This window comes from Plectropomus leopardus, chromosome 8, assembly GCF_008729295.1.
Source record: "Plectropomus leopardus isolate mb chromosome 8, YSFRI_Pleo_2.0, whole genome shotgun sequence".
Taxonomy (NCBI): domain Eukaryota; kingdom Metazoa; phylum Chordata; class Actinopteri; order Perciformes; family Serranidae; genus Plectropomus; species Plectropomus leopardus.
Window position 1 is genome coordinate 6,356,741 of NC_056470.1, and position 71,486 is coordinate 6,428,226.

At 38.4% G+C, this 71,486-nt stretch overlaps 4 protein-coding genes across 5 annotated transcripts in view; 1 reads left to right on the top strand and 3 right to left on the bottom strand.

Moving 5' to 3' along the window:
* Window positions 1–7,013: 7,013 nt before the first annotated feature.
* LOC121947250 (protein-glutamine gamma-glutamyltransferase 5-like) lies at window positions 7,014–21,306 on the bottom strand. The gene is made up of 15 exons (XM_042492215.1): window positions 21,193–21,306; window positions 19,148–19,342; window positions 17,787–18,023; window positions 17,582–17,700; window positions 17,006–17,134; window positions 16,655–16,832; window positions 14,691–14,826; window positions 14,338–14,441; window positions 13,274–13,513; window positions 13,119–13,160; window positions 11,746–11,952; window positions 11,219–11,431; window positions 10,449–10,609; window positions 9,907–10,046; window positions 7,014–8,145 (listed from the first exon to the last, which is right to left on the bottom strand). The coding sequence occupies exons 1-15, from the start codon at window positions 21,209–21,211 to the stop codon at window positions 7,989–7,991; spliced, it is 2,277 nt and encodes a 758-aa protein (XP_042348149.1). The 5' UTR covers window positions 21,212–21,306; the 3' UTR covers window positions 7,014–7,988.
* A 3,055-nt stretch (window positions 21,307–24,361) lies between these two features.
* e2f1 (E2F transcription factor 1) lies at window positions 24,362–38,989 on the bottom strand. The gene is made up of 7 exons (XM_042492202.1): window positions 38,157–38,989; window positions 37,880–37,979; window positions 33,884–34,103; window positions 33,102–33,254; window positions 32,861–32,975; window positions 32,498–32,780; window positions 24,362–29,480 (listed from the first exon to the last, which is right to left on the bottom strand). Exons 1-7 carry the CDS (start codon window positions 38,406–38,408, stop codon window positions 29,203–29,205), a joined length of 1,401 nt encoding a protein of 466 aa, XP_042348136.1. The 5' UTR covers window positions 38,409–38,989; the 3' UTR covers window positions 24,362–29,202.
* A 1,615-nt stretch (window positions 38,990–40,604) lies between these two features.
* On the top strand, window positions 40,605–53,744 carry znf341 (zinc finger protein 341). Of its 2 annotated transcripts, none has more exons than XM_042490957.1 (16): window positions 40,605–40,657; window positions 42,446–42,556; window positions 43,178–43,368; window positions 43,730–43,879; window positions 44,510–44,824; window positions 45,050–45,233; window positions 45,538–45,631; window positions 45,731–45,821; window positions 46,277–46,457; window positions 47,480–47,730; window positions 48,375–48,583; window positions 49,886–49,982; window positions 50,179–50,311; window positions 50,630–50,741; window positions 51,836–51,906; window positions 52,905–53,744. In XM_042490957.1, exons 1-16 carry the CDS (start codon window positions 40,627–40,629, stop codon window positions 53,468–53,470), a joined length of 2,787 nt encoding a protein of 928 aa, XP_042346891.1. In that variant the 5' UTR covers window positions 40,605–40,626; the 3' UTR covers window positions 53,471–53,744. The 2 variants fall into 2 exon arrangements, with proteins under 2 accessions (XP_042346891.1, XP_042346890.1); XM_042490956.1 differs by having other exon boundaries at window positions 40,626–40,657; window positions 45,541–45,631.
* A 4,053-nt stretch (window positions 53,745–57,797) lies between these two features.
* itchb (itchy E3 ubiquitin protein ligase b) overlaps window positions 57,798–71,486 on the bottom strand; it is a 30,829-nt gene continuing 17,140 nt past the window's right edge. The window contains exons 10-24 of the mRNA XM_042491876.1: window positions 71,035–71,209; window positions 70,522–70,591; window positions 69,144–69,228; window positions 68,842–68,970; window positions 67,628–67,700; window positions 66,699–66,770; window positions 65,420–65,508; window positions 64,815–64,974; window positions 64,561–64,694; window positions 63,744–63,884; window positions 63,260–63,380; window positions 62,954–63,058; window positions 62,093–62,189; window positions 61,096–61,168; window positions 57,798–59,915 (exon numbers count right to left, since the gene is read on the bottom strand). Of these exons, the coding sequence (XP_042347810.1) occupies window positions 59,816–59,915; window positions 61,096–61,168; window positions 62,093–62,189; window positions 62,954–63,058; window positions 63,260–63,380; window positions 63,744–63,884; window positions 64,561–64,694; window positions 64,815–64,974; window positions 65,420–65,508; window positions 66,699–66,770; window positions 67,628–67,700; window positions 68,842–68,970; window positions 69,144–69,228; window positions 70,522–70,591; window positions 71,035–71,209 (1,624 nt within the window). The 3' untranslated portion in view covers window positions 57,798–59,815. The remainder of the gene's footprint in view (window positions 59,916–61,095; window positions 61,169–62,092; window positions 62,190–62,953; window positions 63,059–63,259; window positions 63,381–63,743; window positions 63,885–64,560; window positions 64,695–64,814; window positions 64,975–65,419; window positions 65,509–66,698; window positions 66,771–67,627; window positions 67,701–68,841; window positions 68,971–69,143; window positions 69,229–70,521; window positions 70,592–71,034; window positions 71,210–71,486) is intronic.

The following is a 71,486-nucleotide window of genomic DNA, read 5'->3' on the forward strand; positions in this document are numbered from 1 at the left end:
TCTTGTAAATAGCTTGTGAAAGGTGTCTAGACAGTGCAAGAAAACTGATATCAATCCATGTTTCAAGGGGCTAATATAAATTTGGGTAACTCAGCTAATAATGACTGTGAACTCATCACTCGGTTTATAGTACACAATTCAGGACCTTACATACCAGGATTCTATTTTTAGAACTGTGCTTTAGACAAGAGCTTACACAGAAAACAGTATCAATATTACAAAATGCAAAACCCCAGATTACCTCAGTGATAATGCTTTGTTTGTTTGTTACAAATGCCAACTTATAGGGATGATATAAAACCAAAAAAGAATATGAGGTCTCAGTCTGTCCGGGTTTTCAATCTTGTATCACCACATAGAAACCACCCTGCTCTGACTAGAAATAAAATCACAATAATAGTAAACAAACAAAGGCAAAAAGGAAAAAAAAAAGCTTCTCCCTGCCCTGCAGAATTTCCTGGAACAGAGTTAAAGATAGGTGTCAAAATATAAAAGCGTAAACGAAAAGTAATGTAATGATTACTTGTAATACCCTTGCCAGACTGGAGGTTCCCATTATCATTCTGGCACAGGGGGAAAAATGCTCATCTAATCAGTGTCCTAGAGGTGAAGCCTGACTTGACTTTAGCTCTGGAGGAACTTGTTGGGCTCATTAAAACCACAAAGGATCTATGAGCTGTTTGTGACTCTTGCAGAACATCATTACACATGACAGAGGATTGTGTGAAGTGGAACAGATTGCTACATTGCTGAAGTCAATGTTTCTGGTGCATGCCGCTTCCAAGGTCAAAACATGTGGCAAATCAACTCATATACTTTTTCGGTCTGTGTTCACAAGTTGTTTTACAAATTGTAAATTGTAATTGTAAATTACAAACAATTCACCGACAGAGCAAAGCAGGCATACTTTGTTGCACAACCCAAATCTTAGTAAAAACTTAACATTTTCAAGGTTTAAGTTGTAAGGTCCGTGTTGTTGTTTCTCATGATGAAGAGGATTTCAACAAAAAGTGGCACGCAGATGTGGAAGGACTGTAGAATGGCGGCCAGTAATGGCAGGTTTATTGCCACAGTCTACATCCTTTGAGTCAGATTAACTAAAATTATACAGCAGATTCCCTACCTTTCTGACATCTGAGGCCTGTAACACAAAGCGAGATTTGTGCGTAAACCAGCTATTGTTGAGGTTTTAACTCAGGTTTCCTCTATCATGAGACACAATACAACCCTAAAGGCAAGCAAGCAGCAGAAAATAGCCAGGAACCCCACAGGTACAACTCTTTATATACCAAAAGACTGGCTGTGATTGACTGCAGGGTCCCAGATTCACCAACCAAAACTAGGAGGGGGAAGGAGGACCTAAAGCTAGAGAGCAGGATGGCACATATTGCTGAAACACTTTTAAACAGTTACACTTTCACTTACCAGAAATGCAACAACATTTAAAATTTCTTGCTTTCTATAATATATGCACATGGCAACTACAGTATGGTGAGGTAAGAAGATCATGACTATAGAACATAGAAATGTATTGCTGGAGAGTTTCAAGTCCACCTTTATATACAGTCTCTGGAGTACAGCCGCTGCTCCTTTGCGTCAAAAGGGGCCAGTTGAGGTGGTTCGGGCATCTGATTAGGATGCCTCCTGGGCACTTTCCTTTAGAGGTGTTCCAGGTACGTCCTACTGGTAAGAGACCCTGAGGCACACCCAGAACACGCTGGAAGGTTTACATATCTCGTCTGGCCTGGGAACACCTTGGGGTTCCCCAGCAGGAGCTGAAAGGCGTTGCTGGAGAGAGGGACATCTGGAGAGCTTATTTAAGCCTGCTGCCCTAGTGACCCGGCCTCAGATAAGCAGACAACAACGGATGGATGGATATCATCAAAACAAGCCAGAGGCAGAGAGACAGCTGCAGCGGAACCAAAGTAGCGCACTTTTTTATTAATTAATTTTAAAAAATGCCAAATACTGGCCCTGATAATCGTCCAGGCCAATAATCTGTCAACCCATATTATCAACTGGCTTCTGCACATCACTCAGCTACAACAGCATAATGCCGTCCGCCCAACCAGTGGGGTATCACAACACCCCAAAAGGTTCCATCCAACTACATTACAGTCTGACACTATCCGGCGGCATATCATACTGCCGCGAAAGGTGGTTTTTGGTGTCGGTATCTTACACCGAAATCACTGCCAAAACAGCAATATTTGATGACATTGGAATGAGAATAGGGTATTTCCTTGGATGCTGGATCAAGATGGAGGATCTTTGCTTGTGGCAAACGTTTGGGTAGGATCTAAAATTAGCCTCCAGTAGCTCCAGCACAGTTCATGATCAGGTTTGCTACCTAAAGTAGCTTTTGTTCAGAATGGTTTTGCACAAGAAACAACAGAATAAGGGAGCCATGACAAAGAAAAGTAGAAAGGAAAATGAGGAAACAGGAAGACAAACAAAGCAAGAAATGAGAAAGAGAAAGAGGAAGGGAGGAAGAAAGGTAGGATGAGCTGCAAAATGATGTAAGGGAAGGAGGGATATGCAAAAGAGGAAAAAGTGATCAAGATTAAGGAGGATAGAGGTAATAAAGAGCAGCTGGATGGGAGGGGTGACAATGAGTGAATTCAAAAAGAAGGCACAAAGGAGGGGAGAGAAAGTAGGGAGGGAAGACAGATATGGGCTGAAGACAAAAGTGGGAGGAAGGAGGGATGAAAATGAGGAGGTGATTGGCACAGAGAAAGACGAACAAAGTACGGAAGGAAGAAGTGCGATCAACACAGAGGAGGCAGGGATGGATGAAGAACAGGATGGTTGAAAAGAGCGAGGGATGAAGAGAGGGAGGCCGTGACAGGGAGCCATTAATAATTTATGATAGCCTCAGCTTTTCAAAGCAGCCCAGCGGTCCCGCTCCCTGCTTTCCCTTGACGTTTAATTTGTCTGAAAATCAGCAAGCGTGGAGTCTGATTATCGTCTCCGTCTGCCAACGCCTCTGCTTCAATCTCCCTGACACCGAGGTGAGATCACAAGCTGTTCGGTACACACATGTCAGCCTGGAATCCTTTAGGTCAAAACAATCCTCGTCTAGAAGCTGCAGACATAAAGTATCTCCCGTGTAAAGCATCTCTGAACCTCTCACAGCTACCTAGAATTAAATGCCCAAATACAGACCTGAGATCTTCTATATCATTCCATTTATAAGGCCATTATATTGACAGGGAAAAGTGCAGGGCGAGCAGTAAAGTGCCCTTGTCCAAGCTCACTCAGTTTACAGGCTATCTGATAGGCCTATTCTGAACAGGGGAAGAAAAGACTCAGTCTCCTACGGTAAAGTGGTCTCTTTTTCAATGTGTCTTTTGTGCCAAAATGGCTTTTCACCCGCTGTTGATGGTTTGTATGTCATGTAGGAGAAAAACAAGCTTCCATCATGTTAGAAAACATGCGTCTGCATCGGAAAATGTTTTAGGGTGGTTCAAGTTTCCCTGCTGGCTTAACAGTGTGTTACCTCACTGAAGCCTAAGCAAATTGATTTTATTTCTTTCAAAAACAATGAGCATCGATTGGAAATTACTTAAAAATTGGCAAGAAATTGGGAAAAAATTCATGTAAAATGACCTGAAATTTAGTTTTAAAAAACAACAAAAAATTAAGATAATAAAAAAGGTAAAAAAGACTTTTGGAAAAATGCCAAAAAATAAAATAAAAAAAATCCAATAATTCTGTAACATCATTGTAGCATCATTTTATAATTATGGTTATTACAACATAGTTGTTTTTTTTCCAAGTTTTTTTCTTTTTTTACCTAGCTTTTTTAAAAATATAATTTTCTTAATTTACCAATTACTTACAATTTAACATAATTATGTATGCAATTTATGTTGTGCACTGATGTCACTCTGACATATTTTCATCATGTCACGTAATGAAAGTTTTAACTCTCAGACAGTGCATGCTGGGACCTCTGCTAATATGTTGATCATCTTCTTAATTTGCTAAGTTTACTGACTTATTTAGCTCATTATTTCAACTTCAAAATACTTCAAGTCAGAAGACCATGAATTGATACATTTAGAAATAGGTGTGAAAATAAAAACTAGAAATTTAAAGCTGGATTAACTTGAAATGAATAGAAGAAGAAACTGATCTTGGGTTGTTGGAGTTGATGGTAAATGTCTTTCTACTCACTTCTGAACTCAACAGCCTTGCTCATGTCTTGACATCAACAATACAGCCACTGGTGTGCAGGGAAACATCTGGGTGTTGCACTTTGTCCTTTTAGAAGCCTGGTTTATCTGACATTAAATACAAACTTACATAAAAAGTAAAATTTAAAAAAAATGTACATTTAATTCACCAATGCATGAGAGGGAAAACATAACTTTTTTAATTGAGCCTGAGACTAAATATCTAATACCCAGATTATAAAAACACAGGCAGTGCCAATTTAAAAGTGATTTTTAAAAAATAGAATCAAAGAACCACAAAAGAAATATTAAGGTATAAAAACAAAGTCATTTTCCTGGTCTCAGTAATTTAACGGTCACAGAGTGATTTTCAGAGGGAGAACACCAAAACATTGGTAGATACCCCAATGCTGCCACCTAGTGGTGTAAACGAGTTCTAGCAATACTGGAGGGTCCATGCTGAGCTGTTAAGGGGCAGTCCACTAATTTTACATATAAAGTTCAATTTACAAATGATTGGCAGCCTGAGAAAAAATACTCTGACTTGGAGGCTACACATTTTGAACAGAATGTCTATGTTGCATACTGGAGGCACAGCATTTAAACGACCAGTCATTTGCCAGACAGGGTGGGGCAAACAAAAGTTAAAGATGCTACGGCATATGCTACGGTTTACAAAGTAACTCATGTCAGAAAGTAAAGTCAGGATTTCTCAGCCTTTTTGGCTTTAGTTTAATTTTCTTTTTTCCCTCAGAAGTCTACAAACTTATTTACAGTGCACCTGGTGTGCCCATCTAATATGTGGAGCACAAGCTATTTTGGCTTTATTCCTATGATTTTGACACCTCAGGCAGGATCACTGGTGTTGCCACTCCAACGACAATGGCAGGAAAAGCAACTGGACCTGTTTGAAGCTGTTGGCAAGACAGACAACTGCTTCTCATTTCTAATAAACTCCTCTTTGATTTGACTCTAAGTCAGTAAGTCTAATCATTGTGATGTTATTTTGACAATGCACCTGCAGCCTGCCTGCAAGGCCTTTTAGCTGGCAGTCGGTTGCCACCCAATTACCAGTCAACTGGCAGTCTGAGCCCTTCCTCGTTGTTCCTGAGAAAGCATGTCTGGACTCCACAGTCGACACACCCATTCATTCAGAATGAGATGGCACTTCACAAAAACACATAAGCCAGTTAAATACAAAGAGGTTACACAAGGGCACTTGGGCACACCAATTATATTAATATATAAATCTCCACTATCCTGAGCTGCAGAATCCCACCATCCCCATCATTTTGCTTGCTAGGAGACTTAACACTCACCATTCCATTAACATAGAAACCCATTACTCATTTCTCCAGCTATTTCCAAGAAAATAATCTTTCAAAACTAGAAATCCAAACAATGATGCAGTATCACTCATTGGATCAACTTACTCACAGCATACACCTCAATAGGAAAAATGACAGCACAGTGACAAAACAATATATCTGCCTTTAATAATACCTGGAATATTTTATATTTATCACCCATCTTAATCTCAAACATAACTAAACAAAACCAAGCCAAGCCATGTACATATCCATGACCCCTCTCTGACTAACATGCATACCCCAAATCTGATCTGTCTAGATCTGTTTACCTTAGTTCTTATTATTGTTTTTATTATTGCTATCATTAATATTATTATGACTACTATTATCATTATAATTATCTTATTATTATTAATATTATAACCCTTTGATGATATTAATGTTTTTTCCATCATCTTACTCACCTCCTTTTTTCTTGATCCTTTTCTATTTCTCTTCTTATTATTCTTTCTCTACTTCTCCTTATTGTTGATATTATTATTATTATTTATTATTATTTATCTTTTACCTACTTTATCTACTACTTCCTACTCCCCTATTATGATTAGGATTAATTAACTATACTTATTATTAAGTTTTCCTTCGTTGCTGCTGGTCTCTTTCCTCCTCTTTTCATGTATCCATTATTATTACATGGTGTTTTCAGTTGTTTATTTATTTATTTATTTTCTCATGGCTATGGTTGTTCACTCCATTTCTACCTCCATTGCTGTCCATTCAATACTACTACTGACTACATTCGAAGTTTTTTTACACAAAAATACATATATTGTCTGCCTCTTCTCCTCGGTTTTCTCCTTCTCTTTCCAGTTTTTCTTTGTTGTTGCTGATATTTTTCTTCTTCTTTTCATGTATGTTATTGCACTTTATCACCAATAAAAAAGTTATATTAAATAAATATATGGATTTCAGGTGTTTTTCATTCTCAGTAAAGATAATGTTATGAGTTGGAAAATAGACAATGTGGATTCTTCATGTATTCAGTTCAACTAAAACACAAGAAACTTGACTCCCACACTAGGTGGAGGTAAAGACTACAACAAGGATAGAAACATGGTGCCATTGATGTTTTTCAAAACAACTTGGTACACTGGGGCTTCAGGACCCTTGGATTTCTTTGGATGAGCAGAATGGAGACATTTTGTGGTTTTCTTATGTATTTTTAACATTTGAATCCTAATCACCATTTGCTGCAATTGTTTGTTTGTCTTTTTTCCTGTGAACATCCGGCAGTGTTTTGTGTACTGTAAAACTTCACCTGACTTTCCATCAACATGAGGGTGAGTAGATAATGACTGAATTTTCATTTTTGGGTGAAGTATCTCTACAAGGTAAAATCACATGCATTGACTCACTGACCACATTGACTGCTGAGAGTCAAAGGCAACTACTGTGATGCGGGCCACCAGAGGGTGAGAGTCCTCAGTGACAAGTATGTCAAGATAATACTCTATGATCATTGTGATTAACATTACATTAACATTTTATTCATACGTCACAAAAAGATGTTGAAAAAGAATCATATCTGTTGCAAAATATACTGTGTCTATTATTCTATATATGAACATTCAGAGCAAAGAGAAATACGCATTCATTTATGAGCCAAAATTGGCCATTTTTAGGTGACAATCTAGTCCAGCCCATCTGTGTGGTAACCAGACAGAAGTACATTGTACAGACTTCATCAGCGGAGGGAGTTTACCCAGTTGTCATGGAGATGTATGCTTGTATCTCCAAGAAAATTTGATTTAAAAGACAAAATAAACCAAAAAAAAAAAAAATACAATATTACAACCCAGAAATACTACAATCATAAACTGTGTTTCTGGGTGTAGTATAATTCAGTGGTTCCTAACTGGTCCAGCTACGGGGTTCATATTTCTCCTTAGTCATTAGTTTAATGTTGAAATTACCACATATTTAAATTTTTTCATAAAATGTAAAGAGTTGACAGAAATGGCACTTCCAAATAAAAGCTCTGTGCTGGAAATTTACTGTACCTCAAAATAAAGCGCATTTTTCACAAACATGACACGTTCACTAGTCACTTGCGGTCCATTCAGAATGAACCCTTGACCCACTTTTGGACGGCAAAACACCTGTTGGGAACCACTTGTTTAGTACACGTATGCATTTATAAGCATAATCTTGTATTAAATCACTTTTAAAGCATGACATTATGTATAGTAAAATACCAAAATATTGTATGATCCCATATAAAAAGCATAAAATTATTTACTATGGATTACTGAATAGAGACTACCTGTATACCTTTAGCAGAAAAATACAAACATGTTGTTTTGGCCTGAGATGTGTTTGCAAAAACAAATACTAAAAGAATAAAAAAAGCTTGTTGATTGCCTAAGTGCAACGTATTGTTTTGCATTGTTTTGCATTGTTTTGTTTTGTTGAAGCTTGTGGGAGGATGGACTCTTCAGGGTCATGCACGCTTGACAGAGACTTTTTGGAAGCTCCTGCAAACGACTTTGGAGCTGTTGCTGTGTGAGAAAGAGGCCTTTAGGAGTTTAGTCCCGGGTGAAGTGGCCATAATGGACACCGTCTTCTCTATCTTCTCTCCTGGCTGCATGAGAGACAGTCTGGGAGAGAGGGAGAGAGAGAGAGAGAGAGAGAAGAGAAACTTAAACTTTTCATATTTCACCTCTCACAAGCACCCATGCAGAATGTTTCCAGAGCAGCCCTGAAATAGTCTGGAGATGTAATGTTTTGCACAAGAGTTGGTAATAATATTGGACAATGAATAAAAGGGGCAATTGGCATGATATTTGATGCTCCACAGCACAAACGATCATAATATATCTGTGTGTGTGTGTGTGTGTGTGTGTGTGTGTGTGTGTGTGTGTGTGTGTGTGTGTGTGTGTGTGTGGGCGATGTTGGCGCAGTGCTGATTAATATCTCCAATTATTCAATGAATGCTTTGCCAGGTACAGAGATTTTTCCGGATCCCGGAACTAACGTTCTGCTCTTTCGCAAGCCAAAAAAGCAAATGCCAAACCCGTTTTATTGTTCCAGTATTTAGCACCGTGATGTATTACCTCTTACAGTAACTAGATGCTTCTACTGAATCTTTTCTCTAATTAGTGAGCTTATTCCTCTCTGAGGTAAAACTTTTGCTTCATTGCATGTGCCAATAAAAAGCCACCATGGCTCCAGGGGACTGAAATTGGAGAGAAATAGGACAAAACTAGGAAAAAGATGAAATTTGAAAGTTTTCAAACTTTCACTGGAAAAGTTTCTCCACTTAAAGTTTAAATTTTTTCCCATTTAAACACACCTCAATGTCATTTAGCACTCAACCGACAATACAAAACAGCAACAGCAAAATGCATACACCACTGAGACTGAGCCTTTTCAACACAGAAAAACACACAATGTTTCATGTCTGCAAACAAGAGGTAAAGACAAAGAAACCAAGTCCTTTACCAAAATAAAAGTCCAATGCAAAGAACCTGACACACTCTCACACCAAAACAAAATTCAGCATTTGTTGAAAAAGTTTTTCAAAATTGAAAATGCACACATAGTGAGATACAGACAATTGTGTTTCAATATGCAAAGCCAAACACATTGCACAACTAGATTTAAAGACATATTTGTTCCAGTGGGTTACATTTGTTGAACCGAAAAGTTAAACCATGTCACTGCATGCTACAGCCTGAGTTAAGAAAAAAAAAATCTGAATAATACATGAATGTGAACTATGCTGTCTATTTTATTATGTTTTTTAAATCTCTTGTCTTACATGGTTTTTCTATGGCTATCACCACTACATTCAATTATTAAATTATCGACACTTTTTCACATATATTTAAACAACATTGTGCTATAGCCTGCAAACCATTTGCTGTCTCCTTTTTTTAATCTGCACTCCCACATTTAAAATGTAATACTTGCACAACCAGCTTTGCCAATACAGAAAATAACTTTTCATTTAAAATAAGGATAGAAAAAAAGGAGGGGACCATTGCATTAATATGTTCTTAAGTTTAACCCTGAGCGTGATGGCGCCTTACTCTCCTCACAGAGCTACAAAACCACATTTGGCCAAACCAACATTATGTCCCTGCTGCTCCAAAAACACACCTGACAGCATTCCCAGACTGCATTCCCCAGACACCTTAACCACAAACAGTCGTATCCTCCCAGCTCAAACACGACAGAAGATTCATTTAAAATGTCTGTAATGTGACTTCAGTACTGATTTTTTTCTTTCTTGATTTACTTTTTAAAAAATTTTTTTTACAACAACTCTGTTGTCCAATGGAGCTGTGCAACCAGAAGCATCACTTGAGAATGGCGATTTATTGTGTTTTTTGAAGTATAACTGCAAACAGACTCACCTGGCTTCATGTTTGCCCTTTAACAATCCAGAGCCCTCCACAGTCAGCACAGCTCCACTCAGAGATTTGGTGAATTTGTTGATGAAGAACACCCGGGCTGTGTGCTCCTTCTTCATCTGGATGCTGTCCCCTCCTTCGATCTTTAGAAAAGTCACAGTAGCATTATAAAAGAAATGGCTAAATTAAGATTTTGTCCATGGTAATTCATGCTCAATGTCATTTTTCCCTGTCCCCTGTGTCCATCTACCACAGCTGTGTGTTACTATCTTGGTTAGTTCCTTGTGTATATATACCTGTGTTTTCCCTTTGTTTTTCCCTGTGATTCTATCCTATGTTCTCCTATAAAGAGGAGTGATTGGTGCTGAATTCTTCTTTGATATGAATTTCTGTCTTTGCTCTTTATTAAAATAGTTTCATCCTGTCAAGGATGGATCTCAACTCTCAGGAGACAGAAGATCAAAGTGAACAACAACATGTAAGACAGACAGGACCACATCATGCATTTGTCAGCTGAAGAGGAAGGAGGCTGGATGCTGCTGTACCTCGATGTTAATCTGTGGTGATTTTATGTTGAACTCCTGCATGTCCAGGACCCTTTCTTTGGTCGTCACATCCTTTATCACCACTGCCAAGTTCACAATGTCATCGCCTGTCACGACCGACTCGTAAGCAGAAGGAGGGATTTTGTGGGTGAGCTTCAGAACTGTGGAGCATGTAAAGGATGTGAAAAACTGAACATGAGAGAGGCAAATCAAATTGAAGTTTAAAACAAACCCACTAGTTTGTTTTACTGTCCGGTAGAGGTTGAATTTATCAAACAGAAAGAGAACGGTGACAAAACCAATGTGTGCTAAAAATTACACGGCATTAAAGGTATATAAACACAAAATGACCATTTATATATTAATTATTTATGTCGTGTTACCTTGAATTTGCAAAGACAAACTTTTTTCTTGTGCGCCTGTGGCGAACGCAGAATCAAATAACGGCAAACATAATTGAATAATTAAAATAATGGGGGGTCACATATAACAACAGCTAAACTTTATTAAACACCTTTTTAAAAAATCTCACACAACTCATCCAGCATAATCCAAGTCTCATTTATCCAGTCATGATTATTACTTCAATTAATTAACAAAGTTGGCCTTTTTTTGGATTCTTAGTTGTTTTTTTCTTCAAAAATTCAAGGTAACATGGCATAAATTACTGACACATAAATGGTACTTTTTGTTTATGAAGTATTCCTTTAAATGAGGTTGTCCAACTATAGTGACATTTACTGCACACGTTCATACCGTCCTGTCCTCACCTTCGCCCGGCTGTATGCGCACTTCTTTGTGTGTCTTCCAGAAGGTCTCCTGCGGGTTGCTGTTGTAATCCTTCAGCTGAGCGTTCAGGAATTCCACGAGGACTCTGGGGCTGCCTGACTGGTTTGTGACCATCACACTCACTTCAATGCTCTCACCCAATGATGGCATCCCCTCTATCTTTAGGGACACATCCAAACTGGATGACGGTCCTCCTGGGGATAACAGGGAGAGATGTGTGTGTTGTTTTAAATAGCTACCAGATAAACCGATTTAAGAAAAGGTCGCTTTTGTTACAGGTGAAAGATAAACTACTGCTATTAGTGCAAGCTGTGCATATTTATGACAGTTTTAGTCCATGAACACATTGCCTTTTGAGTTTGACTAAACACTATATGGCCAAAAGTGTAGACATTCCTTCAAAAGCAAAAATCAAAGCTGATCAAAAAATGAAAATTTTCCCACACTGTTACTGTTACTAAGCATATTAGTACTAATTAGCACATACACTGCCAGAGATTGTGCTTACCTTCTTCACCTGGAGGGGAGAGTGGACCAGATTGGCTACACAGAATCATTTCAGGGGACTGTGGACCAGCACTTCTAACGCACATCGCTGCAGGAAACTGTGGACCAGTATTTCCAAACTCAGGCATTTCAGGGGACTGTGGACCAGCACTTCTAACGCACATCGCTGCAGGAAACTGTGGACCAGTATTTCCAGTGCACTCCATTGCTGTAAAAGTGAGAGAAATTTTGCCATTAAAAAAAAGCATCAAAGCTTACTACTTACTAGCTTTTAGTAGTTATGGTGGCCTTGGAAACTGAACCTCGCTATGACAGTGTTAGTGCTTTCTCTGGCAAACACCTAAATTTACCCTCTTGCATTTGAAGGCAAAATAGTGAGTTCACATATATTTTGTGTGGGGTACTGGTATGGGCTGGTATCATCAAAGATGAGCTTGTGGGGCCTTTTCGGGTTGAGGATGGAGTCAAGCTCAACTCCCAGTCCTACTGCCAGTTTCTGGAAGACACCTTCTTCAAGCAGTGGTACAGGAAGAAGTCCGCATCCATGATTTTCATGCAGGACAATGCTCCATCACACACATCCAAGTACTCCACAGCGTGGCTGGCAAGAAAGGGTCTAAAAGAAGAAAAACTAATGACATGGCCTCCTTGTTCACCTGATCTGAACCCCATAGAGAACCTGTGGTCCCTCATCAAATGTGAGATTTACAAGGAGGGAAAACAGTACACCTCTCTGAACAGTGTCTGGGAGGCTGTGGTTGCTGCTGCACGCAATGTTGATCGTGAACAGAACAAAACACTGACAGAATCCATGGATGGCAGGCTTTTGAGTGTCCTTGCAAAGAAAGGTGGCTATATTGGTCACTGATTTGTTTTTGAATGTCAGAAATGTATATTTGTGAATGTTGAGCTGTTATATTGGTTTCCCTGGTGAAAATAAATAATTGAAATGGGTATATATTTGTTTTTTGTTAAGTTGCCTAATAATTATGCACAGTAATAATCACCTGCACACACAGATATCCTCCTAAAATAGCTAAAACTAAAAAAGCCCCACTCCAACTTCCAAAAATATTCAGCTTTGATATTAATGAGTCTTTTGGGTTCATTAAGAACATGGTTGTTGTTCAATAATAAAATTAATCCTCAAAAATACAACTTGCCTAATAATTCTGCACTCCCTGTATTTGTATGCAAAAAAATGCTTTGTTACACAGCCACTGGAAACCGCGCATATTCACTGGCACTTTGACTGCTAGCTGTCCCAGTGCAAAAGGACAGAAAATGGGGAGAAAAATGTTAAAATGTGGAGAACAAAGATGGGTGTCCTCAACAGGGTGGTGGGTAAAGATGCTTTATCTCAAAACCACTGACCTCTCATGACTGAGTTTCTGCCAGTGGTTGTTGGTTTCCTTTCTGGAAGGGAAAGAATATAAGGAAAAAAACTTTATCACACATGTGGAGAACAAAGACAGAAAACATTAGACAAATTGCCTTCTTTTTAAAGTAGAAATACTGTCTGGTCTTACTTTTCTTCATCTTATAAATCTGTGTCAGATTCTCTGGGGTGTCTGAGTTGATACTCTTGGTGTAGATCAGCTGTCCCACGCACTTGCTGTCCACCCTCCGCCCCACCACCAGTCCTTTGCGCACGATCAGCCTTATGACGTCAGCGTCAACAGAGGCATAGATGAATGGCGCATCATAGGGGGCACGGAGGCAACGTTGCTGGATGGCAACTACTGGGCAAGGGCCACAGCAAAATATCCCTGCAGAGAAAGACGTTTTTTATCGTTACATTGTAGCTTGTTATCATTCAAGCAATATCACACCAGAGGGAGTGCTGTTGTACTGTATATCATCACAGCTGTGATTCGGTCGTAGGCTTAAGGTTGCAGCAGTAATATGACAGTTGTACGGGCGCCATTTATTAGTTAACAGATATAAGTGACAACAGATTATGATTTGTTTTTTTATTTAATCTTTTTTTTGACTTTGCCAACATAAATAGTTCTGCACACTAACTTGCTCCTTTCTGGTGTAAGCTAGGTCTACATGTTATGCGCAGACCAGCTGCTTAGTATAATGAGCCTGTCTGCGTGTTTCCAGTGAAATAAAAGACTGTTAAAAGTCACTTCGGCAGCCTGTGTGACTCAGATGAGTTAGTTTGATCAAACAGTACATCGATCCAGCATGTGTATACTCACTGCCGTGATCTCCGTCGCCTCAGACAGTGTGTATATGGCGGTTGTGGTTGGTGTAAGACCAGTGTGTCCCTGCCTCACTAGACATTCTGGTAACATTGTTGACAGCTGGTTTACTCCCAGTGAACGGCGGTTCACCAAAAGTTGGCTGTCACAGCTGTGACAAATCAAAATGCTTGCTTACTAACTGTTGTATAATCACAAATAAATCACATTATCCAGTATTTTCCATTTTCTGTGCTGTTTACTTCAGAAAAAAATCTTCACCTTCAGTTTTGATCAGGTATTTCTAGCAAAGTATGTGATTTCTGTTTACATTTGAAAATGTTAAATTGAAAATTGAAAATCCAAACGCTGGTTACTAAAACCCACTTTGTGCTTGGACCCACCTGCACTCTTTTCCTGGGGGGTCGGGTCCACAACCTGCCAGCCATCAAATCCTGCACCGAGGTCTGGTCTCTTCATCCAGCACTCCGTCCACACATGGAAGTTCCTGCAGGAGGACGCACAGATATGGATGGATGCAAATACACATATACAGGCCCTTTTAACAAATGATTGTGCATACACAAATACACATGGACATGCATGTACAGACAAATAATATGCATGGATTCATTAGGTCAATGTTAAAAATGACAAAAATATACTGAAAAATGTGGGTTTGGTCAAATCACCCTAATGGCTAAACAAGTAAAAAAACAAACTGCCATCTTTGTTGTTGAGAAAAAGAGACACCAACCAAATGCTGTCCTTTGACATGTTGAGCTTTTCCCCTGTGCTGGAGTAATATTCTTCGATTGTCGTGTTGCCATTGCCATCATGGGCTGCGTTAAAGACTGTCACCACCCTGCAGGGAATCCCCAACACTCTCATCACTGGGGGAAAAAAGAGTTAGACAGGATACTGAAATCATCTGTGTTCACAAATTAAGGACTTAAATGTAAAATCTGTTTGGTAAAAAAATAGAAAAAAAATGAATGAAGTAGTGATGAAGATGGTATTTTAAACATCATCCACACAAAATGCAAAAACATTCAAACAAAAAACTCCAAAACATATTTCCTCTCCTCCCCCTAATGGCCATGCAGCTACAAAGTTTTGGTTCATTAATTTTTTTTTTTTTTACCACAGAGAACTGTTGAACTGGCAATATCATTATGTATCCAACAGACAGGATTAGCATTACACAGTGAGGTAGGTGATAAAATATCCACTGTGGTCCTTGGTAATTTAACTCATCGTTTCAGAGGCCAACTTTTAGGATGTGTGTGTACTATATGTATAAACTACTATATGTATAAAAACATTTGTGACATCCCGCAGAGGAAATAAATTAAAGTATGGCTCTAAAACTCTAAAATACAAGGCTGACATTCCACATGAGATTTAAATTAAAGGAAGGCCAGCCAGATCACAGAAGAGGCATCAATCAAGTCCCTGAAGGAAATTGTAGAAAATTGCTCAAGTAAAATTGGGCAGGTGTGAGATGGCTCAGTATGGGAGGTAAGGGGGGCAGGAGAAACAGCTGATGCTCTTATGCTTTATTTTCTCAACAAAATAAAGGACAAAAGATTTTCACAATCATTCACCAAGAGTGAGGAAATGGTGGGGTGTGGTACATTTACAAGGTGGTCAATAGTATTAAAAAAGAAACATCGGATAATGTTTGTTTGTGGAAGTGAGATTACTAAAATAAGCAGCTCGAGCATCCTTAATTTTTGGATTCAACGCGGTCATTAAGTCTTTTATAACTCATATAAAAGGACAAGCAGTCCTGTGGTCTTCTCCCTCCACTCTGCTTGTCTACATTCTCTTCTCACAGAGCGGATGTCATCATTTATCCAGAGAGATTAAATGGTTTGAGACAAAGATTTGGATTTTGAGAGGACATATATCATTAGCACATATATCATTACACTGGTTAACAATGTCATCAAATGTGCAAAGATGATGACCAGCATCTTTGCACATTTGATGACCTTATCATGGTTGATAACTGCAGCAGCAAAGAAATCAGAGAACTCAGATAAACAACATATTCTACAACTATAGCTTATTTTTTTTTACTGCCCACTCCCACCCACTGCAAAGTTAAAGCCGTGCTGAAGCCATGTCCTTTAGTCCGCTATTCCTCCAGAAGAAAAAAATAAATATTTTAGACCAATGGAAGCATCACTGTTGCAGTCTAAAACAAGGTTTAGGTGGGTTTAGCTGATCCTGTTAGGTACTTTAAGAAACTGAAACCTTTCATAACTGTCTTACTCTTTTTCAATTCAAATACAATGAGGTGCAAAGAAAGTGCTTTACTCTGGAGAAAGCTCAGCAACACTTAAATGCAACTCATGATTTTAGCATAATGCACTCTTGTGTCCTAATTATTAAAGGTTGGCTGAAGCAAAATCAGAGATGTGAGCATTATTAACTTACAGTTGAGTGTTGTTAGTGTATGAAACCATGATATTTGTGTTGTTTTACTGTATCTGTTATTGTATTTACACTATTGTATGTAATCTTGATATCTTCTTTTTTTTCTTTACTCAAAGTCTTACTAGAGACAGGAGATGGAAACTAGCAATGGCTATAATTTCTATATGTGAACCATCAGTTCCGACAGCTTGTTTGTAACAGGCTGAAGTTGCACTATGTTAATTTGCATCATCCCTATCAAATAAACTATATAAATAAATACATTATTCAAAGTACCTGTGCAGAGGACAGACGCAAAGACCCAGCACTGTCCAAAGCACACGGGCTTGCATTTGGATGAGACCCATTGCTGAAGGATGTCAGCGCTGCTGCTCCACTCTGTAGGAGAGACGCCACCTTCATAGCTGCCCTGCCACTTCCCCTGCAGAATTCCCAGGTCATCATTACAGTTCACCTTGGACAGGAGGAGACACATTACTGACTTTTCTTTCTTTCTTCACTGTGAAGCTGCAAAGAATTGCTCTTCAATAAAGCACAGTCATGTTATTGGCAATATTAATGAAGGATTGGCAGGAGAGAGAATGCATATTCATTGCACATACAGTATGTGTGAGTGTTTTCTCTCACCATAGCGCAGATCACTCTGCTGAGGTAAACGGGGTCTGATCGTAGGATGTAGTCATTGTTCTTGTCCTTGAGGTGCTGGGGGCTGACCTGCAGGAGCGTCAGACATGCCTCCAGGACTCCAGGCTCATACTGCACACACAGAAACACAACAGATTATCTCTGCTTCTGTCTATTGCTGTTCTTTGTTGCTAATGCTGCTCTGCATGTTTAGTTGTGTGTTGTAGCTTCATGCTGCATGCACGGCTGTGTTAAAATGCTAAATGTTATTTTGTACCGGTGTCCTGCTGTTTTTTTGTTGCTTCGCATGGCTTGTGTCCTGTTTTGGGAGCTGTTAGCTGTCTCTATGATCCTGCTGCTATTGTTATGTAATTATGTAATCATTTTATAGGTTTCAAAACATCTTGTCAAAGGACTACAGTTGAAAATTAGCCAGATGGCTAACGCTGACACATTTACAGACATATTGATTAATGTGTGTTGTCCTTACAAATAAAATGAATGTAGCTGTACTGTAATCTTAGTTGTGATTATAAATCATACATTCACAACAGCTGCATGTCGCAGAGTGTCACATACCTGACCAAAGGACCAGGGCCGGCTAGTCATGTTAAGATGGGTGCCCATGTACACCTGCCCGTAATCACTTTTGATGTACTCTTCTATTTGGGCATCCATTGGCATGTACACTGGATCATCTGAAAGGCAGTGGTGTGGAATGACTTCTACAACAACAAAACAGCAGAAATTGTAGACGAAAACAGGAAGAAGTACATGGACCCACCAGCCAGCCAAGGGTTGCAGAGCAGCACAAAGTTCCCTAATCTGTAGCTCCTTCTGCTCTGGTAGGTCATGATGTGGAGTAGGAGGTGGTACATTGCCACTGAGGACTGAACAGGGGAGCAGACGTAGATGGTGACAGAGTGATGATGCATGTCGCCTGGGTAGATTTTGGCTGACCAGTTTTCAGGGTCAGATGGCTCATCAGAGAACTGAACCGGGATAGTCTCCGACAGACCGCCTGTAAGGTGAAAGAAAACAGCTGCAGTTTATCTTAAGTGACTATGTATCTTTTTTTTTTAGTAAAAAATGGCATAATTTCCCTCTTATATATTATTATGATGTCACAGTGAAGTTGATCTTTGATCTTTTGGATAGAAACTTTCATTTTTCATCATTTTATCCTATTAGACATTTGTGTGAGGTTTTGTCGTAATTAGCGTTTGAATTATGGCTCAAAAGATGTTTTGCGAGATCATAGTGACCTTGACCTTTGACCTCTGACCACAAAATCATTTTCATTCTTTGGTCCAAGTTACATTTACATTTGAGTAAAATTCCTCTAGGAGTTCTTGAGATATCCAGTTTACGAAAATGAGGCGGACGCAAAGTCACAGTGACCTTTGACTGCCAACATCTAATAAGTTCACTGCTGAGTCCAAGTGGACGATTGTGCTGCTCAGCCGCAAAAAAAAAAAATAAAGTCTTTCTTTGACATAAAGACCCATTGTTGCAAGTGCCAGTTCACTGCATTTTCACAATTGTGCCAAATTTGAAAAAATACCCTCAAGGTGTTTCTGAGACATCATATTCGTGAGAATGAGACAGACATCCTGACAAGATAATGTCTCCTGCTATGGCGATCATGGGTGCGGAGGCATAATGAAATACATAATTGCTCAGTTCAAAAACAATTGAAGTTACAGTCTCACTTTAAGCCTGTAGTAATGGTAAAAGTACTTGCATTTGTACAGGACACCACAAGGTGCTTTTTACACTACATTACACAATTATCCATTTACACACACACAAGTGTATTATTACGTATAATTTAAGAAGCACTTTGTTTTTTATTTTGGCCTTTATGCTTGTAACAAAAAGCAAAAAAAGCACATTGTAACACTGCTATATGTTATATACATTTTATTATTACTATTTTTAGTTGTACTATTTTTCTAATTATTCTGGCTCTACCGGCCAAGTAAGGCTGCAACACCCGAGTGTACTGGATCGAGCACAGGTGCTTTTTATATATATATATATCTATATATAATTTTTCATGTAAGAGTATAAATGTTGTTTTTTTCTTTCATGAATTAAACGTTCTTGCTTTAAATATTAGTGGACTCAATCCATCTTAGCTACCTAGCCAGACCTCCAGGATCAGGCACTCTGTGTGAGGGTTCCATGGCCGGCCACGAAAGTGCAGAGTCACTTTGAACGGTTTCCCTCGTCGCAGCACCAGGTGCTTTTCGCTGAGCCCCTCTGTCTCATGGGAACTGTGGTTTTCATTAAACTCGAAGTTGACAAACTTCAGTTGGCAGGTGCTGCTGTGAGTGCCTGGAAAAACAAATGATGCATTATAAAAAAAAAAAAACAACACAAAGGACAAACACTGCTCTCAGTGGAACGGGAGCTGGAGATAAAGGAGGAAGGAAGAGTGCAGTTTCAGAGATGAAGTTCAGAGAAGCCAGCCACATGTTTAAAACACGTTAATGTCACGTTTAAAAAGTGCACTCCTCACACTGGGCCGCATGCAGCAACATACTGACAACGCACTGATCATAAGTCACCTGTTAGCACAGGTAACGCCCCCTAACAGCAACATAAGTGCAGGTTTCGTGCCGTGTGCAAAGACTCTGACGCATGGTCAAGACTGCAGACAGGACACCAAAACAGCTGTAAGAGGAAGAACTTCTGTAGTAGTGAAAGTGACGTACGGCTGCTGTAAAATTAACTTAAAGTAAATGTGATTTCAAGGAAACGTTTTGACAAAAGTACACACACAAAAAGGTTTAAATAAATTAAAAATTAAAAATTATATTAAATATAAATTAAAATAATACCCCTTCATCGAGATTTTACCTGTGGAGCTCTCTGTTAGGATGAATGGTGCAGGGCATGTTGTGCTTGAGGCAAAGGAGGAGGCATTAAATTTAGCTAGAAATTTAATATGAATTCGTATTCATACTTTTTTTAAATTGATAAATGTAATCATTTATTTTAAATGCACGTGCAAGAATACATACATTTTCTATAGGAAGCTGGAACCATGACATGTCTTTTGCATGAAAAATGACTCACAAGATTATAAAAAATAGTTGCCAATTTATTCCCTAATTAATCAGCTAATTCTTTCAGCAGCACTTTTATACTTTTATATGTTTGTATGTAAAACGTAATTTATAAAGTAGTTTTCTAATAATAGTCGTGAATTATATTTATATTTTTCTCTCAAGTGTAGTGGAGTAGAAGTGGAAAGTGGCATGAGATTAAAATGCTCAAGTAATGTAAAAGTAACCTCAGATTTGTACTTAAGTACAGTACTTGAGTAAATATACTCAGCTAAATTACACCACTGGTCTGCAGAGGGACCCATAGTGACTGAAATTGCAGTAATATGGATCAATAGATCAAGTATAGTAGTATCTCTTTAGCCCTGAACTTCAATAATCCAGTCAATGAAAATTCTCTAAAACCTCAACTAAATTTGATTAAATTATATTCCTGCATTTTTAAATGTTCCTCACATATAAAACATATTTTTCCTTGTGTTGGACAACAATTTGTGGACTGTGAAAACGAGATGTTCTTCTCTTATCTTGGTACGATTACTCATAACATGTTCTCTTACCTAAGAGAAAAACAAAAATAAGAAAACTGTGAATCCCAAAGATTCTAATACGATAGGTAGGTATTAGGTACAAAGGTATTAACACGATAAGAACAAATACGAGCAAAAATAAGATAAAAAGTGTTCTCAGGTACCTTTTTGCATGAAGCCCACTGTGTCGTATTACTCATCTTTGCGCAAACACTCCTAACTTTACAGCCTGTCATTGTAAATTTATTAGCATCTCAGTAACAGAAATACTTCTGAGGTAAACCACTTGTTTAAGTTTAAGAAATATACAGACTCTTCAGGAGAATATAAGTCACTTACATTTGACTTATGTTGAAATAATATCCGCGTGTGATAAATCTGATCTGGTACAGGTGAATACGTTTGTTTGAAAGCATCTTGCCCAACCAGAAATGCGATGAATGTTTCGATTATCATTCCTGAGGTGTTACATCAGTACTCCCAAACAAAACTTGTCTGTCGTTTGAAAGAAGTCAAAAGTATGCACATACATATTTATTCTAGCAAAGGAGCTTAAAGTGAGGCATGATTTCCAGAGCAAACTCACCTCTGCTGTTGTATGTCATGTCTTGCCTGTAGTCTGTGGTCTGACAGCAGGAGTGACGGGTGACTGAAGAAAAGACAGCAGGCTCCTCCTCCTCCACAGGGCGCTGATGAGAATCTCACTTGCCCTCTCTGTCGTTGGCATCCACAGTGGGTGTGGAACTTTCTCTGGAAACAAGACAACTATTCGGATTACATGAGTTCTTGTGAACTCATTAATGCAGGTGCTAAAATAACGGAAGAAATGACAACATTCATATTTCGAAATACTCAGTGTTGTGCACTCAGATCGACATGATGACATGTAGAGATGAGTGAGGTACTGTTCCCTAATGAGGACAGACAGCTTCATGCCTGTTAATTAAGCAATAATACTACTACTAACACTAATAACACTTAATAATACTAACATTATAATTATCTAGCACTTTTCATTCATGGAATGCAGCTCAAAGTGCTTCACAGAGATAAAAAAGAGATACATGAAGCCATAAAAAAGAACATAGCATTATAGTATGCAAATGATAATAATCAGAAGGTAAGAATAAACATACAAAAACACTACAATATTTATCAGAGACAACAGATCAATAAATGAACAAGTAATGTCTTGAAAATTAGCCATTGTGCTTCTAATCTGTCATTAAGAATTGTTCTATATCATAATGAGCTCATGTTTAGTCGTTGAATAACTCAAAATAAGCTCATTATAATGACATGTTAAGTTTATACATTATGAGTTAACTTTTTCAGATCAGTAGAGGAGCTTAAAAGGCAGGAAGTTTCATTTATTGTCTTTTTTTTTCCACACTCAACTGGCCAACTCATGTCAATCAGCAGCATACATGCTTAGTAAGCACATGCTTTTGTTCAAGAAATCCCAGACTAACTGACAATTTGACTTTCTAGGCAAGTATGTGTGTGGGACGAAACCACCCCATGCACACATGCGTGCACATGACTCACCCACACACTGATACTCATCTCACTCTCCCTTTTTTCTTAGTCATCCAACATCGTAACAACATTTTTGTGCCATCATCTGCACACAGAGGTCCAAAAAAACCAATATAACTAATAAAAAGCATACAGATAATTGTGAATGTGGTTTCCCACTTAAGCGGTAGCAATCTGGGGGAAAAAACATAAAACAGGAAAACTATTTGATACCTTGAAATAAAATTAAAAAAAGCTTGATTGCAGAGCTCGATTAGAAAAAGTGCCAACCTGGAGCCGAGAGAAAGTTATCTCAGCTAATGGTAGCTGTGACATATTTGTTTAACATGCCAAATAACATAGGAGAACAAAACAAAATGTAATCAAGAAAAACAACACCAGGATGCACATCGGACAATTTAGTAAACAAACCAAAGTATTTCATGTCTGAAAAGGAGCAGGAGGAAGTGTATGCTATCCCTTTCTAATCAATTTTATAATTTAAAAAAAGAGCTCATTTTAAAAGTGAATATTCCCAATTTCTGCCCCAATATTCACCATACACACCTTGATCTAATCAAACAAGAATTTAGACAAAAACAAGAAGAGATTACTCTGAGTAAACAAGTAAATACACACGCACACACACATCACAGAACAAAGAAAACACATCAATACAGAAAACAAAGTCACACGATCAAAAGCAGCCTGTCTTGTATAATGTCTTTGTTTCCCTCTCTGCTCATATCCCTTCAATATGTTGTTCATGTTTAAATTGGTGAAATGTTCCATGTTTTCACTTCCACACTACAGCTGTTCCATTATCATAGAAAAAAGAGCGGAAAAGCGCCAACTTGTTGGGAAGGGAGGGAAAAACTGGATTTACTTCTTTAAATCCTTTAGGTTATGAAAAAGACCTCATTTTTCTTCCAAGCGTTTTATAGCCTCAATTCTTAATGTGCCGTGTGTTACCAAGAATTACTTCATAATACTAAAAAATTCAGACTGTTTGCTTTTTAATTCCCAGCATTTACTTGTTCGTTTTTTCCCGATACTACTATCTGATATCATAAAATTACTTTCGATACTTAAGTACATTAAATATCAGATACTTAAAGACTTTTACTGATATGATGACTTTAACTTCTACTTAAGTCATATTCTGTTCAGAAGTCTGTACTTTTACTCAGGACTGGCTTTCAGGTATTCCGTCCAACACTGAGTCTTGCCCTGTATTTGCTTTCCAGGCAGGAACGCAACTTTTCACAGATAAGTTGTTGCAAAAAGCAAAATATGTTGGATTTGTGTAAATATGTTTTTAATTTTTTTTTTGGGGGGGGGGATGACCAAAAAATAATATGCCAGCCGTCCTGCAGTAACTCTGAGGATCCCCTAGGGGTGTTGGACCCCCTGTTGAAGACACTAGGCTCTATAATAGCCCCCAAAAATATATTGACTGGAAAAATAGAAACTCCTGTACAATGTAATTCAAACTAAAACAATAGTCTTATAATAAATGACCCTTTTTAGTTAAGTTTTATTTTACTAATATTTTTAACTAAACAAGAGTCATCATAAAAATCCCATTTCAGAGACACAGCTGACTGTATCTCTCTGCTGGCTTTCTGTGCTGTTTCGGGGTGAAGGGCTCCCTCTAGCTGCACAAGTGACACTGTGTTTACTTGTATGAGATGAATACTGCTGGAAAATAAGTTAGTGACTTGTAAAGATTTTTTTTGTTCTGGTTATTTCTGGTGATGATAATAAAGTTTCTCCCCAAATCGTAAGATCATGTGTACTATATGTCCTTGGGTATAAAACTTTTTTTATTTTTTATTTGTTGAGTACAGCTGTAATTAAGAGAATAACATAGTGAGGTTCAATGTCAGTTTGACAAAAGAAATCATCGATGACTTCATAAGGAACCAGGCCAAGTGGTTTGGTTGCAGATGACAATGAACTTAAACCAGAACTGTGCAAATTTGCTATTGGTGATATTGGAACTATATTGAATCTATATTGATACATTACTGTAAAAATCCCTTTTTGCATTTAAAATGAAAACTTTTCTCGTAAGTGTGGTACACCGCTGTGAAAATGCCTTTAGCTGCTCAAGTATTCAAATACTATCAACATTCTCAGGTTTTGACATATTAATGCAAATTGATTAAATGGGATACTTTGGTTTTTGTGATTCACTTTTGTTAAACTGTCAAGAGTCAAGATGTGGTGGAAATAGTTAATTTTTTTTTATTTTTGTCAAAGAAAATTTGATACAAAAGGGCATATTGGGGCCCATTTATAATTCAAATGTACAAATCCATTTTTTATTTTTTTTCACCCAGTATGAAGCAACAAAAATAAAATTTGTAAAAAAAAAAAACAAAACAAACAAAAAAAAAAAAAACCAACAAAAAACTGATTGATTGTAAAGTTGCTGGATATGCTACAGTTTCCTTTGCAAGCACTCTGAACACGGCTGAATCAGGGTTGAAGTCAATTCACTTTCATATGTTAAACCACAACAAGTGTGTAACATTTGACTATTTTGACTTTGACACAGGAAAAGTCAGCTTTGCATATGAATAAACACTGGGTAGCTATTAATAGTTCTGCAGCCTTGATCAAATGGCATACATTTCATGATGACTTCAATACAGCGCTAGTCTTTTATTTACGATAATAATACATAATTCAATTCCTACAATAATCAGCTTTCTTAATGTTTTTTTTCCATTTTATTTTCCTTTTTTTTTTTTTCATTTTAACTGACTGTGATTTGATTTCAACCCTGGTGCAAATCTTATCTTGAACTTTTTTTCAAACAAAAAACCACACAAAAACACCTGAAAACATTGCTTTCTTTCTCCACGGCCGCTCACAAAACCAAATCCTGATTTGAATTTTCATTAATTATTACGTGTTTTTTTTTTACCTCGAGAAGGCACTGCATTTGTCCTGCAGAGAACCAAAGCATGACGCGAAACGACAGGCTGACAGCATGAGCTGCTGACATTAAGCAAAACTGAATCAAAGAAAGACAAATATGATACATTCTATGGGTTACAAAGGTGCCTAACATTTTAGTGGCTTGTAACACTGCTGTCAGTTTAAATATGCACTGATTTTATGCTGTCCACAGACCTGAAGATAAAGGAAATTTTAAAAAAAAATAACTGTAATAAAAAAAAAAAAATAAAAAGAATCTGCACATTTACGACAGTTTGAGGCACCCAAAGGCTACACAATACATGCACAAGCTTAGATTAGCTATGTTGCCTGCAACATGGCAATATGTGTTATTTAAACTAGGCTTGGGCAGTATCACAGTATTATGGTACACCAGCGTACTTAGAAATCCAGAAGTTATGTTTTTAAATACCATCATAAATACAGGTGCTCCTCTTTCTAATAAACTCATTGTATGTAGTGCACAGCACGCACCACCAGAGCTCAGTGAATTAAGGTAATGTAAGGAATTAAGGTAAGTTAATGAGGGAGTCTTTCTGACAGAGAAAGTTGAATTCAAAAGTTGTTTAGTTTTATTTCTCTGTTAAAAAAGGAAAATAGGTGTAAGAATATTACTTTTCTAGATGTTCTGTGGGTTTCTATTGTGTATTTACGAGTCTGAAAAGCTGAAAGTAAGTAACGCAATCGTCAGTGTAAGGGTGTTAGCGCCGCACATGTACTCCGTCATATATCGTATACTCTGGTGAAATTTCAGGAAGGTATAAAAAATTAGATACTGCCCAAGCCTAATATAAACTTCTGTGACAGAGGGGGCAGTGACTAAAGAATTATTTCAACATGAATCTGATCAAAATGGCAAATTAATTGTATTCCTGAAAATGTTTCTCTTGAAAAATAAATATTTTTTGCACCATTAGCCAATGCAAAGGTTGCACATGCACAATAGGTAAGACAGGGAAATATATTCTCTAAGAGGGAAAAACATGGCAAATTATATGTGTGCTGCTAATGAGAAGCTAATTTATAAACAAAACATTTCTTTTCACTACTACAGGACACATTTATCAAGGCTGGATTTACCACGTTAATGTATTGGTGCAGAGTCACTTCCTGCCAGAAAAAGCAATGACAAATTTTGTACCATTTTTTTGTCTATTAAACCCCCCCTTTTTCAAAAAATAAATATGAAATTCAACAAAACAAAATGTATTTTCAACACACATGAACCCACACACATTAAAACCCAATACTTCAGGAATGCAAAACAACATGTTAGCTTAGATAACTTAGAACAAGAAAAAGAAGTTTGACGCAGACATTTCTAACTACAACAACACATGACATGTAGCAGGACAGTTTTTCATCTCATATCGAGTGCATGATGTGAAAACGTCTTTGTTATTGCTGCTTTTTTTTTTACACTGAAAATCAAAGAACCAAGGCTTGTAGTATGAGAATGGAGACTGTTGTGACTGTTGTAAAAAAAACAAGAAGGAATCGATCCTTTTGGGGCTGAGATAAGATATCCCAGAAACCTCGCTTTACCCAGTAGAGGTCATTGATTTAAGGCATGAACATTAACTTTCTGAACTGATCTGAAGCACATACGCTGAACGATAACAGCAGGTCCCTGTTTTGGATTCCTGTCAAGAGTCCGTAACTTTAACTTAACCCTTCCTGAAGTCTGCTCTGCATCGATCGGACCGGTAAAAGCAAAGATGGAGCTTTAATTCACACATAATAATGAACCAACCACACTGAACGCTTTCAGAGAACAATGATATGATACGAGTGTGTGCTCTGTGGACTTCTTTAACCTGCTGGGAGCTTCCCTGCGTGACAATAACAGTCGGGTGGTTTTGGGAGAATTGGACTACAGGCATCTGGTGAACTCATGGCTGAAAAAGTTGAAAGAGAAATGAAAAAAAAAACCCTGCACTGTCTTCACACATTTTCTAAACCTGTAAAAACCTTTTATCGACCTACACAACACCCAGCTAAAACATGTTTGCATCAAACACATTGATTTAAGACTCTGCTCCGAACACCTGAGACTACGGCTAAACGCCTAGCTAACTAATAGAGAACAACAAATTCAGTATTAGTTTTTAAATAACTGCAGCAGACTGTCATCACCTGGTTTCCTGCACACTGACAACACCTACCTGGATCTTTCAGATTTTAGCTGCTTATTTGCCTTCAAAAACACATTATTAGTTACTGTGGAGTCACTACCTTTGTCCTCAGTGCATTTTTTGGCAGATCCAGATTTATTTTAGGAAGTCTGGATTGCAAAAAAACACATCTTGAGGTGGTTTCAAATGTGATTGCAACAAATGCACCTCAGTCCGGGTGCTCTGGCTGCTCATCGGATCCCAAAGTGTCTTTGAATACAACAGGGTTCCCACACATTTTCACGGACAAAATATAAGAACGTTTCCATAACTTTTCAAGGACCCATAATAATTTTTCTTATGCCTGAGTTGCTTAGCATTTTTTCCAAACATATCAGATTCAAACTCTTTTTGGTCATAATTTCAGGTTACAGGAACACATGAAGGGAGAAACTACCGTCACACTACATGGAAGGTTATCCATGAAATATTACTGTAACAATTTCATTTCACTCTACAAAATGCAATTAACTTTTCCAAAACTTTCAGAGACTTCTACAAATTCCATTTTCCACAACTGTGGGAACCCTGCACGACACACAGCGATGTCAAATCCAGAGTAACGGCAGTGCTGAGCAGATCTATGCTGTTACTAGCAGAGAGCAGAGGACATCATGAGGAACGACAATACGTGGACAAACGCCAAAATAAACTGCTGGAGGGTGAAATGATGGGCCTCCGTTTTCCAAACTTCCGCATTGGAAAGCCATGTCACCAGCTTTGCTAGTTACAGACACCTACGTCCATATCACAGCAACCTATGCAGACAGGTTGGTGATGTCTGGAGACACAAATCCAATCTGATTACTTTAAAATAAAAGCGCAGACAATCTCAAGATCATAATTGAGAAATTACATTTGCCTGCGGTCTGAACGCAGCTCTAGACTATCTAAAGTGGATTTTGAGCACCATTCGGTGAAACCAGACTGTCATCCAGAGGGCCAAAAGAAAATGTGTCTTTTGAAGAAAAATTTTGAATGATCAAAATGTCATTGTATTATTATTGATGTGAGGAAAGATTAGGGTGACTTAGCTATTGTTTGTGTTCATTTGTCATGTAAAGCCTGCTCCAGACATCCCATCTGTTGGTCAGTGGGTTTGGAGGGAAATTAAAATTCAGCTACTTATTCCAAACTTGTTAATTCACGGTAGGAGACAGTGAAACATTTGCAAATCTAGTCATTAAGTTGGGGCCATGATATCTTGAGTGTTACTGTCAGACAAGGAGACATGAGAGAAATCAGTCTGTCAAGATTCCAGTGTTTTAGATCAAACTAATTATTCATGGAAAAATCCTTTACTTTTGTGCTTATAATGACCTCCATCACTATGGAAAAAATATTTTGAGTGAAACTACACCATAGCTCTGAGATGCTTCTGACCAGCCCAGCACTGAATCTGCACGGCTGGTTTCACTGAAGCAGCTTCAGCTGTGACATGCAAACTTCTCCCTTTTGGAGAAAACACGTCAGACTGAAAAATCGAAAAACCAGCCTGATGAATCGCAGCATGTCAGATAACCAGGGGTTAAGGAAACCAGCCCTATGAGTCCACACTCCGCACACAAACACCTGCACAACCCACTTGGATAAAACATTATCAATAACAACAAGAACCACACTTGGTACAAAGTATCAAAATAACATTCATATAAATAATTTAAATAGCTATACTAAAGCTAAAGTCTTGGTCTAAAATTTAAATGGCCAAAAAGAAGTGCTAATAATGTGCTGTACAATTTATGGGGACTGAGATTTTTGTAGTCGGGCTGTATTCTGGGGATCACAGGAAATTACGACACAAACATTTTCCCACACCGCACAGTTGAAACATTAATTTTGGGTTCATGACGAACATTGGCCCATAAAATGTTGGTTTCCGGCCCTCTTTGCGAAGCCCCAGAGAACAGAGGAAAAGTCCTAAATCTAGGAGCTCACGTGCTCCTGCTCTCCTCCTCGTCATCCTCACCTAACTGTCCCCCCAAAACTTGTGATAGGTCACCGAAGTCACAGTCAAACAGTTCACTTATGCCTTCGTGGTCCTCCAGTCCAAAGTGGTAGTCGTGACTTTGAGGGGGGGACAGATTGATGAAACCGTCCAATGGGAGAGGAAAGCCGTCTCCGCTCAGGAAGTCCGAGGAGGAGAGGGGTGAGAGGTCAAAATCGGGCATGTCTCCGAGGCTGGGGAACGGGTCGCCTCCCAGGAGCGATTCTGTTATAGAAAGTGAAACGTGAGCAACAAAAAAAAACGTACTGACCCAGTTTGCTGTTGCTAACTAATTCGCTTTTGACACGCACAATTATGAAGAGGGAGTGCATCATCCATTCTGTGTTTGTGACTGTACATATAATAGAGCACCACATTTCGACGTGTCACAGCAGGAAAAGCACAGGTGTCATTTCTGACATCATAAATAGCTGCATACCATTAAGGTGTGTCAGCTCCTGAGGTTGTCAGTTCCAGGAAATGTATTGTGCATGCTTACGTTTTAACCCTTAGGGACTACGTGATGCATTTCAAATGCCTTTCATTCTTTATGTTTTTATCATTTTGGCAGAGATTTGCCTTGGAACTTGTCATTTTTACTATTTTTCCACCTGATGACATCAATTTTTACCATATTTGGCATAAGGAGAAAACACGTTATTTCCACCAGGTGCACTGTCACAGTCAATGTTGCTGCAATAACCCAGGCTGTGATCATCAAAAAATGAAAATCTACTTTGCATCAAGTATTTTAAAATAATTCATGTTTTGTGTTTTTCTTTTTTTTTATCTGAAAACATAGTGGCATCATGACAAACACCTAGCATTTAAAGGGTTAAAATTCTGGAAATTAACATTTGTCATTTTGTTGCTGGTCAAAAAAACGAATTAAATGAAATACGGAAATCATATTAATGTATAATATTTGTTATAGCCTGATTTTGAAAAGCGCATTTTGAGTGCAGAGCGGTACGAGTGTCTGTGACACTGCACAAAAAATAATAATGGATAAAAATCAATGTTGCTGTTAATCATTTACAATTCCCTGTGATAAGGCTGTGATAATCAGAAAAATGTCTACTTAGAATGTAGTTAACTGAAAATAACTCATTTTTTGTGGGTTTTTTGTGGCATTATGACAAAAGCATTTAAAAATTAATGAATATTTGATATTTAAAATGAGGACTGATGTTGGTTAAAAAAAATCAATGAAAGTAGAAAATAATATTCATGTATAATATTTTTAAAACAATTTCAAAAGTGCATTTTGTGTGCAGAGTGATTCGAGCGTGAGTAATATTAAAGTAAGCTTTAAGGGTTAATTCAACAGTTTTACTGTTAGTATGAGTAACGCATGTGCTTTTCCTGCTATGACCCTGATTTCGACACTCCCTTCGACACATGAGTCACTGGGTACGGAGGTTGCAGGATAACCAGTTACTGAAATGACATTTGACAATCAGGTCATTTGCAACCACTGAAACTAAACCCAAAAAAACAGACAGCAAATGTGTCACAAACAGCACAGTGGGCACGCAGGAGCCGCCCGTAACTCAGCAGCTGTAATAACCGTAACTCAGCAGCTGTAATAACCGTAACTCAGCAGGTGTAATAACCGTAACTCAGCAGGTGTAATAACCGTAACTCAGCAGATGTAATAACCTTAACTCAGCAGCGGTAATAACCGTAACTCAGCAGATGTAATAACCGTAACTCAGCAGATGTAATAACCTTAACTCAGCAGGTGTAATAACTGTAACTCAGCAGGTGTAATAACTGTAACTCAGCAGCTGTAATAACTGTAACTCAGCAGCTGTAATAACTGTAACTCAGCAGGTGTAATAACTGTAACTCAATTTTGCTCCAGTTAATGCAGTGTATGCTTCAAATGCTCAAAATATTTTTTTTCCCACATACATGCAGTGATTGTTAAAATGACATGCACCATTTTTATTCTTTTTTTTTTTTTTTACATGTACCATTTCTTTTTATTTATTTATTTATTCTTTACATGCAAAACATTTTTCTTTCTGTACCATTTGTACTCTTTATCTACAATTCTGTGAGTCGGATCATACAAAGAGTACAGTGAAACTACTTCAAATTTGACAAGGTCATAAGAACATTTTGAGCAGCCTCTTTGAGCAAACCTGATGCGTAAAGTGTTTTTTGGTGTGTTTTTAAATCATATTAGGACTTCTCTATGGACTTCTTTTCCTCTACATTGACCTCTACACTTCAAATACAAACTCTGGATGATTGCAACAGTTTTCAGTGTGGTTTTTGAATGTGAAAGACACAAAATGTGATGTGAGAGCGTGTGAAAAGTCTCAATTCCGTTACAGTCATTGTGCTAGTTGGCAGCTCCACAGAGTTCGTGCATGTAGAATGACATGCACAGCTCAAATTTTACTTGCAGTCGTGCACTGCTGTCCACAGGCATGTGGTATTTCAGGCCCTGGCTTCCAAACCCTGCGGTATCACTTGGCAGAGCTCGATATGCTCATACTGACGCTGGCACGATCACATGCTACAGAGTCATACAGAAATACGTTTTTCTTTTCCACTATAAATCAGTTCTCACAGATGTGAATTAAAGTTGATCACAGCTGCTCCTTTCCAAAATGACAAGTTTTTACACCTACCAGGGTTGGAAATTAGCACCAGCCACCAGCTAAATGCTGGTAAAATATACAAGCAGCTGCTAAATCTGCCTCACTCACCAGCCAAAAAAAACTGGATTCTGGAAGCCGCAGTGGCAAAAAAGAAACAAAACAAAAAAACAACAGTAATCTGTTGGGTGGCTGTAGATGTTGAAATCCATCAGCCACAGTGACAGGTGGACAAAAAAGTGAATATCAGGCCCTGACACCTTCAATTCTGAGACTTGTCATGTGAAATAACAGCCACACTACAGACTATTTTATGCACAATAATACTTGAATATTTGTCCTTACATTTAGTAATTTGCACTGTTAAATTTGTATTGTTGTATCTTTGCTTAACTTAAGATTCTGTTGTTTTCTTTCATTGTATTTATTTGTTGCTTCTACTAGTTTTTAGATTCTAGTGTCCCGTTGTTTTGTTGCTTTTACCAGGACCCCAGTCATTACTTTCGTTCCTGTCATGTGCCTCATGTTTTGAGATAACAATAAACCTTCTTGAATTCTTCAATTCAATTTTTGGGAATTGTATCTCTTAAAAACATTTTTACTTGTGTTCTGACAAGTGTGACCACTCACCTGCGTCAGCGCCCAACACCAGTGATGAGGGCTCCTGCTGGGAGGCTGCCGTCACCGTGGACGACGTGGACGCTGGCGATGATAAACCCACTTCCACAGAGGTTGTAGATGTTCTGGCTTGTGATTGGTCTGTGGGTTGTGTGGGGGGCGGGGCCAGGGAGGGGTCAGCATTAGGTTTGGAGGGACTACTTCCAGTCACAGGGCTGCAGACGCCGGAGCTGTCGTCTGGACAGAGGAAGACGTCGATTGGACCCCGCATGCTCTTCAGTGACACCTGGTAACCCTGAGAGACGCACGTGCACCATCGTATGAAAACCTCACAATCTTACAATAAAAATGTTTCAAAGCATGTGAAGCCGGTACCTTGCAGGGCTCGGACACTTGCATCTGGGTTTCTGGTGGAGCTCTGATCACCATGACCAGCTGATCCGGGGAATCGAATGACTTCCTTAAGTCCTGGCAGCGCACATAGCCCAACGTGAACACAGGGATTAAGGAATGTAAGACTAAGAGAGTCCAGAACCGCTATACTATACTAAAAAAGTTTTGCTGTCTATGCCAGCTGGCAAAACTACATAAGTTTTAAAAGTGGTCAAAAGGATATTTCTTGTTCTGTGGGTCCTCTGTGAGCAGCCGCAGCTGTAGGTTGCACTTAGAAATGAGCTCGTCCAGCTGCTCCTCAGCCTCTGTGAGGTCACACACCTCCCTCTGCAACTCCTTATGGCGGGACACCAACGTAGCATCAACTCGATTACCCCTGCACGAGAAAACGAAGAATAAATAAACTGAGGTTTGTGGACTCCAAATACAACACGCCAGCCACTTTTTATGTATTTTGCTGTTTTAATGAGGCACATCGTGTAGATTCGTGCTGTTAGATTTGTTTGTGCTTATCGGGGATTCTGAATAATTTCCCTGAAATTGAAACAGAAGTTTAAAATTAGAGCAGTCAACTACGATAAAAACAAGAGAACAGTCATCTAACAGTGGAAAAAGTTAAACACAGTTTAAACTTTAAGGTTTCACATTGTGTGAAAATTGACTTTGTTAATTCAAATTTTCAATAAGCCAAATGACATTTGAAATGTGTGGCGCTTTGCATCGTGCATTATGAACATCGCACATTTTAATAAAGAACGTGACAACTCACTACAGAAGAGATCGCAAATCATTTTCAACGAAAACAATATTCTTTAGGCACATTGTTCTTTATGAACCATGCCCGATATCAGACGCAAACCCATGAAATAATAATAAGAATTTCAATATTAAGCTGAGCCGACGAGCAGTCGAGTAATCGCACACATCCATAGTGCTTACAATGTTTTCATGTTGCAGTGGTTTACGTGTTTTAGACATTTGTTTTTATTCTGTATTGCTACTCACAGCCACTGGATGTTGTTCTTGGACTTCTTGGAGATGAGCTGGATTCCCTCCAGGACGTTGGTGATGTCGTAGATGCGTCTCTTCTGGACATCCAGGACCTGCGAGGCCCAGTTCAGATCCACCACGCCGTCCGCTGACTGCGACAACAGGTTCAGAAAGCGCTTGGTGGTCAGGTTCAAGGAAGTGTCATACCGTGACTTCTCTGTTGTGGTTCGAGGAACTGAAAAATAAAGGAAAAGGGAACACGGATGAGTTTATGAAGCACATTGGATAGTTATTTGTGTTCTTGTTGGCCTACAGCACAGAGTGAGAAAGAGCGTTACACCTGTTTTTACTGACGGATTGTAGATTCATTACGACTCAGGAGTGAAATCAAAACTATTTCATCTGTTTTAGCGTAAATCTTTGATAAGACGAAAGGATTAGGTTTGCTGGGCTTGTCGCCTGAATCTTAAATATTAGATTGGGCTTTTTAAAGTAAATGTGTGGCTTTGTCTGTGGTAAGTCAGTCATATTCTGTCTGTAGCTGGAGTCTTTCCGTAAAAAGTGTCGGGGAAAAGTCTGGGGGAAGGCGAGGATGAGTGTTGGTTATCACTTTCAGCAATCCATCGTGAGATGTCATCAAGTTTGGAGTTCCCTGCTTGTTTGGCTCTAGAGGCTTATTTGATTACTAGCCTTGAGGGTATCCCACAAAGTCGAGTTTTCAAAATTTCTGGAGAGGTGTTAGTTTCAAGAAAGAATGAAATTTGAGAGAAAAGGTGTTCATCTACAAAAAGAAGTGGGTTAGGTCTCCAGCTGCGAGAGGGCTCGTGATAGTTTGGTAAATTGTATAGAGCATGGAAAAAAAAGCTGATATCAGAAGTTTCTCTTGACAATACAAGACAATGCTATATAATATTTCTATATAATATGTAGAATTTTGAATAAAACAAACTCCTACACAAACTTTGTTTAAATGCCTTCAGCAAATGTTTAATGAAAACTGAAACTTTCAACATTATATACAGAAAGTCCCCTGCTCCTTTTTTATAAAGTGAAGTGAAAACTTAAATTTAATAAATGAATAAATAAAAATAGCTCCCTTAGGTTTTACAAAGTTAAAGATCATCTGATGCAGACACTTTCTTTGCACTTTTTAATTAATCTTATTGGTGATCGTTCAAATAAAATACAGATAATCGGCAAAATGCCAAATATTGGCCCCAATAATCAGCCGGGCTCAGACTTGTGCTTCCATGAGAAAACGTAATTTTCAGAACAAAGGCTGCATGATCAGCTACACTGACTGTCATGGAGCCGACATGAAAAGGAGCTTTTTTTAAACTTACTAAACTAACTAACTAAACTGTCATACTGCACAAGTCATCTCACACAATCATGTTTATAAGAAAATACGCACACGGGCAAAAAATACAATCACAATTTTCCAGGACAACATAGATCATTTCCAGGATATCTGGTCATTTTAATCAATTTCCAGATCCAAGACTGGAAACTAGTCTCTACATTTCCAGGTTTTCCAGGCTGGTGGGAACCTGGATACTTCAAACCAGTTTATCAACATAATTAAAGGATCCCACCAACAAGAACAGTTCCCTTTCTGTTTTCAATCAGTGTCCTTAAACACCTGCGTGTCCCCTCCCTGAGTACCGTCCTGTGCTGACGTCCTGTTTTGTAGGAGGTCAGATTACTCAAGCTTGATGCTCATTTACTCAAGACCAATATCAAATGTACCAGTTTTGTATGTAATGTCACTTTTACTTTTTTTTTTTTTTTTTAAAGGTAGTTCTGAGACAAATTATTATTATTTCTGTGATGCCAGTTTAGTGCTGTTAACTTTAACATGTTATGTTTTCGCTTATTTATTAGTTTATAAAGCACTGACTGACCTTGAAATAGACTACATCTAAGAGATGCTTTTAGTTTATGAACTGAGGAGGCGCCTCAGATCCTCCAACTCTTTTTTTTTAGCTCTTCCACAGAGTAGAAGTAAAACTTTTGGGGACACTGCTTTTAGCCATTATGTACCAAAACAGCCTGCCAGAGGATCCGAGAGGATAGAAATATAAATACTTTTAAATGTTAACTGAAAGCCTGTCTTTTTCGTCAGGTTTTTATGTAGTGACTTACTATCTTAATTTTATGGTTTACACGTTTTCTGTTTATTTAGATCCATTTTTTAAGAATATTCCCTGTGCTTTTCTTCAAACTGTAAAGCACTTTGAATTGCATTTGATTTGCTTGAAAGGTGCCATATGAATATCATTTCACTGATTGATCGATTGATTTTGTCTTCTCAGATACACCTCTGAGTTTACTGGCTTCTCTGCTCTTATACTCTGTTATACTGGGAGAGTGCCGTGCTGCTGCAGGTGTGTCTTCAGTTTCAGTGGAGTCTTTTAAGCCTTTTCACAGAGCCGCTCTTACTTTACTCCAAATCTCAAACATTGTGGAATTTCCAAATATTTCAGAAGTGACACTATTACTAGTGAACTGAACACAGAGGCCCTTTAGTTTGTGTGCCAGTTAAACGGTGATGTAAGCCATGACTTATTTCTGGCAAGCGTGTAATTTTTCCTCAAGTCTTTTTCCCCCCAGTGAAGTTTTTTTCTCCTCTCATGAACAACGGTGGAAAATACTGAAATCTATTAAAAATGTCAAAAATATTAAGCCTTGGTTTGGTAAACCAGAAAGCACACACACACACACACACACACACACACACACACACACACACACACACACACACACACACACACACACACACACGATCCTTGATCATACTGGAATCCGATGTAAAGCACAGGTGATTTCTGCTAAATAAAGGTCATAAACACGACACAACTTTTCAGTTTCATTACCGCTGTGGTCTCAAAGGAGAATTTGTGATATGGGATAAAATGATTGTGTGTCACTTATGGAGCGATTTCTGCATTATATTCACACTAAAGGCTCTGCTGCAGTGTCTACTGCATGTAAAATCTTTCATATGCTTTTGATATTTTTAAAATGCATATCCTTTAATAAGGCTAGTTTTTGCACTTTACACAAGCATTACACTTTGTATTTGCACTATTTTAAAAAGACATTTGACATGAATCTGTCGTTTGGTACACAGTGAACACGTAACAACTAAACCAAGAGTGTTTAGTCCGTTAAGAACTACAAAATATGTGACCCTGTAAATCTATTACACTCTGAGTATATTTTGTTTTTTGTTGTGTATGTAGTAGAGGTGTATATCACTTGTTTCACTGTGATAGTGCATTGTATTGATTTGAATCACAAAGTCTACCATGACACAGTTTTGATTTGATTCAGTTCAGAGGCCTATGTCAATATAAGACTCAGTATTTGTCCTCATTGTCTTTGTTTCTTGGCTGCTTGCCATTATCTGCCTGGCGCTCGGCCACATGCACCATTTGAATTTTTCGGAAGGAGGTGCGCTTGGGTGGAAACGGTGACACAGACGCACCAAAAATAAATAAATGTGTATGTTAAAGACGATATGCTTTGATGTTCTCGCTTTGCAGCAATGATATTTGATCGTTGATCATTGATAGATTGATCCAGACTGAGGCATCATTGCACCCCTTCATGTAGTGAAGCGTCACCCCAATAAACAATCATTTAAAGCTCCGCCCTTTAGGTTTTGAACCTGCAAACTATGATTGATCGAAGTCAACGGGATTGAGAACACCAACATCATTGAACCAATAAATGATAATGTTCATTACCGTGTAGAATTATTGTTTTAATTATTCCTGATACTAGTCAGCCTGGTGAAGACAAAAAGAGGCCGGCAGGCTGTTGTCTCGGCTGATAAAAGGACAGCTGTTTTCAGGACAATGGCAGCTGCAGCCGAGGTCAGAGTCTGCATGGATTGGGTGGCTGCAGTGCTCACGTGCAGCCGATTAGGCTGCTGCTGTGAGTTTTGGGTAACAATGACAGAAAATCAGCAGGATGATATGTGATTGTGTTTGTTTGTGTGTGTACCTCTGGGAGGGGCAGGTGTAGAGGGTGGTGCTTGACCAATGGACGGTCGAGTGGTGCTAACATACTGATGGTCACTATCCAGGTCCAACTTCCTCTTTACCTGAAATGGTTGTAGAAAAAAAAAAATCAGTAAACCGCTATCATTTTACAGTACATGTTGTTACAATTGTGTACTTACTAAGCACTGAGAGAGGAAAGGAAATTGAAAAGCAAAATGTGTGAAAGCAACAGGTGGATGGACTCATATAGCTTTGTTTCCCCCCTCCCCTCTCCTCACCGGAGGTCTTCCCAGAGTCGGTCTTCTCTTGTCCTGGATCCCCACATCGACGGGGCCCTGTGGCGTGGCAAACAGAAGGATTTCCCCCGTGCTGCTGGGTGCAGCGGCCGGGTGGAGTCCCTCATTGCTGGGGCTGGTGATGATCACTATCTGGTGGTCCTCGCCCAGCTCAATGCTCCCAGAGTTCAGCAAAGTCTCAAAGTCAGCCAACAGATCCTCCGATGTCTGCCCTGTTATCAGAGTCTCTGACATTGCAGTGTGTCACTGGGTACCCCCTGACTGAACTTTAGGGGCCGTTGAATCAGCTGTTGCAGTTTGGGTGTCAACACCCACTTGGACTGGATGCACTCGGTGAAATTAAGGAAGAATGAAAAGTTTGCTTGCAGGCATTTATAGGCAGCTTCAACATTTCTCTAAAAAAAAGTCCCCCTTTCTCATCTTATTGCTTACAAAACAAGCTACTACAGACGTATTATGGCTAACAATGTTACTTAAACATAAAGAAACTGTAAGCTAGCTGCTGAAATACAATATTGGGCTGGTGGTGAAACAGAAAGACAGGATGTTCTGCCAAACAGGAAATTTGGCAAATAAAATAATGTTGCTAAATGCATACCAATTGTGCTCTTTGAGGCTAAGCCGCTGATATGTTATCAAACAGAGTTTAAATTAACCGTGGCAGCTAAATACGCTGGAGGTTAGCGAGCTAGCGAGCTAATCTTTTGTTTTCATCTGTGCTGTCAGTACAGTAGAGCCGCGAGGCCTGGCCACACTGCCCTGAACACTGCGACCGAGCTGCTAACGAGCTAGCTAATGTCCAACAACAAAGACTGACACAAGTTAGCAAACAACGCGGTGTAGCCGACACATGAGCTGTTTAAGTCGATAAAACAAGCTTATCTATCTTTACACCTAAAACAGGGCTTAGTTAAACGGCTGTTAAAACTTTATAGCAGCATTCCAGGAGTGAGCTATCGAAATAAAATATCGACATTGTAAAATACATCACCATGTCCCAAAAGCATTTTTGATACTGCGTGTATCAAAGCGACGGTTACTTCAAATGAGTACAAAGTGGTATCGTTGAATATGTGAATATAGGGCAAATTAGCATGCTAGCTGAGTTATTAGCCGCATTTCTTCAACCCCCTCGTTTTGTTGGGGCACGCAGGAAGCAGCCTGACAAAACTGGAAATGTGAGGAAATAAAGCGGTCAAAAGCGAGAGTATCCTTTAAAAGAGCAGCGGCTGGTCCCTCGGCGGGTCACATCGGGCGAAGTCCATTAATAAAAGTGCCGCTCCGACCCCGTTATCGGCTGTTATTGTTGTTATTGTCCCAGCTGATCTACATCTAAACAAGGCTCGGACGGTTTTCGCGCGAAATCTTTTTTGCCGCGAAACTGACACGTGCTTTAATCCGAGGGTTGCCATTGGTGGAAGAGCTGCACTTTCCGGGGGGCGGGATTATTAGCGTCTGATTGGTGTAAACAGTTGTCCTTCATTTTATGGAGCGCAGAATCGTCGATTTTATGATGCATTCAAGATTCACTGAAAAAAAAACGCACATAAGTGTTGTTACATTTAATTCATGTGCAAGTTGTTCCCTATCAAAACGTTTGCAACGTTGTTGTGCTCAGAACCCAAATTCACGTACTTTGATTAATTTTGTGTCAAATCGGAAAATGTATTATAATCTGTACAGTCTAAACGACACGTCACATGACAATATGAATGTTTAATACATTTTTACCATAACTGAACAAACTACAAGACGGACATAAATGTTTTCCTGCAGAAAGACTAACACAAATAATTTAAAATAAATAAACAAATCACAAAATCATGGGACTTCTCCAATTTACAGTATTTGACATAATTTTCGTACAGAATGATATTATTTGTAAACGGAGACAATATAGGGCTAGTAATAAGAGAACATTTAGGGAAAAAACGAAATTAACTTTTTTTGGTTGTTCTTTTCTCCCAAAACTATTGTTCTTCAATTTAATTGTTTCATAAATTTTAATCATGGTATTTTGTTCATTTTAAGTCAACTAATATAGTAAAAAGCCTCTTGAAAGTTCCTAATCATATTACAGGACACAAAAGGGAAGATGTTCTAAGGTTTTGTTCTCTGAGGTATCAAATGAGAAAATGTTGACAGAACAAAAAACCTTAACTGTAATGTTTGAGGTTTCGGACCAATAAACAAGATTTGGCTACATCTAGTCGTGTGTGTGTGTGTGTGTATATATATATATATATATATGTGTATATATATATATATATATATATATATATATATATATATATTTTATTGCAATCCTCGTTACTTTTTTTCAGAAAACATTGATCAGGAAAATGTTTGAGTCCAAATTCTGGTTTGAGTGTTTCTCGTGCATTACCATGAGTTACCTGAACGGACAGCCCCTGCTAATCGAGCGCCTATCGCTCAGCAGAGGAGCTACAAGATGGCGCAGGCAATATTTGAAGTGCTAGAAGGTAGGCACAATTTGTAAATAACCACGTAATTGCGATTATAATAAAATCTGAATGTTTATTTTAAAAACGCCAATATACCAGGGAGATTTATATATGCACAAGAGTCACTATAAAAGAATGTAAATGCGTCCATTTTTCTTATTACAATCAAAACAGCCCATAGAGGGAAGTGACTAAACAAACAAACAGATTGATTATTGATCAGACAGCTCACGGCTGTAAGTCGTTGTGCACATATTACAGTCAGGCAACATAATGATGTGCCACCCTTTTACTACACAGACAGCATATTACATCTGTGCAGCAGCCAGGCCCTGATGATGACAGCAGTGTTATAGTACTATAAGAGATAATAGTGTCAGTGTTAGTGAATTCACAGCGACCCTATGTTTGTGTTTTTTAGTCTTCTGAGATATAATTACGATCATTATAATTATTTTATTATTAGATTTGTGTATATTATTCCCAGAATGTATGTTAAGATCAATATAGGGTCAGTAGAGCTGAAGTTGCTGGGGAGAAAACGATATAAAGCTGCTGTTCTTGATTTTTTAAAAGGCACTTTTTTTTCCCATTCACATGTCAGATGGCAAAGACTTTTCCTGTTGAAATGTATTTTAAACTCGATTTTAAATCATTTTCAATAATCTTTTTATCATTGCAGCTCTTGTCTGCGCTTCTGCTATTTTTAATGGTGATTTTATTTTAGAATTTAGTTAATTGTACCTTTATTTCTTATCTCTTCACTCTTTTACTGTAAATCTGTATCCCTTAGTATGTTTTTTTTAAAAAAAATATTTTATTGCTCTGTAAAGCACTTTGAATTGCCCTGTTGTATGAAATGTGCTATACATATAAAGCTGCCTTGCCTATTACCTTGAAATCCTTTAACGACTTAAAAATACATTCATATATTCAGCTTGAACCTTTTGAAACCTGAGCAAATTAGCTTGATTTATCCTAAGAAACATGGAAATAAGTTACAAGTAAATAAGCTGAATTTAAGAAAAATTAAGAAGGTAAACAAAGGTATAAAAAAAAAAAATAAATAAAAAAAAATAAAATAAATAATTATAATAACTACAAAGGTAAAATGAATAAAGAAATATACACAGACACAGAAAATACAATTAATAATTGCTATTATAAATATAGTTTTCTGAAAATGTTTACCTATTTTTTAGATTTTTATTATTATTAACTTCCAGAAAATTCTTTCTCTCTCTTTAAAAACTATTTTTCAGGTCATTTTCTTGTCACATCTTTTCCTAATTTCTTGCGATTTTTGGGACATCTCTTGCCAAGTTGCTCATTGCCTTGTAAGCCATGTTTTCAAAAGAAAACAAACCAATTTGCTCAGGTTTTAAAGCTTTAAATGCTCGCGAAAGGCATCTGAACACAGCACAAGAAAACAGACGTCCTTCCAGGTTTCAAAGGGTTAAAGGCCCAGAGTGGAGGATTTATTGGCATCTAGCAAGCTATTTGCAGAACTGAAACCGCACTACAGTGGCCAACATGAAAACATGCACGGCCCTATGTCGAGCCAGTGTTTGCTGTAGACGTAAAATGGCTCATTCTAATGTCACAAAAACATGGTAGTTCTTATTTTTGTTAATTATAAACTAATGAAAACATTGTCATGACTATTATATTCCAATTCTGCCAACAGATGCCACTAAATTTTACTCACTGAGTCTTTAAGTGAAACATACAACCACCGAGCGCCCAGAATACTCTGAAAATTTGCAGCATGTGACTAATGACATGTTTGTCCACTGTCCTCTTCAGGCATGGACAACCAGACCGTGCTGGCGGTCCAGTCTCTGCTGGATGGACAAGGTGGAGTTCCTGACCCAAACAACCAGAACGTCTCTGGGACGTCCACCATCCAGTCTATGGGTATGTACAGCTAATATAATAAATGACAGCGGAGTGATAATCCAACAAACTGCAGAATACAAAGTCTGAAGTCAGAAGCGTGCCCTAGCTCTTTGGAATAAATACGAAAAAAGAAAAATCAAAAAGGGTCAAATAAATAAATAAACAAATAAAGCTTTATGACGCTTTAATGATGCACCTTTAATCAGCTGAAATAGGTCAAATTTGCACTGATTTTGGCTATTGTCAGGACTGTCTCAGGGAAAGCCTTTTAAAGTGGGAGGAATTTTACAGTTTTGTTTGAAATTTGTCACACGAGAATAAATGCAGCATGTTTATATGTAACTAAGTTAACGTTACTTTCTTGTTTTGCCCAGTGAATGAGTACATTTAGAAAAGTATTGTATTTTAGGTCTGCATTTGCAGCTTGTGGACAATCATAAGAATAGGCGTAATATTAAAATGCAGGAGTGACTTGATTTCTCTGCATTAGGTGGAAAATATGTGCGCATATATCGGTATCGGCATTTGCAATCGTCCAAAATGAGTTATATCGGCATATCAGCAAAACTCCAATATTATGCATCTCTGGTTATGACTGCAGCATACAGCACCTCAACTCTGTGTCTGTCCGTCCTGCAGACGACGAGGACGTCTTCCTGTGTGGGAAGTGTAAGAAACAGTTCAATTCTCTGCCAGCCTTCATGACACACAAGAGGGAGCAGTGCCAGTCCAGCGTCCCCTCCCTGTCCACAGTGTCCTTGGCCTCCACTAATGCCTACACACCGGTGCCCTCCATCAGCTCTGGACCACAGACTCCTGCCAACAGACAGGTGGGATAGTTAGGGTGTTTTATGCGGATGATTGAATATGAATTTGATGGGGAATCAGTTTGTAGGTTAGGTCATATTTGGTTGGTTTATTTGTAATAATACAAAATGTAAACCTGTTATAAAAGAGAATACAAATGAACAAGGAAGCTTGTAAATCTGATAGCAGAAAGAAGAAAGCGACAGAAACTTCTGTACAGTGACGTTAATTTTGTACTCTGAAACTTCTATTTATGATTTCCAATTGTGAAAACAGTATTTATCGAAGTAGGTTAGAATTCTACATTTTCACAGTCGTGGATGCTTTTTCACTTGTGTGTGTTTGTGTAACTCACATGTTTGTGTATCACCACTTACACACCAGGTGTCCACCTACATCACAGTCCCTCCGTCCCCTCTGACGCACACTCTGGTCCAAGGCAACGTGCTGGTCAGTGACGATGTGCTCATGTCGGCTATCTCGGCCTTCACCTCCATCGACCAGCCTATGGCCACCATGCAGACGCCGATACAGGTAACGCAGCACGTCTTTGAAAGGCACTGGTTATCATGCTTTCTATTAAAAGTCACCTAAATCAACAAAATGACTCAGAGCAAATTTGGAACAGTTGAAATGGTCAATGACAGGAGGCCAGGCGTCAGTCGCAGAGGCCCAGTATACATTTCTAGAACTTTAGGATATCTGTAGAACTTTAGGACGTTTCTCAGATTTTTGGATATTAAAGGACTTTTGGACGTTTTTAATACTTTAGGACATTTCTATGATTTTTCTCGGATATGAGGACATTTCTAGGATTCTAGGACATTTCAAGGATCAAGGTAAACTTTATTATACGAGGGGCAATTCGTTTTTTACCCTCTGTCGGGGGTGAGGGGGATCCACCACTGGCACTTTTTGATAAACGAACACTCTATTTTTAGGCTCTTTTATGCACTGTGGCACCTTACGTATACTGAAAGTTCAAGAACAATTCCCAGTGTGAATCACTTTATTGTTATTGTGAATTGGGAAATAGTTAGGGGGCACTCAGCACCCTGTCTGGGCCAGATTTGGCCTGCGGGACGAAATTTGAATATCACTGTTCTATGCAAACGATGCATTTTTGCTGCACTATGATCAAATCTGCTTTCTTCTGTATTGCAGAGTAACCTGAGCATGCACACAGCTGGTGTTTCCTACCTGCAGCACCATCACCACCACCACCATCATCACCATCATCATCACCAGCAGCAGCAGCAGCAGCAGCAGCAGCAGCAGTCCTCCCACCCCTTGCCCTCAGGCCCGACACCGGCTCACCCGCTGCCGGCTGGACAGCCCGCCCAGCAGCCGCTCTCCTCACAGGTCCCAGCGAGTCACAGCAACTCAGTGGTCCAGGTGTACAGCACACTGCCGCACATGGCTGGGGGTGGTGGTGCAGAGATCCACACCTTGGGTCTGCAGCCTTTCCATCCTGTACAAGTGAGGGTTAACGTCTGCAACATTTTTACCCAGACTAGCTGCTGTTTTACAAAAAAAGTAAACTGTAATCATTTCTGGCTGCAGTGGCTGAAGGAACAATTTTGAAGAATTTAAATTAGTTCAAAAATACTAAATTAAATGATCAGACACAGAGTTTGGGTGTATGCACAGAGGACTGAAATTCAAAAGCACTCTGAGCCAAAGCAGCTGGTGTGTCTTCCTCAGGTGCCCAGTCAGTGTGTGGAGAGCCAGTCGTTCACCACCCCTCCCGTCTACAGCCCCGGGAAGCAGGGCACCAAAACCAAGACCTGCAGCATCACCACCAACCTGACAGAGCTGGGCGACTTCGAAAAGGTCATCATTCCCAAACGATCAAGGAGTAGCAAAAAAAGCTCTGACGGTGTCACAGGTACATGAGGGAAAAGATCAAAGAGCAGCAGAAGTTTTACTTTTTTTTTTTTAATTGTGTTTTGGACAAAAAACCAATTGTCATAATTAATAGGTTGAAATTAGAAAAACGTCAGGAAGGAAAAGTCTCTGAAACATAACTACTACTGCTACTGAAAGATTAAAATAAGATAAGATAAATACATTTAAAAAAATGCACAGAAAACATATTGGTCATTGTTTGTTTTTATAACATAATGGTCATGAATATAAAATGTATGATGATGACTGTTGGATAAACTCATTCACTGAATTTCCCTCCTCAGCAGAGCAGCTTAAAGGCAAGGTTCCAAAGCTGAAGTGTAATTTCTGTGACAAAATCTTCTCGAAAAACTTTGATCTTCAGCAGCACATTAGAAGGTGAGCTACTGGCCAGAATGCTGAACTGTATTCATCCTAAAATGGACTTTAACCCAGAAGAAAGGAATTCATGCCCTTCTAACTGTTTTCTCTCCACAGTCACACAGGAGAGAAACCGTTTCAGTGCATCGTCTGTGGCCGAGCATTTGCCCAAAAGTCCAATGTGAAGAAACACATGCAGACTCACAAGGTTCGAAATAGTTTGATATAGTTTTTTTTTTTAATGGCGAATAATCCCATTCATAATCTCTATAAAAAGATTCTGCATTTGTATGCAGAATAAGATTGTGGGATTGTTTGTTTTCTGTTTCTTTTGTTTGTGGTTGAGTTGTAATGACCAATTGCATTTAGACAGCAGATAAACAGTCTGTAAGGACAGGCGGAACACATTGGCCAAAATGCAACTTCGGAACCTATTGGCTATCGTCCATAGACGAGTTAACTTTATACTCGCTGTCATGTCTAGCTGTGGTTGCTAAATTGGGATTAGGCAGTCAGTTTGGTGGAAGGATTTGGTATAAAATAGTAAAGTAACCATACTGGTAACAGGTATTAGTAAGCATTTCCTTTGATCATTCATATATGATGTGATTGCAGCAGAGTGCCAACAACACAGTAAAAGTTACAGCTGTCTTTATCTTAAAGGTGTGGCCTATGGGTGTGGCCAGCACAGTGTCCAGATTACCAATCACAGTCAAGGTGGTACCTGTGTCCTCCAATGAGGAGGAGGGGGGCGGGGAGCAGCAGCAGCAAGGTGAACAAGACGAAGATGGGTCACAGCAGCAGACCTGTCAAACACAAACAGAAGAGGAAATCATTCAAACAGGTAAGTCTGTTTGCATACAACCGATAAATCCCAATATATTTATTAGTGTATGTAAATTATATTGCCGTCAATTCAATTTATGCTGTCTTAATGGCAAGTCAGTTCACAAAGTAATCAAATGCATACAAACAATCGCAAAAACAGTGACACAAGTTTTCCCTCTACACCGTTCCGCCCCAACTCCACCTTAAAACCACAATACAACAAAACAAACATCAACATCAACTCAGGATACTCTAAATACAATGCATATTTACACGTTTCAGACATAAAAGAAACCACGTAGCAATTGAGCTGCAATGCAGAGCAACTTGTCACCCCAACGCTCTCAACCTGCTTCACACCGGCACCGCCTATTTACAAGTAAAACAATACCAGTCCACATAACCTTCATCCCACCGAAGACATTCACATTTTAAATACGTTCCTACCTCTTCATTCAGCCTCAGTTCAGGCTGTAATGCTGCCTCTGGACGCTCCGCAGCCGGTGTCGACAACACGTGCTGCCACACTACTACATTACCCAAACCTGTATCCTCTGTGCCCTGTAGTGCAGCTCCAAAGCTGCCAGGCCTTGCATTAGGTACATTACACCTGGATATATCTATACTTTTCTCCTACATGAATACTTACACTTTTCTCCTACATAAATGCTTCCTGATACTTTTCTCCTACATGAATTCCTCCTAATACCTTTTTCCTACATGAATACTTCTACTTTCCTCCTACATGAATGCTTCCTGATACTTTTCTCCTATATAGATGCTACCTAGTAGTTTTCTCCTACATGAATTTTTACTTATACTTTTCTTCTACATGAATGCTTCCTAAGACTTTCATCCAACATGAATTCTTACTCATACTTTTCTCCTACGCGAATTCTTACTATACTTTTCTCCTACATGATTTCTTACTTATACTTTTCTCCTACATGAATGCCGATCCCAAATGTAAAATTACCAATGATCCAGCATCCGATTTGATGCTCTGGCCCTCACTGTATACATAATTCTTGATTACAGTGGTTCCAGGGGAGCTGGAGGAGGGTGCTGCTGAGGCTGGGGCTGACCCGGAGGGCAGTCGAGGGGAAGCTGCACAGAACGGGCACCCTCAGGTACAGATGCAGGTGCAGTCCAACCAGGACCAACAGTGCCAAGCTCAGACCAAACAGATAGTTGTCATAGACAGCTCCTACCAGTGCCAGTTCTGCGCCAGCAAGTTTAAGACCTACTTCCAGCTCAAGTCTCACTTGACCCAGCACAAAGGGGAGCAGGTGAGTACAGACTTCATCTTTGCTTACTTTTTGTCTTGTGGAGATGATTATTTGACAGAAGGTGGCATCTGCTGCCATAATATTTTCAATTTTTCGAGCCACACAATGAGTAGTTTGACAAGAACCATCAAGTATGATGCTCACCAGAGGCGTTTTTGGGATTTGACTAAACTTGTAGGCTTAACCCTGACCTCTGAAGGAAAAAACATGCCAAAACCTCAGAGCCATGTTTTCTTTAGAAGTTTTGGGCTTTTTTTCCTTTAAAATTTTTGGTGATTTGTAAAATCAGCAATGTGTTTTGGTTTTTGGTTTTGTTTTTTTTTTCGCTGATATATTTTGTCTTTAAAAAAAATATCTGGTGATTTTTAAAGAAAACATGCCTTCCAAAACTACGAAACCCACTAAAATGAACATATCATGTGGGATGACCACTTTTGCATTTTCCCAGAGCCATGCACAGGTCTTATGACTCCATTGATGCTTACTATCATGTATTCCCTTTCACAAGCACATCTTACGGCTCTGCATATTTCTATTAATTTACACCTGTACGAAAAAGTTGTGGCTACCTGGAAGGCTGGAAGATTTGTCATGTATTTCTTAAAATGACAAAATTAGCAGAAATCTTGCTCTCATTCCTGCAGGTTTATAAGTGTGTGCTGAAGTCCTGCTCCCAGACCTTCCAGAAGTTGGATCAGTTCCTGGAGCACATCAGGACGCACCAGGAGCAGCTGACCTACCGCTGTCACCTCTGCAGCAAAGTCTTCCCCTCTCTGTTCGAACTGGGAGTCCACCAGTACTCCCACTGTTTCTGCCCACAACAGAGCACACGCAAGGAAACCACCATCTACAGGTCTGCTCCGTCACTCATCATTGTGTATTGATTACATATTGATTATAGCAAAACAGAGGGAAGAGCACGGGCTTCCCAAAGTCACATTTAATAGCCTCAGTGTTTTTGACGCAATATATACAGAAACAAGGAGTTAGGGCAGGTGAGAGAACGATTCTCATACACAGTAGATTATGCTTTTCAAGAAGAAGATGACATAAACTTTGTGTTCTGAGGTATCAATAGAATGAAAGAGTCTCGATCCCAACTTTTTTCCCCTAAAGGACCCCTTTTCTATCAATAAGTAAACTGATAACCCTGACTAAATCATGTTTTATGGATATTTCATTATGTAGTCAACGCGTACCAATAATACCATAGACCAACTAATAAAACTATGCAATTACCCATATAGTGAACGCAATAACTGCAGGGAGTTTGTGTCAAAACGGGTAATTTGGATGATTTTTGAGCAGATTTTTTGTTTGAATATTTCTTCAGAGATGAGTTTTCCTTATATTTTTAGAAGCTTTTTATATAATTGTTTGTCTGCCTTATGTATGTATTATATTTATTTTTAACATACATACTTACGAATTCAGTGTTTTTTCTTCACTGATGCTTGCCATTTTTCTATTAGATTTTTGTTTTAACTGCCTACTGCGTTCCAAGGAGGCTGTTGAGCAAAGAATATAGCATGTGTTCAGTACCCCACTCTGCCCTTATCCTGTGAGATTTGAAGTTTATATCTTCAGTAGTAATCTAAACTTTAAAAATAACAGTTTCTTTTAGTTTTCTCATAGAAATGAATGAAATATTGAGATATGGGGTAAAGTGTATATATTTTTCCAAAAAGTTCTTACACCCCTAAATATCAAGAAGTCCTCACAACCCTTCACGACGCTGTAGTGACCCCTAATGGGGGTCGGGGTGCCCAGGTTGGGAACCAGTGCGCAAGGGCACCAATTTATTTGCAACTCTTTCTACTCTTATTTGAGCCACAGGTGTTTTAGTAAATCATTTATTTATTTATTTTAATTTAACTATATATTTATTAGCCATGTGTAAAGCTTTACATTTTCAGTAAGAATAAATGGGCTTGGGAAAGTCACAAAAACGGTAAATTTAGATGAGCATGATGGAGTTTTTCCTCTTCTCTGCTGCTTATATCAGTCATCGACAAATGTGAAAGATCTGATCAGCTTCCCCTCATTTTAATATACTCGCTTGTCTGGTATAACTGGTATTTGACTGTTGTCGGTAGAAGTTTCTCCAGTAAAAAAACAAACAAACAAACACTTGTTTTCTTGCTTTTCACATCAGGTGTGTGAAGTGTCAAAGCAGATATTCCACCCAGGAGGCGCTGGAACAACACCTGCAGACTGCCTCACACAACTTCCCCTGCCCACACTGTCAAAAGGTACCACACACACACACCTGTGCCTCTGTAAAGATAAGCTATTGTTGAAGTGATTTTTGGACTCAAAAAGACACATTTTCCCACACTAAAGCCTTAAAATGCACATTTCACAAGATGAGATGTTCAGAGCTTTTTTTTAATGTTACTTTTTCCAATATGGGTGCAGCGTCTGACCTGCTCTCTTGTCGGCCATCAGGTTTTCCCATGTGAGAGGTACTTCAGACGCCACCTGCCCACTCATGGCGTTGGAGGGAGGTTCAAGTGTCAGATCTGCAAGAAAGCCTTTAAGACAGAGCACTACCTCAAACTGCACACACGTATTCACTCAGGTCTGAAAGACTCTCTTAAAGCACCATTTTTATGTCTGCATAGTCAGTCTGTTCTTCATTTTTAATCACACTGGAATAATGTGCTGACTACATATAGATCCCCAAGTAAACTGATTGTGCAAGTTGGAATATCTGTGGCTAAAATATTAGCATTCAATGTTTCGAAAGGTGATGAAATTGCAAGAATTTTGCTGAAGCATACAGTCTGAGTTACGCTCGGCCCCACTTATATTGCCCCATGTATATCACATTATCTATAACTGCACAACTCATAAATGTAAATAAAGCAGTGACTCTGATGCTGATTCCATTTTCCAGGTGAAAAGCCATACAAATGCTCCCTCTGTGAGGCCACGTTCAACAGGAAGGACAAAGTGAAGCGGCACATGCTCATCCATGAACCCTTCAAGAAATACAAGTGTCCCTTTAGGTGAGACTCTCCAATGGCAATAGCTTATTTAACTCATTCTTCCTTCCTTCACTACCTGATTCATTATTTTTGTCACTCACCTTTTCAGCTTTTCATATTTTTTATTATTCTTTTTCCTCCTCACTTGCTTTTCTGTCCCTTTGTTGTTCTTTCAGATTCTCTTACTTTTTTGTTTTATGCATTAAGTTTTCGGGTTGTCCGTCCGCCCATTCTCGTCAACACGATATCTCAAGAACACCTTAGGGATTTTGTTTAAATTTAGCACAAACATCCACTTGGACTCAAGGATGAACTACTTAAATTTTGGCGGTCAAAGGTCAAGGTCACTGTAAACCTTGCATCCAACTCATTATTGTAAATGCATTATGCCATGAACACCTTCATGGATTTTGTTTTCTTTTCAAATTTGGCACAAACGTACACTTGGACTTAAGGATGAACTGATTCGATTTTGCAGATCAAAAGGTCAATGTCACTGTGACCTTGTCTTGTTATTGTGAATGCATATCTGAAGATGGCTTTAAGGGAGTTTTCTCAGATTTGGCACAAACATCCACTTAGACTCGAGAATGAAGTGATTAGACTCTGGTGGTCATGGTGACCTCATAAGACGTGGCTTTGGCTTTAACTCTAGAATTCATACCCTCAGATTTCACACAAATGTCTAACAGGATATAATCATGAAGTGCTTGAAATGTATATCCAAGAAGTCAAAGGTCAACTATGACATCATTAAAAAAAAAGCAGTCAGGAACAGAAGGTGAGACATTTGGTCAGATACTGAATCGGTGGCACTAAATTTGGGTGTCTGCCTTGAAACTATGGTGATGTTTTAGATTTTCTGTGTATAAGGCGTCCATGTTTTCACAGACATGGATGTAAACTACAAGTGCACCTTGACTGGTGCACAGAGGCTGACAAGCGCGTGGTGGTATATCGAGTATTACTTCCATCATTCCTACCTTTTCCGTCTCACTAGTGCTTTTCTCTATCTTTGTTATGCTCTCAGACTGTCCTGCTTTTTTGTTTTATTATGTTATTAAGTTATTTAAATCAGTTTTAAGCTATTCTTTCCGTTGTTTTTTTTTCAACAGGACACATGTAGGCTGCACCAAAGAATTCAACAGACCAGACAAACTTAAGGCCCATATTTTGTCACATTCTGGTGAGTTAATGATTCCAATTATCAATTTTATTGAACAAAGATGGCAGAATATTGTTAATGATCTTTTGTAGCAATAATGAAATATCCTTTCCCATGTGAGTTATTTCTTTATTGCTTTTAGCATAATATCTGAACCTGAAATATCAGATTTATATGAAAATCAGACTAACTTCCTGAGATTTCTGTGGGATGAATGACTGTTTTTACTGAGACTTGACTGCAAATCCTAAGGGTATAATTGTAGGGCCAAGAGTTTAAAATAAATGATACAAAAAAACATTTTTAGTTATATAAGCCAGTCTCTACCGCCATAGCAGCTTAAAAAAATCTGTGATTGTATCACTGAAACCTCAGTTAGCAGTTATATACAGTACATCAGTGATACTCAACTTATGATAATGATATGACATGATAGATAAGTTGCCAGAGTGCACAAAACAGCATCAAAATAGAGCTTGTTTGTTTATCAAAAAAGTGCCAGTGGGATAAGCCCCTAATATCCTTAAATTCTAGGAACGTCCTTAAATCCACAAAATGTTTTAAAATCCTATAAACATTCTATAATCCCAGAAATTGCTGAAATCCTAGAAACATCCTTTAACACCTAGAAATGTCTTAATATCTTAGAAATGTACCAAAATGCTAAAAATGTTTTCAAATCCTAGAAATGTTCTAAAACCATAGCGTGTGCTGAAATCATAAAAATGTCCTGAATTCTTAAAAATGTCCTGAAATACGAGAAATGTCCTAAAATCCTACAATGTGATGAAATCCTAGAAATGTCCAAAAATCCAAGAAACATATTTGGGGCTGCTGCAGCTGGCCCCTGGCCCCCTGTCATTTTGCAGAAGTGGTGCCCAGGCACAGCCAGCTGAGTATCCCTGCTGTACATGTTCATAGAAGCTGTGAACTCAAACTTTGGAAAGCCTTGCTTTGTATTTTTAAAAAGATTAATGGAAACATTGCATTAATTCTAGTCTAACCCCTCTTTCCTGCAGGTATCAAACCCTACAAGTGTCTTTTTTGTCAGAAGGCGTTCAGCCGCAGGGCCCACATGCTGGAGCATCAGCAGTCTCACACAGATAACTACCGCTTCAGATGCTCCACCTGCAACAAGGGATTCACCAGGCAGAGCTACTACAGAGATCACAAATGTCCCGCAGCAGGGAACGGGACAGGGACTGAAGGGGGGACCGGAGACGCGGAGGGAGACGAGATGCCGATGGCAGAGGAGAAGGATGGAGAGGATGATGGGAGAAGGAGCAGGTTCCTGACAGAAGAGAAGGGGACTGAGGGAGATGATGGAGAAAAGGATGACAGCTCAAAGGGCAGCCAAGAGCAGGTGGAAGCACACGAGGATGAGGCGGGAGAGGAAGGAGAGGAGGAGGAAGGAGGAGATGGGAGGACGACTGACGAGGTTTGTCAGGCTGCAATGACGATCAGCACCATTGAAGGGCAGGAGGACAGAGAGGAGGAGGAGCATGGCGGGATGCAGCATGGCAGCGTGGCACTGGAGCAGATTCAGAGCAACGACCAAAACTGTTTGCAGCAGCCATGTTTGTAGTTTAAAGCATCTTTTCCTGGACATGGACCAAACAAACTAAGCTATCCTTTATATTAAAAAAAAATCAGGGAAATTATTTATTATTTGTTTTAAATTAAAACGCTGTTTAAATTATGCACACTGCTTTTTCTTCTTTGACTGTAAAGTGAGTACAGTATGTCACCTGGTCGATCCGTATTGCCAAAATAACCAGTGGAGCATTTACATGTTCTTGTGTGCAAATTTTGTGCAAGTTCAGCCACCGTGGTTCAAATAAAATGTTATAATGTGAAAATTAATGGCAACATTTTCTCCAATTTTATGTTGCAAAAACTACATATTTTACGTTTACTCATGTCTCAAAGAATATAGAATAAAATTCCACCCTCCAATTCTCTTAAGCTGTTACGTGCCCGACCAATTCTAAATTTTCGGGGTAGATGCTTATAAAGATAATGGAGAGTAAAAAATAGTATTTTTCATAATTAATCAGCTGGTGTGTGTGTGTGTGTGTGTGTGTGTGTGCAATGCAGTGCAGATCAGTGCAGATATCAAATACTTGTGACAAAGATTTGTAATAGAGGCAAGATATTTTATAGATTAACAATAAACTCTGTCCAAGAGCTCCCTCAAGGAGTTTTTGAGATATGTTCACCAGAATGGAACAGACGGATGGACGGATGGAGGGATGGAGGGACGGACGGACGATCTGAAAACATAATGCCTCCAGCCAATGTTATTGTCGACAAAGAGGCCTAAAACTATATTCTGCAATTTACTCCTCTGACACTTATTCAAGGTAAGACATCTTTTAGGAACAGCTGAATGAGCATCATGTAAGTCTAATAAAGAAATACACATCCTTATACCCATAAATCCTTGTGCTATGAGGTTATTGTTGTAGCTGGTTGGGACTATAAACCCACATATAACAACCAACAACTAATCAAGCAAACAAACTAAACTAAAGCAGAAAACACTACAGCTTCCTTACAACAACCCTCCACAAACAAGATGGGTCAGACAAAAGCTGAGTGAAGTCACTACAAAGGTCTGATCCACTCTGAGTCAATGTGCTGTAGGTTGCGTAGTTTGCATGAACTCACCATGCATGATTTTTTGGATCCAGTTTTCTTTTCCCAACTTCTTGACTACATACATAAATATGCAAAAAATGTAGAGTTCCTTCAATCTGCACTCCCAACACTCAGCACCCACACTGGAACCACTAACTAACATTTTGCATCTTCAGTCCTAAACTGCATGCTCCTAATGAGCAGATGGAGCTCAGGTGTGCTCAGTCACTGCAAGGTGAGGAGGAGGAGGAGAGGAGGGTGGCACCTGGAGAGGCACACAACAAAAAAAGAAACAGGAAACAGGCATGAAAAAGGGGCACAACCACCTTTCACCTGTAACAGTGACCTTTGACCACCAAAATAGAATTAATCAGTTCATCCTTGAGTTTAAATGGACATTGTGCCACACTTGAAAAAATTCCTCAAAAGAGTTACTGTCTTTAGCCAAGCTATTGCTGGTGCCGATGCACAAAAAACGTACAGTTTCATAACAAATGCTGGTGATACAAATGTTCAAAATGAGTCACATATTTACTTCAAACATGTATGCTGTAATTTGGTGTGATGTTTCACACATGCATAAAAGGCACAATACTTTTAGATAAACTTTTCCTCCAACAAAGAAAATACCTGTCCTTAGGAAGCAAAGCTCTACTCAATATATGTGAATATAGTTTACAGCATCTACTGGCTTCATGATATTCAATGCACGATATTCTTTTTCTTCTAGATTGCATTTTAAGATTTCATTATTTTTTTCTCCTGTTTTATTGATGCTTGATTCACTTTTTCACGCAACCACACAACTTTTGTATTTTATCGTGTCAGTGTGTATGTGTATGATGCAGATTTTTGTTTTTTTACATCTTTCATTTGATTTTTTTATTTTACCGAGGGTACTTATGTTTCCAAGAGTTGCTGTACCCTTTCATGTGACAGTTTTTTTTAAAGTTTGAACATGTCTGCCTTTGTTATTGTTAATTTTCAAAGTTGCCTTAAGATTTCTTATTTTCGCAGAAGTTTTCAAACTGTTTTCCATGCGTCAGTAAAGTTTCGGATTTTAGTGTATTTCAATGCATGGTTTGGAGTTGTTTTAAGTTTTTCAGGCTTGTATTAGCCTTGAGGGTTGGAATGTGGACCAACTAGTACTTAAAAAGCATTGCGTCCGGCTCAGCTCCCTCTTCACCACAACAGTCCTGCAAAGCCTGTCAATCCATTTGATCTTGACTCATGAACAACCCAAGAGACTGTAACTCCTTGGCCTGAGGCAGCAACTCAAAACCCAAAGAATCCATCACTTTCTGGCAGAGAACCTTGGCAGTGAAGTTGGATGTGCTGCCTCTGATCCAGACTGCCACGGTGCGAGCTGAAGTAGTCTGAAGAAGCCAACAGAATCACATCATCTATAAAAACCAGAGAAGCACCCTGTAATAAGCAGTGCATATGGAGGATTCGGTATGACTTACAACATTAAATTGATCAATAAATGAATGTGAAAATAAGTACATAATTAGGCTATTAAATTAATAAAATTGTCACATTAAGTCATACGAGAAGCTTACAATTTCAGTGAAATGTAATCCTGTCATTTTGAATGTGTGCATTTCTTGTAGACTTATTTTTATTAAAAAATAAAATAAAAAAACATTTAAGTCAATGCATAAATGTGTGTAATTCATCGCAAAATAAGTAGCAACCTAACCCATCAAAGATTATACATTTTAAGGAACAGAAAAAAGTTGATGTTTAATTCATCGAGGCACAAACCCACACACACACATTTTGGATTTAATTTATTAAGGTGACAATTTCTATATTACACATCTGTCATGTACATCAGCATTTTAACAGGGAAAAGAAAATATAGTGTTACCATAAACCTCTTATTAAAACCTTTCTTTTACAAAAGAAAATTTGTTATTGACACCATTTACAACTTGTTTTCATATACAGGAGTGTGACAGTGGTTTAGTTGTACATGATGGAAAAAAGCCATGATTTATTCACACATTTGCTTAACTGCTCTGTTCCTGGGATTATCAATAATCAACCCAGAACTAGATTCAAATGACACTCTGCATCAAGGGGAACAAAATGAGGCAAAGATGTATATAGGCAACTTTACCAAACAACTTTTCGTCATACATTCGTTATGTTACACTGACTTTATCTCGGTAGTTGTTATCCCGACTGAAGTCACAATTACACAGGCAGTGTGTCAGCAGCTCTGTAGCTCTGCCACACTGGTGCAGTTTCTTCAAAAGAACTAATCAAACTTCTCTTAGTCTGGTTTCCTCTCCACAGCAGGAAGAAGGACTGACCAGAGCCAGACCTTCAATTCCAACATAAAGTCTGTGAAATGAATCATCTCTGCAAGCATCAAGTTGCTAAAAGTAATACCTGATACTGAGGGTGAAAATAAGGCTACCTGAAAGCTAATGACGGACAAAATCTCACCACATGTGGAAACAAAGAGCCGAGAATTACTAACAACCAGGACAGGATGCCCCCACATACTGAAGAAAGCGGAAGGATATTTGCAAAAAAGTGCTGTGCTTTGTCAGACCAACAACGCCTGAATCTTATGTTCCTCAGTAACCACACCTGTGTTTTCAGCTGTGAGCTCAAGCCTTTGAAACCTGGAGCGACAGCACATTCCTGCTGCTGCTTTCAGACGCCTTTTACAAGTATTAAAACCTTTGAACCCTGTGCAAATCTGTGCAATTTCTTTCAAAAACATGGAAAAGGGCAATGCACAACTTGGTAAGAAATGTTCCACAAATTGCAAGATATTAGTAGATATATAAAATTATTATTATTATTTTAAACAGATAGAAGAAGAAAAAAGCTGGGGGACAAACTACATTTCTTGCATCTTTAAAATTATGTTATCCATTGGTCAGTTCAGATCTCTGATCACCAACAATTCTGTTACAGTCTATACTAAATGATGTTTTATTTATTTTCTAATCTCATTATAAAATGTTTGATTATTTTAATTTAGTTGTAACAGTATTGTTTTACTGTATTGTTGTACATTTTTACTTGTATTTTTGTGTAATATATTTTTTCCATTGTCATTGTAAAAGAGAGATTGCTCTAAATAATCCATTGGGACTAAATAAAGATTGAATTAATTAATGTTACAAAATTATTATTATTATTCTTAATGATTTTTTTTTCAGTTTAACTTTATTTTTGCTCCTTTTAAAAAAAAAAGTAATTTTCAGTTGTTTTTTTGTTATACTTTTTGCTTATTTTTTGGTCATTTCTTTTGTTGCTCATTGCTTCTTTCCATGTTTTTGACAGTAATCAAGTCATATTGCTCATGTTTCAAAGGGTTAACTAATTCAAAAGGACACTTCAAAAAGAGCAACCGCACTACGTAGTGTTTTCTGTTTCTGTTTGATGAGTCATCCTTTTTTTTTTTTTTTGTTACCAATCAGATGTGTGACATCAACCAAACCAAACTAGTAATAACACAAAGACTGTTTCTGAACACACTTAGAGCTCCACAGCAAAGCATCTGGAGGTTTCTTTGTGCACACACATATGATCTTTGGGTCCACAGTCAACACCACAGTAAGAATCTTCGCCTGGAATCATAATTTCAGCATAATTTCACTATGTTTCAGACATTTTGAAGTTGTTTCTAAAAAAAAATTAATGACATCAGAGGACTGGTATGAAGTGAAAATACTCTGAGGTAAATGTTCCTTTCAGTGTAAAAAAGAAGACCACAGTTTCAAATACAACATTGCATCTTTTTGACAGTAATTTTTAAATTCCTAAGAACATTATTTTAATTTTGTGGTTGGATTTAGGGGCAAGAACAGTTAAAATAAGGTAATAACTCCCCTTTAAATGCTACATGTGTATGAAGAGAGCTACATGCCGTTTATTTTGGACTTTTGCAAAGTATGCATTCAAAATGTTTTAAAAAACTTTACCTAAACTGAAAAAAACAAAGATTTGGTTTGACTTGCATTTGGTGTTTTTCACTTATATTTTTGTTTTCTGTTTGTTTGTTTTTTAAGTTCTGACACATTAAGTCAAGTACAACTTGAGTACTGAATACATAAAAACCTAAAATACTATAATCTCCAATGGATTTTTTTCAGGATCTGATCAGTGAAACGTCTCCCAGGTTGATTTCAAGATGAATAACTTATAAAATACTCCCAGAAGACTCCAATTCAAGATGTCCCATTCCCCATCACAGCGAACAAACACCAGCCCTATAAAACTAGGGTCAGTTTAAGTTCTGTTGAAGTCTTCCACATCTCCCACCACTATAAATTATAGAGGCTACATCACTTTTTCACAATCATTAAGTGACCCACAGATCAAATACTACAAAACCAACCAGGAACACAAAACTGTTTGTCTCATTATTTGTATTAGGCATGTTGCCCAAATCTCTCTGCAGCACCAAGATTGTCTGTTATTTTAGCGTTAATTTGGAGCACTCAAAAAATCCACTATGGCATCGCTATCATCTTATATTGCCACGCATTACTGTTTTCTTTAAAGAAAAGATCCACTTTAGTCACTGGGAGTGATGCAGATGAGAGCGTGAGAGATTTGAGGATATAATTGGGAATAAAAATGATGTGGATGATGCTAAAAGTGCAACAAACAATCTTTAAGCAACACAATTTAATTTTTGGTGAAACTTAACCCTTTTTAAAAAAAAAACAAACAAAAAAAAAACACACCCTCTCAATCTTGCCTTAAAATGAACACTGACATTAATCCGACGCTGCACGCAGAGCAACTTTAAGAGATGAAATCTGTTAGTCAAAGACGCCTTGAAGAGACTGTTAGAAGCTTTCTGGTTAGGAGATTTGGACCATGCCACCCTGTCACCTGCCATTACATGACGACATGCAGGGAAAAAAAACTACTGCGGTCCCTTTAAACAGATGTCACTGAGGGTGAGTTTTCAGGATCCCATGCATAATCTGCCGCACATTCTGAGAGATGACGGCAGCTTCTGTTTTGGTTTAAAGGAATACAACATTTTGCAGGTTCCAATCAAGCACTGAGAGGCCTGCTGCGAGCACGGTGTACACGGTAGACGCGAATCCCAGCTCCTTTTGCAACAACATGCAGGCGCCAGTCTCACGCACTCACCCATAGACGTACCATACAGGTGTGTGCATGCATGCATGAGCAGAGACACATGAAAAACCCACTTTGTCTGAAGGGGCTCCCTGATTTGAACACTGGTGGTTTTTTTATTCCTTCAGACTCCTGCACACACTATTCAAACTTCTCCTGGTTTCCCTCATTCCTGTCCGAAGCCTTCTGTCTCCTCGATGGCGAACATCAGCTTCTCCTTCAGCTGCTCGTAGCTCTTGTAGGGCGGCAAGTCCAGTCTGTTGAAGCTGGGAATGTAAAATAAAACCAGTATTACAGCCTTGTGGTTGTACGCCTCCACGAACCGGTCAAGTTGCATTTACAGTTTACATCCATGTCTGTGAAAACATGGATGCTTCAGACACATCATCATCTCTTGACGGAAAAGAAAATCTCTACAATGACAGTTTTCAAGGTGAACACCTAAAAAAAAGTGCCAACAATTCAGTATCTGACCAAATGTCTCAATTTCTGTTTCTGAGTAATTATGATGTTGAATAATGGCCTGAAAAGTGTTCTTCCAGAACATTATGATGTTACAGTGAAGTTGATCTTTGACCTTGTAGATATAAAATGTCATCTTTACATCCTTTTATCCCATTAGACATTCGTGTGAAATGTTGTCATAATCAACGTATAAATTTTCCAGTAAGGGCCAAAAAAATAAAACTTGACCACCTACGTCGAATCAGCTCATTCTAGAGTCCAAGTGGCTGTTTGTGCCAAATTGAAGAAATTTCATCAAGGCTTTCTTGGGATATCACGTTTACGAGAATGCAACAGACGGAGTCCCAGTGACCTTTGACCACCAAATTCTAATCGTTCATCCTTGGCTAAAAGTGAACATTTGTGCTAAATTTGAATGAATTCCTCCAAGATGTTTTTGAGATATCGCCTTCACAATAATAAGACAGACCCTACAGTGACCGTGACCTTACACCTATGACCACCAAAATCTAATCAATTGATCGTTGTCATAAATTTGAAGAAATTCCCTCAAGGTGTTCATAAGATATGGTGTTAATAAGAATCGGACGGACGGGCAGACAGACGATCCGAAAACATAATGCCTCCAGGCACGGCTATTGTCGACACAGGCAGAAAAATTATACCGTGCTTTACTCCTGTGATGTTCATTCAAGGTAAAACCTTTTAGAAACAGCTGAATGAGCATCACACAAGACCCTTGGAGAGCTACATGCTCCTTATACCCATAAATCTGTGTGCTATGAGGTGTTTTTTGTAGCTGGTTGAGATTATATACCCACTTATAGCAACTAATTAAGCAAACAAACCAAAACAAAGCAAGAAACACTTGAGCTTCCTACAATGACCTGCTACAAACAGGCTTGGTCTGACCAACAACTTCGGTCTGATCCACACTGAGTCGACATGCTGTAGGTTGTAGCGTAGTTTGCATGAACTCACCATGTGTGACTTCTGGGAAGCCAGTTTTCTTTTCCCACCTTCTCAATACAGAACTTCTGGGGACCATTGCTTCCTGTAAAGCAAAGAAAGAGTAAGTAGAAGCAAGAATGTTCACGGTTAATTTAACAAACCATCATCAGTATGATAGTTACTACAAAATGGGTTGAAACTTATCAAATCCCACCGAAACCAAGCTTTGCAATCACAGTTGGAAACAGCAGCAAAAACTTGCAGCGAGTAAAACAATCTGCATTTTTGAACCAAACAGTTCTGGGGACTCCCTGAGAAACACTGACCATCAGGGAGCTCCCCAAAAAATGACATACCTTCAGGGGCTTTTTTCTATTCACCACCATTACGAATGGTGAAGTGATGTACTATAACCTGGCCAGCGGTTGGTATAGCAACATCACATTTGCTTTGACAAGTCAAAACTGTGTTGGATTTACCCACTTCTATATATGCTCAGGAAAGCCTGGGCTTCGTAGTCAGTCAATTTGTCCGTGTTTTCTTTAATTTTTTTCATTACAAGCTATTTGGTGTTGACTCTTGTTAACACAGCTAATGGGTTTTTAAAAATGGCAGCTGCCGTTGTTGTATTGGCTGTGTTTGACCTATCGACTTACACTTAAGTTACTCATGGTTCCTCTTTTGCTGGGAGAGCATCTACTCTGAAACAGCATCTAATTCTTAGATCTTGTGGTGCAGACACAACATAAAGGAGTCTTACAATGACTAAGAAGTTGGTCCAAAATTGCCTAGGGTTAGTTTCAAGCTCACTGTCTGTTCTGTTTCACAGCTGCCCAATATCACTGTCCAACATACCAAGCAAAATTGTGTCTATTTTCAGAAACACTACTAAATAAACAGGACAAGCAAATGAATTCTGCATGTGTTTGAATGAGGCTTGGAACACTACACTGGTGTAGTTGTGTATTTCATCTGCATTTGGAATGAAATGTCAACCTAAATGGTACTATATTGAAGTAATAATTACCCATAAGGTCAGCAAAGCCTCCTACAGGCAGGCGACAGGTGCCAGTGACAAACTGCAGCAGCCTCATCCTCTTCTCATTGTCCATCTCCTTTATTAACTGCAGGACAAAGTGACACATTGCTTAAAACACTGAAATGTCACCAGAAAAATGATACGATTATGCATTATACATACACCAATTCCACCACCACTTCAAAAAAAGCTAAAGACAATCAAATCATGTGATCACTAAGTTAAACCTTTTTATGCAACCAACTGTTTTCTGAGACCATATAAAGTATATGTATTATTACATTTCATATGTGATGTAATGTTTGCAAACAGTTCTGCTTTTAATTGTCAGTATTATCTTGTCAGTTAGGCTGACATAGGGGTTCAGGGGTTTTTAGGGAGTTTTTCCTTGGGTGATGTGAGGGTCTAAGGGCAGAGGGATGTCGTACACTGTAAAGCCCTCTGAGGCAAACCATTTTTTGTGATAATGGGCTCTATAAATAAAACTGACTTGACTTGACTTGACTTGAGTATTATCTTTTAATACTTTCCTGCACAGGCAAATGCATATTAGCTATTTAGCTAACTCTGGCTCAACAGTTGTGTTGTGCATGGCCCCTGTAAACTACTGACTGACTTACATTTTAATTGCAATGATTTTAAAGAGATTACCAATCAAAAATGACATTAAAACCATCAACATATAGAAACATGATAATAATAATAGTAACACAAAGCCAAAAACAGACAGTACTGACACTCACAACACAGTGCATTACTTACTTTTTAAGTCATTAGATATATATTTCTCATATTCTTAATGTTTCTATAAATCACAGTAAAAATCTTCAACTGCAGATGCACACAGACCTGCCAGAACCAGACGATCTGTTTGCTGCTTCGAGCGTAGTGTCTGTAGATGGTGTTTCTCTGCCAGTCTGCAAGGTCGATCTCCTGCATACCGCAAAGCATCACCTGTAACAGAACATGAGTTATTTATATTAAAATATTATTTTTTTTATATGGAAAATTAGCTGTTAAAGTGAAGTCAGCTCATCTATGAAATTCTCTGAATTTCCAAATTCAGTTTACAATATGAGCATTCTGGATGTCACCCTCTTTAGTGGATCACACCACACATCACATAACTGAGCCGAGTTTTCAGTTCATCCATACCTCCAGCTCTTTAGCATCAAAGTACTGCAGGTACTGCTGAGGGAGGACCTCATTGAAGCCTTCAAAAAAAGCCTGTGTCTGCTCTTCCACTCCTCTGGACAGCCTCCACTCTGCCACCAGCCTGGAGACACAGGCAAACATACACAAACACATTATTATACTAAATATTACATTACATACTACTACATACTATCATGTAATGACTAAATTAAATTTAAAAAAAACTTAAAAACTAAAATAACAGTTAGGTCCACTACTATTATTATTTTAGTATCTAATTGATTAATTCAGTTAAATTCTAATCTATTACTATTGTTCATTTTATGTTCTTTGTCTGTGTGTTTGTGACTATATGACTATATTTGCACCTTGATGTACCCAACTTTTTAGCCAAATGAAGATGTGGCAATGAGTATTATTATATATTATCATGTATTGAATTATAGAGGCTGAATGAATTGATTCAATCATATCGGTACTCCACCTGATGTACTCCTCCTTGTTCTCCTCGGTGACTTGGATGTCTCCTCCTCCTGGTTTCAGCTCATGGGTGGAGATTTCACCCAGGATCTCTTTGTCCACAGAGAAGAACATCTCCAGTCCACACTCCTCAATGTTGTTATCCCTGAAGAGCAGAAAGACAAATCACGGCACAACTGTTACAACACTGCATGTCATCTATTTACACATCTTATAATAAAAATATTTAGGTGGTTCACAGACATGGCAGACTCACAGCTGCTTTTTAGCCACCAAACATGGGTGTTTTTTAGTGACCTGTCGCTATTTTGCCAGGAGGGGTAGTGCCACAAAAAGTGGTTGTTTTTTACAGAGATATCACTGCTTTTCCAGCAGAGATTGTGTCCCCAAAGCCAGGCATTTTAAGCCAAAACATGATCTTTTCCAAACCATAACTAGGTGATAATAAGTGATTTCTGTGACGAAACAAACTACATGTTAACCACAGCTGTAGTGAAACATAAATACATCCGCTACAAATAAAATGTGAATGTAATGTATCCAGGGTTTCCAGAGCTGTAAAATGCCAACATTTTTGCTGGTAACGGAGTTGTTTTTTGTTACTGCTGGATACATTTCTCCTGATGCAAATTCAGAAAAATCACCACAGGAAAGCCCTTTTTTTTGTTCTAGTGTAGAATAAAGTGTCTACAACTACAGCTGGTTGTGCAATCCTTTGTTTATACCATGACAATAAATCAACCTTCATCCTTGAATCAAAAAAGTCTATATTGTTAATATTGCTCTAAAAGTAGACTGCCAACATGGCTCTGTGTACTCACTTGATCCACATGAGAGAGTTGTAGAACTCAGGGTCTATTGACTCCAGGTCTTTGAGGGCCAGCGGCTTGTTCAGGATGCGCTTGTAAAATGGCAGTGAGAAACCAGTGTCGATGAACTTGCCATGGAAAAGAGCCTGTGGGACAGAAACACAAACTGTTTACTTGTTATTTTCTGTGGAGCAGAAAACTCTTAAACTAGTCCAGTTCTAGTCACACTAATTAATATAAAAACACAACTAAAACAAATGACCAACCATGGCGATGAAGCGTCCTATGAACTTGAAATACTTGAGGTGGTCGGGGTTGATGTAGGAGGCGGGGTTGATCTGGAGACAATAGTTATCTTTGCCGGCATATTCAAACAGGCAGTACATGGGGTTCAGCACCTCATGGGACAACAAGAAGAACCACTCCCTGAATGACAGGAGACCACAGAAATGAGAAAAGGACTGAATCACACGGCTAACTAGCCTACAGCTTCCTAACGTAGGCAAGATACGGGACACAAAAAGTCAATATAAATTAATACAAATAAATAGAACAAAACCAACAAAAGCAGTGAGAGCAAATACAAGGATATAAATGAAACAAAAATAAAATACCCAAAATTAATAAAAATAAGGTAAAAAAAATTAAAAGAAATAACAACGTCAATTAATTTAGCTACAAAAACTCAAAATTACTAGAAGGACAAAATAAGTTACAAAATATCCAAATAACTATTGAGAGGAGGACCAAAGAAACTAAAATAAACATAATTTAGAAAATACCACATCACATTATCCCTTATCCCTTATCCCATTATCCCTGTGAGAGCTAATATTTACAACCATCGATGCTGAATAATGTTCTAACTTACCTGGCGACGCCTCCGTAATCGAGGCCTTCTTCTCCAGGGAAGATGATCCATAGTCTCCTTCGTAGATCTTGAGCATTGAAACTCATTATCTAAAACAGAGACAAAGTATTGATATATAGACTTGTTGCGTGGTCACTGTTATTACGCAACAGTAACTTTGTGCACTTGGCACTTAACAGTTTGTCTTTTCGTGTTTCAAACCAGTGGCAGACGACACTGATATCCAAAGCATGAGAGATATCTGTTCATATATCACAGTATCATTATAATAAACCTCACAGAAACATGGAGGCTTTATCAGAAAACTTCAACATCTTTCCTTCTATCAGGGCTGTTTTCCCTCTCTGAGGTATGTCTTCATATCCAGTAAGTGTGTGCCTACGTAAATCTCAGTTTCAGCCCCCAGGTGTAAGTGTGTTTCACATGAGATGCTGCACCTGTAAACTGAGTATGTGAGAAATGTACAGAGTTTTGAAAATCACGATTTTCCATCCAAGAAATGTGCCTCAAAGCAGCTAATAAAACTGTAGTGGTGCATGCAAAAGGTTTGGTTCATGAAAAACTGCGATCAGACTAATTCAATTTAATTGTTAATCCTTCGAAACCTGGATAGAATTCGGTTTTCCTGCGCTGTGTTCCAACATCTTTTACAGGCTATTTAACCCTTTGAAACCTTAACAATTTGCTTGATTTCTATGGAGAACATTTAGAATAACAGTAATGACTTCCCTTAAAAAACATTTTTGAAAAAGGAAAGATTACCAAAAAACAACATCTCCCTAGGTTTTAAGTTCCCTAAGTACAAACAAATTTACTCAGGTTTTTTTTTAGTTATGTTAAAGTTCATTCTTTTAAAATAACTTACCTCTGCTACATGGAATGTTTCAGTATAAAAGACAATAAGAGACCTTCCCTACATATGTGGTTGTGTTGTAAACCCATCCCCGTGGCACTTGGAATTTACAACTCTAAAATAGTCTTATTAATTAAGATTAAAACATAGATATGATTTAACTTAAATTTATATAATTTAATTTTTAGAAGGTAATTACACAGATTTTTCAGTTCTACGATGTGCTGTAAGCAGGTGTGGTGTAAGGTGTAACACCAAAGACAACATCACTTTAGCTAGAGGTAAACTGGGCAAGGTAAGTCTTCCAAAAACTCAACAAGGCAATGACCTTAAAAAAAAAAAAAAAAAAAAGTAAATCGTCCAGGAATTCAGTGAGCTCGGTGAGCTCTGTGACTGTGTGGCCGCTGTAGTTGCAGGTCACTTTACCTGCTGAAAGGAGTCCTCAAACAGGGTTTTTCTGGTTACAGTGATCTTGATGTGTTGAGGCATTGACAGTTGCTGGAGAGAAGGGAAAACATCAGAAACATGTAGTAGTCAAATATGCTTTCAGCTCTGACACAACAACACATATTATCACACAGCGTGTAGACACCCTAATGAGACCTGTTTGGTTCAGGTGTGCTGAACACACCTGAAGTCAAAATTACTGTTAACCCTTTGACACCTGATCCATCAGTTTTCTTGTGCTGCATTCAGACATTTTTCCACCAGTATTTAAACCTCTGAAAATTGAGAAAAATGGTTTGATTTCTTTCCAAAAAAGGGGGGAAAAACATAATGAGTAACTTGATAAGAAATCTCCCCCAAAACTGCAAAATTAGTACAAGGTGATGGGTAAACTACTTAAAAATTAGCAAGGAAGGACTAGATACTATCAAAAAAAGGAGGGAAAATGTCCAGATAATGATATTTATAAGTTTCTTAATTACATATTTGAAATTATTAAAGGAAAAAATATTTACTGTCACACTTCCTTGAGGTAATGTTTGTTTGTTTGTTTGTCTTGGGTTTGGTTTATACACTTCTTTTTTTCCATAAAAATAATATTTTTCCATTTTCATGTACATTTTTACTTATTTCTTACTAATTTTTGGGCGTTTCTTGTTAAGTTGCTTGCCGCCCTCCCATTTTTTCTTTTTTTCCTTTTTAAAGAAATCAAGCTAATTTTCTCAGGTTCAAAGGGTTAAAATGATAACATACAATAGTTCTGTCTCAATGGAGGTATAAATTGAAGTAATCTACTGTTGCTTATGGCCATCTTTCTGATTGATACAGTGGCAAAAGAATATGCAGTCAAGGGGAACTTTACTTAAGTATAACTAACCAGTATTTCTGTGTACTATTACAACTCTTACCTGGCACCAGAATCTGAAGTACTGTACTTTGGCTTTGAAGTCTCGAACGTAGGTGATCTGAGGTCCGTTTTCACTATGAAGGGAAAGAAGCACAGACTTTAAATATATATCAAAATCTTAAGCATAATAAACTCTGGCTTAACTTGCTTTTATCCCACACTTATATAGAGTATGTGTAACTATGATTATTACACTTATAATACACAAGACATGGATGTAAATATAAAGTTATGTAACCGCTCCTGTAATTTCAAATTGTCACATTCTCACTCCCATTCACCAAACTGGTTTCTCCACCGCTGGAACCAAAGCAAAGTCATTACTCTAAACTCATGTTATGCTCACACGTTATTGTCATGACTCAGGTGAGGTGTTACATCTGTGAGAACCACAGAACAAAAGCAAAGAGACTCGGTGACCCATTAGTCATATCGGGATAGTGCGTCACAAGTTCTAAAAATAGAGATGGATTTCAGAGGCAGGGAATCACATAGCTATAGATCTGCATAAACACAACTACGAGGTAGGATAGAGCTGTGCTGTTCAATAACGTAAGACTCAAACAGAAGCTGATATAAGCAACAAACTTTGGGCTGATTGAAATTTGAAAGAATTATATCTCTTTTAGCATCAAGTTAATCTTTTGTCTACCAGCTTTATGAGTTCATTCATAACATTATGGCAGAAACAAATATACAAGACTCATTCATTTCTGGCATGCAGCAGTGCTGGAAAGACTAAAGCCAGAATGTTACAGACAGTCAGTCCTGCTACAAGTATACGTGTTTTAATAGTTTTCCAATTGCCTAACCTTTTTTTAAACCTTTTTTTAAATGTATGTATGAACTCACTTCCTCTAACGCTTCTTTCTCTGTTTCAACCTATTCTTGATTACCGCCCACAGAATGCTTCAGAAAACAAGAAACATGTTTATAAAAACAATACTGTGCCATGAGAAGTCCTTTACAGTACAGTACAGTACAGTATACTTTACGAGACGGAAACTACCACCTTCCGACATCACATGAACGCAGCATTAATCGAGAACCAATATACTGCTTCTTCATTTTTAGTTAATTTGGTTAAGTTTTGTTGGTTTTCTGGCCTATAGTCATCAAAGACCACAGATTACTCGATGCCTCTTAAAGTAACAGAATAACACTGCTGCATGATTCTCGAGTCTCGAGTAGAAAACAAAATGGTACAAGACATACAGTGAGGATTTTCCAGTGCGAGGGTCGATGTAGGTGGTTGTTCTCCTGTTGTGGTCTACGAAGTAGGGAATACCGTCTACAGTGAACCTCATCTCCCAGCCCTCTGGAAGTGGTTTCTCATTCAGCAACCTAAAAAATGAGATAAGACGAACATTTAGTGATGGATTGTTTGAGGAGGACCTAAAATGCTAAAGCAAACAAATACATGCCATATGAAAATGCTATGCTAAATGCACTATGCTATAATTTTCATCTGATGTGCAGATTATCTGAAGGGACAGCAGAGGAATATGCAAACTAACCCCTGTGTTCGTGGGTCCTCCCACTGTGTTGACCGTGTTGGGTGATGAACAAAATAAACTCTGCCATTCGTGTCTGTTCTCTTCTCTGAAAAGGCACAGTAAGAAAACAACAACAAACATGCAATAATTAGATGATTATTCAAATTGTATGTACTCATAAAAAAGTGGGAATCTAGGTTTTTCTGAGCACTGGTGTCTTCATTCAATTGTTCCCAAAGAGAAGAGAATGTATGCGTATATTTTTCTCCCTATTGCCAGCAAAAACTTGTTTCTTTTTTTAAAAGTGTTTTTAAAAAGTGTTGGAATGAAGCACTCCCCAGTGACCTGCCACTGCTTTTACACTGAAAAAAAAATGCTATGTGGATACAGGCCCTTAGGGTGGCCACTTGCCAACTTTAAACCTTCTTTTGACTTCTTAATTTGTGTAACTTTGGAGGTTTGGAGAAATTCTATAATTTTCCCTAGGCCACCTGCAGTAGCATTATTTATGTAGTTAGGCCTCTATACAAAATCATCCCCATTCTGTTAGGGCTGGGCAATATATCGCTATTAAACTAATATTGTGAATTGAGATTGAATAACATCTTAGAATTTAGATACTGGAACGTGGTATGTATTATTTATTCCCTGGTTTTAAAGGCTTTCTTACAGTAAAATGACGTAATTTTCTGAACTTATCAGACTTTTCTAGCTCTTTTATTAAATGCCTTTTTCCCCACTTAGACATTATATCCACGTTACTGATGATGATTTATCAAAAATATCATTGTGTAAATATTTTGTGAAGCACAAATAGTCAACCCTACAATATCACACCATGTTGATATCAAGGTATTTGGTCAAAAATATAGTGATATTTGATTTTCTCCATATCCTCCAGGCCTATGTTCTGTATGAAAATACAAAGTTTCTACATGGGCCTTTAACATCTTTAGGCAAAAACAAGATAGGAAAAGTGAAGGTACCCTTACAATCACACAGTAGAAATGGGAAGAGATATTTAAACAATGGAAAACAACGAGCTCGCTGTAGTTGGTTGAGAAAAGTAAAAACTACAAAGTGTTTTGATTGTTTCCATGGAAATGTGTTGGATCCCAGGTCAAAGCGTTTGCTTAAATGGGCTAACATGTCTAAAACACTTTAGCGACAATTCTGACTAAATTAGGCATTTAAACTTAATAAATCTAAATCTACTTATCTTAAAACAACATTTCTGATTAAGTTCTCAAAAGAAAGGGTAATGTGGAGCACTTTGGCACACATTGGTACACTGGCATAAAATCAAAGTCTCAGCTGTGAAATAAACAGTGTTGATTGTCATTGTTTAAATGATGTCTGAAGCCTGTGAATTTAAATTGAAAAGCCTTAAAGAGCTTACCCCATCCATGTGGCAGAGGCCCAAGAGGATCAAACTCCTTATTCTGAGTGGCTGAGACCTGGTCCTGTAGCTACACAGCAGAGAATCAGAATCACTTATAAGAATCAAAAAGCCACTTAAGGACAACTGCAGTGTTTTGTGGGAAAAAAAAACAACAGGAGTTCACTCAGTAGTCAGTAGTGTTTGTCATTAACAGAAATGCCACAAACATTTACACGTTGTTGCAGACTGCATAAATAGGTAAACTGAACAATAAACTTGAATAAACCATTACTGGGTTACAGTGAGCAGTGATAACACTAAATGTATCTAAGTATCAGCATTAGTTGAATATTTCAAACTTGCAAACTCATTCTCTGCAAAATACTTTTTAAAACACTCAATCTCCTGAACTCATGGACCTGACACACCTCTTTTACATCGCAGCACAACCACAAGGTGCTTTTCAATAATAGTCATCATATTCCAGTGAGCTAAAGCCCACATCACCACAGAAGTAAGAGGAGGTCTCACCCCGAATATGAACCTCTGGTTGAACTGCTGCATGGCGCCCTGCAGCTGGTTGCGCTGGTGTTGCCACTGCTCGTAGTTACGCACCGTCTCCACTGTGGGGCGTTGCCAGGTGGTGGTTCTCGTGATGTGATCGACGAAGTAGACCCGCCCCATCTGGTCGACACGACGCTCCCAGCTGATGACGAATGAAACAAGGGAAGACAGTCGGAGAAGAGAGAAAGTGATTACAAGCACTTTTAAAGCATGAATGGGTCTTGCCCCAAATTACATTTCTGAATTGCTGACTTGTGAGCAATCAGGGCCCATCGACTTTGGAACGACCTGCTGGAGTCGATTAGGCTTGAAGAATCAGTGACATCTTAAAATTGCTAGTTAAAACACACTTTTACATAATTGCTTTTATGAGACGTCACCTTTATTTATTTATTTTTTCATTTTTTATCCGTGTTCCC

What these genes read in the sequence shown, in the direction of transcription:
- LOC121947250 (XM_042492215.1), bottom strand. An exon ending in TGCGTCTGTCCTCTGCACAG is followed by an intron (nt 14,827 to 16,654) that starts GTACTTTGAATA and finishes TTTTTCCCCCAG; the next exon opens with TGATGAGAGTGTTGGGGATT. An exon ending in ATGTCAAAGGACAGCATTTG is followed by an intron (nt 14,442 to 14,690) that starts GTTGGTGTCTCT and finishes GTCCTCCTGCAG; the next exon opens with GAACTTCCATGTGTGGACGG.
- e2f1 (XM_042492202.1), bottom strand. Translation starts at nt 38,408, where the DNA reads ATGTCAGAGACTCTGATAACAGGGCAGACATCGGAGGATCTGTTGGCT. An exon ending in TACACCTGCCCCTCCCAGAG is followed by an intron (nt 34,104 to 37,879) that starts GTACACACACAA and finishes TTTATTTTTCAG; the next exon opens with TTCCTCGAACCACAACAGAG. An exon ending in GGTGTTGGGCGCTGACGCAG is followed by an intron (nt 29,481 to 32,497) that starts GTGAGTGGTCAC and finishes TTTCTATAACAG; the next exon opens with AATCGCTCCTGGGAGGCGAC.
- znf341 (XM_042490957.1), top strand. Translation starts at nt 40,627, where the DNA reads ATGGCGCAGGCAATATTTGAAGTGCTAGAAG. An exon ending in AGAGGAAATCATTCAAACAG is followed by an intron (nt 46,458 to 47,479) that starts GTAAGTCTGTTT and finishes TCTTGATTACAG; the next exon opens with TGGTTCCAGGGGAGCTGGAG. An exon ending in CCATATTTTGTCACATTCTG is followed by an intron (nt 51,907 to 52,904) that starts GTGAGTTAATGA and finishes TCTTTCCTGCAG; the next exon opens with GTATCAAACCCTACAAGTGT.